Source organism: Vitis riparia, chromosome 1 (assembly GCF_004353265.1).
Source record: "Vitis riparia cultivar Riparia Gloire de Montpellier isolate 1030 chromosome 1, EGFV_Vit.rip_1.0, whole genome shotgun sequence".
NCBI classification, from domain to species: Eukaryota; Viridiplantae; Streptophyta; class Magnoliopsida; order Vitales; family Vitaceae; genus Vitis; species Vitis riparia.
In genome coordinates this window covers 11,423,405-11,495,493 of record NC_048431.1, presented here as the reverse complement: position 1 = coordinate 11,495,493, position 72,089 = coordinate 11,423,405, and the positions used below count along the sequence as shown (strand labels likewise).

The following is a 72,089-nucleotide window of genomic DNA, read 5'->3' as shown; positions in this document are numbered from 1 at the left end:
TTTATGACTTGTTATTTTGATGAAACTTTTGTCTCATTAATTGCACAACATTGATGATAGACAATGTTAAATTATATCAAGTGATAGAAACTTGATTAAAGGCTTCAGAAGAGCTTATACCATGTCACTAATAGTATTTGATTCCATGTGAATGACACTTTATACGATACTAGATCCAGAAGAATCTTGTAAGACCAACTTGGTTCCCCAGGGTAAAATGTCGTATGGATGTACATTATAAAACCAGAAGTTTTTATTTAATGACTAGTCTACCTATACACTTAAAGATAGAATGACATGTTGTGCGAATTATCATTTTAATGAGACAATTTTCTCGTCGTTAGGGGAAGAAGAGTTAGTTCCAGAATAACGATGTGAAATTATTTGGAATGCATCGACTTTGACCCATCTTGATCCTCGTACAAATCAATGTGAACTAGAAATTCAAATAGTCATTCATTTGCAAAATCTTGCAAATCAATTACCAGATGCATTCATTAATACAAAAAAAGTGACAAAGTCATATATCCCAGTTGCAAATACTCCAACATAGATTGATGTCCCTATAGGACAGTTAACAAATGAATCTAAGATACGCCTGAAGCGTGGTAGACTTGTCAGCTCAAAGGACAGTTAACAAACGAATCTAAGATACGCTTGAAGCATGGTAGACTTGTCAGTCAAAGGATGTAACTCCTCGGAAGAGGAGAACCCAAGAAAAACTTGGCACTCTAGAAGAGACCATCAAAACGATTGATCAGTTTAAAATTGATAAATCTATAACCCCATAAAAGGTACAAATAATGTAGAAAGCCCCTGAAGAGGCACAGATACCTGAAAATTGTGAGATCTTAGTAAGTTATGTATACATGGGAGAAAAATGGGATCAAAATAATATTATTATTAACAATATTTTTGCTTTCCAAGTGGCCTCCAATATCATAAGAAATGATGAAGATCCTGAACCACGAAATGTGGGAGAATGCCAACATAGAAATGATTGGCCAAAATGGAAAGAAGCTATGCAGGCAAAGTTGAACTCATTAACAAAATGAGAAGTTTTTGGACCTGTAGTCCAAACACCTGAAGATGTAAAGCCTGTTGGGTACAAATGGGTATTTGTACAAGAACGCAATAAGAATAATGAAATCATAATATATAAAGTGTGATTAATAGCACAATGTTTCTCGTAGAAACCTGGTATTGACTACGAGGAAACATTCTCTCCCGTCATGGACGCAATCACATTTCGTTTCTTAATTAGTTTGGCAGTCCCAAAGGACTAGATATGCATCTCATGAATGTTATTACAACATATTTATATGAATCCATGGATAATGATATATACATGAAAATCCCTGAAAGATTTAAATTGCCTGAAGCAAATTGTACAAAGTCTCATAGCATGTACTCAATCAAGTTACAACGATCCTTGTATGGATTAAAGCAACCTGGACGCATGTGGTACAATCATCTTACTAAATACTTGCTAAAAGAATGGTATATGAATAACCCTATACGTCTATGCATCTTAATTAAGAAATTACAATCCGGATTTGCAATTACTGCAATGTATGTTGATGACTTAAATCTTGTTGGAACTCCTGAAGAGCTCACAAGAATAATAAATTACTTGAAAAAAGAAATTTGAGATGAAAGATTTTGGAAAAACAAAATTTTTGTCTCGACTTGCAAATCAAGCATTTTTCAAATGGAGTTTTAGTACATCAACCAACATACATTAAGAAAGTTTTGAAGCGTTTTTATATGGATAAAGTGCATCATTTAAGTTCTCCAATGGTTGTCAAATCACTTGATGTAAAAAATGACCCATTTCATCCTTGCGAAAAAGATGAAGAATTACTTGGTCTTGAAGTACCATATCTTAGTGTTATTAGTGCACTTATGTATCTTGCCAATTGTACACATTCAGACATTGCTTTTTCTATCAATTTATTAGCAAGATACAATTTCGCTCCAACTAAAAGGCATTGGAATGGGATTAAACATATATTGTGATACCTTCGTGGAACAAGTGACATTGGTTTATATTATTCAAAAGAATCAAAATCACAATTGATTGGGTATGCAGATGCAAGATATCTTTCAGATCCTCATAAAGCTCAATCTCAAACAGGATATGTCTTTACTTATGGTGGAATGACAATATCTTGGAGATCAGTCAAGCAAACAATGGTTGCCACATCTTCAAATCATTCAGAAATTCTTGCAATTCATGAAGCAAGTCGTGAATGTGTATGGCTAAGGTCAATGATCCAATATATATAAGAAACATGTAGATTACCTTCCATCATAGGCAATGCAACTGTGTTCTATGAAGATAATGCTGCTTGTATTGCACAAATTAAAAGAGGATTCATAAAAAGTGACAGAACTAAGTATATCTCCCCTAAATTCTTATATACTCATGAGCTCCAAAAGAAATGTGAGATTGATGTTCAACAAATTCGGTCATGCAATAATCTAGCAGATCTATTCACAAAGGTGTTACCTTCGACCACATTGAAAAAGTTAAGGTATGACATTGGAATGTGAAGATTGAGAGATCCACCATTTGAAATGTTGAAAAAATCATAATGATGTTTACATGAGGGGGAGAATGCTAATATGGATATATTGCATTCTTTTTTCCTTCGTCCAGGTTTTGTCCCACTGGATTTTACTAACAAGGTTTTTAATGAGACAGTTACCATATTCTTATGATCATCCAAGGGGGGGGTGTTAGAAAATATGAGAATTTATCGGATTATGGGAACTTGTGGATGATTATCCATATTGATGTACATTTCTTTCTGACTCCCTATAAAAGGGAGATACCTCTAATGAAAATCTATTATATTCTCTTCCTACATTCTAATTTCTCTTTTTTGTTTTCTTCTCCTTTCACTTTATAATTTTACAACAAATTGGATTTTTTTTTGTGAGTGAATATGAAATTTTTTTCTTAACAAATTTGAATTAAAATCGTTTGTAATGATTTTCTTAAAATAAATTTGAAACCTTTTTTATTAATAATAAATTTTAAATCATTTTTTATAGAATCCAAATAATTTGTAAAATTATTTTAATGAAATTGAGAAACCTTTCCACAAACCAAATAAAGATAATATATATATATATATATATATATATATATATTCTATAAAATCAAGCAATAACTTTTATAAAAAAAGTTATTTTCCTATTATTTTTTTTATAATAAAATTGGATTGACACTATTTTGTACATTAAAATTGTTGAAATCATTTTATAATAAAAGTAAAGTAAAATTCTTTTCTTCTAGATAAATTTGTGAAGACATAAAAAGCAAAATTTTAAAGTTCTTATTTTTTTTATAAATAAAAAAAACAAAAATCAAATTGGGATACTCTTGGTGAATGAAACCTTAAAATCTTTTTCAAGTTGGATAGATTTTTTTTTTGCTTGTAAATAAAATTATTTTTTATAAAATTGAATTAAGTTCCTTGATAATGATGAGCAAATAACTTTCATGAAAATAAAATTGAATAAAAATAATAACAAATTAAATCACTTGTTGTAAATGAATTGAAACCCTTTTTTTAATAAATAAATTGAAATCATTAATTTAAAATTCTTCTTAAACAATCAAATATTTTTTAAATTAATTTAATAAATCACTTTGAGTAATTCTTTTGTTACTCATTTATCCATGTGATCTACTTCAATCATTGTCTTGTTGTACATTTATTTGTATCATTTTGTTCATGGTATCCATTATTAATTAATTAATTGTTATAATTTCCTTTATTTGTTTAGTAGAGACTTTTTAGTGCTTAGAGGTGTTATCTTCGTGGTACCTTTCCAATTTAGTAACTCAATCCTCATATCTAAACTCGGTTTTTGCAAACATGCATTTTCTTAAAAAAAAAATAATAATAAGTCACATTAAGGTTTTATTTCTTATTTTATTTTCCCTTTTAAAAAAAATAATAATAAGTAATGATTTCAATTTTCAACAAATTAGTTTTTCACAATAAAAAACAAGTCTCGTCATTGAGTGGGGACGTGTGTGAAAAATTCAAGTTCACAAATGGCAACTCTATTGGGGATCGAAAATGGTCAAGTTTGAATTCGAGTTGAGGGAAATATGGCGTTTGATAAGCCAATAAGTGGATATCCTTTCATAGTGCCTTTATCGTATACTTTCATGTTTAGGCATGTGAAAATTTGTCTTTTAAGTTTTTTTTTTTTGTATTTATATATTACATGTGTCTTATTGTATATCACTTCTTATTATCATGTACACTTGTATATATTTGCCCATTCCTATATAAATACTTTGCATGATTGTATGTTGCATGACTACCCTACTTCTGCATGGTGCATGACTTACTTCTTTGTGTGAGACACACATGCACCCCCTACTCCAATACACATAGCTCGATCAACTTTTGCCTTGTATTCATATTTTTTAATGTATTCAAGACATTTCTTTGTATTTTTCATTTCTACATTGGGGCATAACCATCTTTTGGAGGTGATTAAATTCGTTATTTTATTGGAGCATGGTGAGTGGTATGAGGATTTTTAGGCTCTTTCATATCGCCATTCTTTTATACTAGGGTATAGCCATTTGAGGAAGGATTCATAGTAGGGCATGGTCCCTATTGGGGCATAACAAATTGTTGATTTTTTATGACATTTTTCATTTTGATAGTTCCTTTGTCATAACTTGACTTAATGCATATATAGATCCAGAGCCTTTGTTAGCATTATTTCATTTCACTAATCAAGTTTTGTTTTATATACATGGTTTCCAAGATACATGGTTCGACTTGACAATCTTGGTTAAGGCTAAACTTTTCCACCTTGTTGTTGATGAGCGTATCCCAGAGCGTAGTAGTTATTTTGTGATATTTCATATCTTATGCTTGATGTCTTTGTAGTCATTGTATCGATAGTATATCTTCCTATTTTAGCTTCATGTCAATATGCCTTTGGTCTACATGATTGTACCTTTAGCATATATCTTGCTCATTGATTGACCTTAAGCCACATCATTAGGTCATCTTCTCAATCTTCATTTGGTCTCAAGCCATATTTAGATCATCTCTTAGCTCAGAGCCACATTTTAAATGTTATCCTAATCGACTTTTATCATCATGATTGTGTCTTACTATCACAAATTGAGTTCTTTTACATTTTCTATTAGTGTCATGCCCAATCTATCTAACCTCATTTCTTGTTTATGTTTCTATTAGTGTCACACCTCGAATGTCTGACCTTTTTATGTTTTCTGTTAGTGTCATGCCTAGACTATCCAATCATTTTTATGTTTTCCTAGAGTCACATCTTGGCTATCTAGCTTTTATATGTTTTTTATTAGTGTTACGCCTAAACCGTTTAACCTTTTTACATTTCCTATTAGTGTTGTGCCTTGACTATTCAGCTTCTTTATGTCTTTATTAGTGTTATGCTTTGACTATTTGACCTTTCCATGTTTTCTTAGAGTCACGTCTTGACTATTTGACTTCTTTATATTTTTGTTTAGTGTTGTTTCCTAACTTGCTAACCTTTTTATATCCTTGTTAGTGGTGTGCCCTGATTGTCCGATCTTTTCATGATTTCCTAGAGTCATGCCTTAACCATCTGATTTCTTTTATGTTTTCCTACAGTCGCGCCCTGACTATTCGATTTTTTTATGTTTCTACTTAGTTTCATGCCTTAATTGTTTGACCTCTTTTATGTTTTCTTAGTGTTGCACTCAGAGTGTTCGACTTACTTTTGTTTACTTAGAGTTGCACTCTAATTGTCCAACCTGTTTTATATTTCCTTTCATGTAACTATCTAGCCTTTTTCATATTTTCCTTTTGATTCATTGCTTGGAGCTATTCCTTTCATATCTTTTCATTCTTCGTAGTTTTCAAGTTGAGCCTTGGTCATTTTTATCCAACATTTGACGCTAAGTCACTCTCCCAATCCTTAATTTCCTTTCTTATCTTATTTTATATCTTGTGTTCCCATTCACCCATTTTGATAGCATTGGTCCTTAACGTTTCATGTAAACAAGGTCACTATTTTCCTCATCAAGGCCTACTAGAATTTCATATAGATATTTTGTTTTTCCCTTGAGTGACATTTGAGCATATTTCATGATTTGAGAGAGCCCACATTACTAGGACAAATTTTGATGGTCTTTCTTATCCTTCAATATAGTTCACTTCATTCCACTCATTGTTCATAGTCTCGTTTCATTCTAGCTTTCACACTTCTTACACTTGTGAACTTTACCGAAGAATGACATGTTTGTAGACCCCCAAATTTGTCCTAAGCCCACTCCATTTTTTAAATTTAATTTAATTTAATTATTTTTGTATTTGTTTTCTAGGAGCCCATTTGGCTACTAATTCCAAGTCTTTTCCTTTTGAATTTTTAGCCCATTTTTCAGTCTATTTACATACCCATTAGGAAGACTAAATCCTAACCCTTGGTATTTGGTTTGATTTTCACCACTCATTAAAACTTTAACTTATTTTCTTTCCTTTTTTTTTTCCTTACTTCCATTGCTCCACTATTTCCTTCTCTTCCCCTTTTTCTTTTTCTTTCTTTTTTTCTCTTATTTTCTCTTTTCTTTACTCATAACCCCCATTTACTATATTTTCTTCTCTTTATTTCCTTTCCATTTTCTTCTTCTTTTTTTTCTTTTTTTCTTTTTTTTTTTCTTTTTTTTCCTTTCTTTTTTTCCCTACCCATCCGTTACCAACTCCACCATTACCACATCACTATCGATGATGCTACTACTAGTTCCAATAACCAACCAATGCCACATCTAACTTATTCTTTCATCTTTCTTCTTTATTTTTCTTTTCCTTCTCACCCATCGCTACTACTACACACCACACTTCTTCATCCATGGACACCTAAAGTGAAGGTATCATCTTTATCTGTTCTCCATAGTGACAATTTGTTGAATTACTTTATTTTATTTTCTTTATTTTTTAATTAAGTTTATTTATAATTTTAGTATTATATTCATTGTTAGCTCAAATGTTCTCTTAATCGTATTTTGATGATAGCAAACCATGGTTAAATTAATAATTGTTTCGAATTAAAAGATTTTCAGGTTTTAGTTTGGAAATTTAAAAAGATATCCTAGAAATTCATCAAAGGATTCAATGGATGCAAGATCGAGACATATGGAAGACCTTTGATATTATGAAACATATGTAAGATGAATGCATGGTTGCACTTAGGATTTTCACATTTTTTTATGCATCCTTAAAAACTTGGTTTATGCATTAAAGTTAAATTTTCATTAAAACCCAAGTTTTCTTATGTGAACCTTAGGAAAATTGTTTTAAATTTGACTTATTAATACTCCTAAATACCTTGTCTAAGTGTTAGAAGTTAAATGAATAGAAAAATGATATGTTTTCGAGCCAAAATAGGTGAACTGATCAAGGGACTGGTCAATCGACTCAACCGGTCAGGGTACCGATCAACTAGGTAAGCCTTTTCGATCGAGTACTAGTCGAGGGATGTAAAAAATCTTTTCTTTCTTCTAGTATCCATGCATTCCCGGTCGATGGGTAGGTTTTCCCGATCGAGGTCCGGTTAAGGCTCGGTCGTGATTCAATCAATGCCCAATCAAGATCTAATAAAGGGCCGATCGAGGCCTAATGGTCATCTATCATGCATTTATTGCCCAACGACTAGTTAACAAGTCGATCCCCAACTTAATTGGTCGAGACTACTTTTTGGCAATTTTGGCTCTCGAGGCTAGAAACCTATAAATTGAGAACTTCACTTCATTTATGAGCATGAGAACACATACATTCAATTGTTTAATTACATGTTCTTCACTTAAAAGCTCTCATTCTCTCCTTAGTGCATTGAATCTCCACTTGCATATTTTTTGGTGCATATTTGTCATTTTTCTTAGCATTTCAGTTGTATTTGAGCCTTTATTGAGTTAGGTTGAGAGTTTCCTTCATTGTGTTTAAGTAAGATTGTGTGAATAGAAAGTTTCAAGTTGGTGAATACTTGAAGGATTGTGTAAGAGTCCATTGGATCCAGAATCCAAGTGTAAAGACATTGGAAGATTGGTTGAAGCTTTAAGGATAGAGGAACTCTCACTTTGTTAAGAGCTTAAGGAGAGTGGATATAGGCAAGGGGTGCCAAACCACTATAAAATTTGTGTTTACTTTCTCCAACTCTATTTTTTTATATTTGTGTTTCTTTCCCTCCTCTTGATATGCAATTAAAACTCAATCGTTGTTGTTGGATTTACTGAATTGAACTTACTTTTGTTTAAATTGGGCTCATCAATATTTGGATTTTAATATTGTGCTTTTGGTTTGTTTTATTTTGATTTAGGTTTATATGTTGGAAACTTGGATATAGCATTAGACTACTAGTGTGCACCAAAAAATATAAACTTGGATGTATGACAGTGGTGGCATTTGTTTTTTTTTTGGCTTAATTCTAAATAGAATTTATATTTAACTTAAAACTAAATAATACTTAATAGTATTAAGTATTAAGTTGTTTGTTTTTTTAATATTTTATTTCTATTAAGTATTAAGTTGTTTGTTTTTTTATATACTAAAAACCAATATCTTAATATTTTAATGTATTAAAAAAAATATAATTTATCGTATTTCTAAAAAGTTCAAAATAATAAAATTGTTATAATAAATAATTTATCATTATCATCCTTGCAAAAAATAATTAATATATTTATTTTTTATATAATTAAAATAAAATATTTAAACTTAATAATCTGAAAAATAATGGATTGATAAAACCTAAATCAAATTAAAGAAAAAACATAACAATTCAAGTACATATTTTCAAATATCCAAAGACATCACATTTTATGCTAATATCTAAACATTGCATTTCTTACAATGGTAAAAAGCTAAAATGACAAGTTAATTAAATACTTGAAAGAGTTTATTTGAGATTTGGTCTCAGAACTATTGCATGAATTCTTGATCAGATGCTGTAAAAAAACTACTTGTAGTTGAGTTTTGATTTTGATTTGCATTGTCACTTTCCAATTCCACTTCATTGTCATATTCAGAAAATAATCTATCTGCAACTGAGATTTGTCGAAGAAAATTGTGAATAGAGAAGCATGTCATGATAATTTTTGTTTGAGTAGTAAACGAATAAGGTGTCATTCTCTTCAATATTGGGAAACACGCCTTAACAACACCAAAAACACGTTCAATGACATTTCTTAATCTTGCTTGGCATTGGTTGAATATCTCCTCTTTTCCTACAACTTTACCACCACTACGAAAATCACTCAACCAATAGTTTTACGATATGGTGTCATAAAACCTTGAGTGTGTGTGTATGCTGCATCTACTAAATAATATTTTTCTAGAAAAAAAAAAGGATTGAGTTGATTATTATAATGAATAAATACAAATTATATTAAATAAAATGAAAATAAAATATTTACTTAATGGGGGGCATTGGAAAATTATATTCCGGGTTACGAATAGTTTTTGTCAATACTCTTGAATCATGAGTTGTTCATTCCCATCCAACAACAACAAACCTAAATATCATGTCAAAATCACAAACTGCCATAACATTCTGAAAACATTCTCCTCTCCCACGATGTCAATAAGGTACTTGTTGATTAGTAAGAATGCATGCATGGATAAGAGTTCCATCAATTGCACCAACAGTAGTCCTATGTCTAATTAAACAAGTTCTCAAACATAAGAACAAGTTATAAAGGAAAGAAAAGGAATTATGGATATCTAGCTACTTAATATTAATGACAAAATAGCCTCAACACCATTCAAACATCATTCAAAGATTCTTGAATATGCTTTGAATGATGATCAGCAACAACAATAAACTGAAATGTAAAATAACAACAAAAGACCCATCATATATATTAGAATATGACATGAAACATGTTGAATTGTATACTAAAAAAATAGTAATACCAGAATGTTTATTGTGGTCCAAAGTTCAAGTTGCCAATGTCCAAGTGTGCAGACTTTTAGTGCATGCCTACAAATTCATGCAATTTGAATTTTTGGAACCAGTACAATGTTACCCCATGATTTGTGTTGGCCTTAAAGATTGAAGTTTAATTCTAACCATAAAGATTTAGTTTAATTGTTTTTAATCCCACTATTGTGAAAGGAGAATTGATGCATGCAAGTCTAAGGAAGAAAAACAGCATGCAAAGCACATCATTCATGTTTCAACAACACAGAAGTATTCAAGCAACTGGAACAGAAAAATAGTAAGGTGTTTTTTTCTATTATTTTACAAGGGGTGAGGATTATTTTTTGGTTTTCTTTTGACATAAGTTTAACACATGTATTTTTTTTTTTTTCATAATGCATGAGATTTTATTTTGTATGGTTAAATTAGTTCAAATCATTGTGTTCAATAAATTCAACATTGAGACATTCCTAAACTAATATATTTCAAGCTCAAGTAAATCAGGAAACAAGTAAGCTAGAAGCCAAAGGGTACCTAAGATTTTGGGATGGAGAAAAAGAAAAGGGAAAAATGAAAAAATAATAGTTGAACTTGCTTCTAGGAGTTACTTGCCTAGGGTCTTAGAGCTACCTAAGATTTGGAAACACCAAGAACAAATAGCATAAATACTAATTTTATGTTGTAATGTTAAAAGATGTAAGGGTCTACTTACGAGCATCTATCAAGACTATCCAAATCCTTAACATTGAACCAAAAGTTGGAAGCAAAAAACTCTTTTAAATACAAGATTTTTTTTTTTTTTTTCTCTTTCTGGGCAAATAAAAACAATATTAATAACCCCAGTAACAAAACAACACACCAAAGTACACAAGACGTATAAAAAAAGAGGTACCAAATGGCTCTCTCTTAAAAGCAAGGATAATAAGGGATAAAGACGAAATAAGGAAGATAAATTCCTCACAATTAATATGACAATTAAACCCTTGATGAAGTTTGGGACATCAATCCAATGGCTAAACACAACCTCCAATGTAGAGGACAAAATCTTTTCTTCAACAAAATCTAAAAAGAGACATTCTAATATAAACAAATCAAAGCATTGGGAGTGAAACCAAAGACACAAAAAGGTTAAAAGGCACCATCAAATTTACATCTGGATTCATGTGTATAATATATTCCGGCATGTATAAGAATCAGCAATGGGCTTTAAATAAAAGCATGTTTCAAGTACAACATAAGAATCCAAAAACAGCAGTATTCACATCCTGCAGTTATCCCCTCAAAGGCAGCCAAAAATCACCTACAAATATTAAATAATTCAGTCCACCAAAATTTTTTTTTTTTTTTTAAAAAAAACTACCACTGTGTAGTAAAATTGGGGCCCATGAAACTGTCAATTGAAATTTCACATGCTTTGTTCCAAGGCATTTAGATGGTGCAACAAACATCATAATGGTGCAAGAAGCCACACACAGTTGGCAAATGCAATAAAAGAGAAAGATATCAAGCATACACCCTCAGAAAACATGACATCGCAACATGGACCATCAACCAAAGTTAGAAAAACATGGAACATTTTCCAAGAAAATGTCATCATCATTCTTACTTGCTGGTATAAGCAATAAAATGTCCTAATTCTTTTTATGAATATGAAAAGTTTTAATGAAAGGAAACACAACTTTTTTATTATAGGCATGAAAATCTCCTAAAACAAATGGTCCACAGCAAACGAAAACACAGCTCCTACCATCTCACCAACAGTATGAAGAACTTTTTAGTAAGCTCATCATAATCCCAAGCAAGAGCTATTGTCACGTTTTTCTAATAAACATATTGGAATAGATTGAATCAACAAAAAAACCTAACAAAAAGGGGATGCAATACTAGTACACGGGAAGTATGCAAGGCATAACATAGTTGTAGACCCTCAATTTTGTCCCTTGACACTTGCATATATCTTAGGGGTGTCGCTTGCACCCAATTTTTGTATGTCACAGCCATGAAGCCCTTGTTGAGCTTAATCATTTTTCAAACCTCACATGAGTTCACTTATGGCTTGATTTAGTGCAAGCGTTTGGTCCATTATGAAATGTCGTCATGGCCAATTCCTTGGTTCTTATAATGCTACATGTCAGAAGTTAAGGCCTCCACAAAAACTTCAGTTCAGTTAGAGCTCGTTGAAGCCCATCCAAATCGAGAGCACGCTGGCTTGTTTTAGTCATTTCTCCCTCATCCGAGCTCGGAATTGCGCACCGTTTTTTTTTTTGTTGGATTTCTTATTCTTTGAAGGATATTATGTCAAAATTTGAGAATTTTTCTCAACCGGCTCGACCAGTTTGTCTTTGGCATTCTTGGCACACTAAGCCCATTTAGATGCACCTGACCCATTCTGTACACACCTAGGTCACTTAGCACATCTTTTCGATCACTTAAACACCTCATTAGTTTAATTTCCACCTAATTCACCTTGGCACTTCCCACTTAGGTCACCTAGGTCACTTAAATGTTTTTTTCGGGCTTAATTCCCTAAGATTAATTTCTAGATTGATTTATTCTTTAAGATTATGTGAGTATTTGGCTTGATTTTTTTTTATTTATTTGCATTGCTTGAGATGAATTTTCGATATTTGATTGTGTCAATTTGATATCTTGTTTTTTTTTGTTTTTTTTTTATTTTTTTATTTGTGTTATAGTTTAATAGTTAGATTATTGTTACGTGCATTTGGAATTTATTTATTTTTCTTACTTTATTCATTTATCCATCTACTTATTTATTCTCAGAAAATTGCATGTGCTTGGGAACCTTATTATCATTATTATTAGTATTCATTTATTGTGTGTTCTTTTTATTATTATGTTACTTTTCTTATTTTATTTCCATTTTTTTAATGTTTATTTATCTTTATTTTTATTTTATTTTCTTATTTTATTAACTAAAAAATAAACAAATGGATAGGCATGGGAACCAACAACTACATGGAAAAAAGTGGTGGCGTTTTTGAAAAAGAAGAAAAATGAATAAAATGAGAGAAGGAAATATGGGAAATGATTTTTTTTAGGAAAAGAGAACAGTTGGGGTTTTTCGAGGGGTGTAAGGAAAATGAGAACCGGGTGAGTAATCTTAGAGGAGAAGAAAAGAAAATCAAAAGACAGGGAAAAGATCTAATAAAAAAAAGAATGAGAGGTTTCCAAGGGGGCTCTCTGCATGGGGAAAAAATGGAGGCTATTTTCAAAAAGGGGGTGGAGAGGTTTTCTAGAAATAATATAAGAGAAAGAGAGAGATAACAGTGGAGGAGATGAGGAGATGAGGAGAAAAAAGAAACAGAGAACAAAAAGAGGGGGACATTTTAAACAAAAAAAAAAAAAAAAAAAGGAAGTCGAGGGGAAAACGGGAGAAGCAGAAAACACTTTGGAGTTTTGCAACCAAGAGAAGATGGGAAGTGCATAAAGCCAAGCAACTCTTTGCTCTAGAGGAGGATTCTCATGTCAATCACACTATTCTTCCTCTACTTTTTTTGTATTCTAGGTTGTATTTGATTGGTTTGCATGTGGATTTTCTATATGTTCGATCTCTGTTGATTTTCTAGTGTGATTGTGGACTTACTGTTATGGTTTTATATCTGTTTTCTTTTGGTTTTTACTAGAAAGCAACTTGTCTTACTGTTTTGTTTTACTACCTATGAACTCATAATCACATTCTTGTTCCTATCTAAACCCATGGTTTCTACATCCCTTGGCTTGTAAGCTCACTGATACTTTATGAGGTGAAACTTCATTTGATGGTTTAGTGATTTGTGTTTAGACTCTGTTTCTTTGGTTGTTGTCTTCTTGTTATTTTCCTCTGGTTTTGGCATCTCTCAATGGTGTGCATCAGGTGGCTAACCACCATGTGTTTCTTCTGAGTACAATGCCTTGGTTATAGGTATGGTTCAAGCATGGATGTTGGTAATGATTATTACCTGACCTACATAAACAATGACCTTGGTTCTTATTTTAGTTATATGTCATGCTGCTGTTTTGGAAAAGTGGGAAATGGAGCTTAAAAATTGGTATTAGTCATTCACTGTGATCCAACATCATGAGACACAGGTTCAGTTTGCTTTCAAAAGGACAATCTAGTTTGGATGGGGGAAACAGCTCCTCTCGACGGTTATGATGCAAAAATTCTTCAGAAACATCATAAAGAGTAGTAACAAGGAGCAAGGAAGCTTGATTGACACAGATTTGATTATTAAATCTCCATAGTGAGTTTCTTGACACATAGCTCACGCACAGCCCTCACAACTCGCGCACAACTTACACACCACCCACACTTCCACTCATGCACTTCTCTCATCTCAAAGCCTCTCCATTGCCCATATGCAGCTCAAGAACTCCCTCACACCTCACCACCATGCAGTCGCACCCCACCTTCAACTCACCCACACCCATACCACCATCATACAACCCACCCATGCAGCTCATTTGCAGTTTGCATGCACCCCATGGCCATCATGGCCACCACGTGCTCATCCATGCGACCCACCAAGCTCCTATGACCTCCACGAATCACCTACACCTCACCATAGCTCTCACAGCCACTGTACACTCTCCACTCGCAACCTCCATGCACTCACAACCCACCACAAAGCTCATGACTTCCACGAATCACCCATAGCTCCCCCATGTAACCTCACAGCTCATCCACACCACCATACCCATGTTTTCATCTTCCATACCCACCAAACTCACTTCTCTCTCTACCTCCTCCATAGTTCATTTTCCACGAAACTCAAACCACAAGTAGCCCACGGCTCACCCATGGCACCATATGGTCATTCTCTAGCTCCTGAGCAACCCACGGTTTACTCATGGCCACCATATGCCCCTCCTATAACTCCTACGTAGCCATGCATGGCCACCCTTCCAAGCCATTATCCAAGCCCATCAAACTTAATTTTTTTAAGTTCCATAATTTCCAAAATCCCCAAATTTTTGGATTTAATTTTTTAAGTGTTCGTTTCCAAAAATTTCGAAAATTCCGGATTTAATTTTTTAAGTGTTCATTCCCAAAAATTTCCAAAATTTTGAAAATTATGGATTTAATTTTTTAAGTGTCCGTTCCTAAAAGTTTCCAAATTTTCAAAAATTCCGGATTTAATTTTAAGTGTCAATTTCCAAAAATTTCCAAAATTTTGAAAATTTCGGATTTAATTTTTTTAAGTGTCCATTTCCAAAAATTTCCAAAGTTTTGAAAATTCCGGATTTAATTTTTTAAGTATCCATTTCCAAAAATTTCAAATATTTCAAAATTTTTGGATTTAATTTATTTAAGTGTTCATTTCCAAAGTTTCGAAAATTCTGGATTTAATTTTTTAAGTTTTCATTTCCAAATTTTCAAAAATTCTGGATTTAATTTTTTTAAGAGTCCATTTCCAAAATTTCCAAAATTTCGAGAACTCTAGATTTATTTTTTTGAGTTTCCGTTCCCAAAATTTCCAAAATTCTCAAAATTCCAAATTTAATTTTTTAAGTTTCCATTTTGATGGTCTTTTGGTGGAGATTAGAGGTTACAAGTATAAGGTCCGGTCATGATTGAAAATTATATCAATTCAAGTAGGAATATGACTAAATTTTAGTAAATTTGGGGGTTGTATATGTTATACGCTTGTGCTTATTGACTAACCCGTTTCTGCAGCACATGGTTGGGGACCTTAGGTATGCATCATTGTTCTGATTGTCGATTTCCTAAGCATGTCGAATACCAACTAGAATTGCACGAGTCTTGTCATCCATGTAGCCTGGGGGAAGGGAGAATTGACTGATCTTCGACCCATATGCTCCAATGTACCCAATTCACTAGTAGAGACCGGATCTCTAGCCTAAAAAGGTGCTACCTAGCATGAGGTACCTTCCTAATAGGTAACCTGATCCCCAGACCCAGAAATCTAGTTTCGCGGACCGTTTTTTTCCTCATTGAAGTCATTGAGGGGTTTTTGTTCTTACTTAATTTTCCCTATTTCAAAAATAAAAATAAAAAGTAAGTGGCGACTCCAAACAAAACTGTTCCTCATCAGGGACGGATTTTCCAAAACTCGAAAACCGTTTTTTCTACATCATAATATTTTTAATCGCGAGTCACGTCGGTCGGTGGATCGGGGGAGGGTCCACAACAGTTAAAAGGAAAAAGAGAAGGGCATATAAAACCATTGTTACCTACCCCATATGCAAACTATCAAAACATCTACCAACACACAACTATTATTTCCTTCCTCCACCCCAAACCAACAAGGAGCATGCCTTTCATCTCCAAAATTTTATGCTCCAAACCTTCAAAAATTCTTATATTTTTCCCTTTGCAAATAGTCCAGAATAAAACAGGAACACTTTTCTCCTTGACCCATTAAAAATTCAGTCCACCTTAGTAAAACATTCAAACATCATTCAAAGCTCCTTGAATATGCTTTGGAAGTTGGAAGCAACTTCAATATTTGACTTTCCATCATTCAAGTGAATGACAGAGCTTCACTCTACTCATTGGACAAGTGAATGACACAGTACAGGGGCAACAAAAAAAACCCAAGCAGGCAAAAAATAGCCCACAAAATCACACAAATGGCTCCTCAAAGCTAAAACCGAATCACACAAATGCATCCACAAAACCCATGAGCATCTCTACAAAATTCGTTGAACCTATAAACCCATCAAACCCACTCCCACAAAATCAAAATTCCCCACAAAACCCCAAAATAAACCATTGGCATGAGAATCATGAAGAATCGTACCAAAGAAGATGTTAATAAACCATTTCCAAACAGAAAACAATCATTCTACCTATGGTTTAACCCCATTGCTATAAAAGAGCAAGAACGAAAGCTAAAACCTAAATAGAGAGAGAAAATGGGGAAGAAATTACCTTGAAAAAACTTGGTGATAGTCGTGAAACCAATGAGCTACACAGGAATGAGGTGAGGGTTGGGGATCGTCGGTTGCAATTGAGACTAGAGAGCTACAAATGATGGATTAGGGTTGGGCGTCGGGTTGCAATCGTGATTTGGGGGAGGTTTAAAAAGCTTGTTTTTTCCATTTAGCCAAAAATTTAAAAAATTCAGTAATAAGTCATCAAAAACTAGAAAAACAAACAACCTAAATTCTGAAAGCAAATTGCTTTCAGCAAAAAGCCAAAAAAACAAATGCCACCTTAGTCACTTTGCTGTTAAATGGGTTATGACATTTATTTTATTTTATTTTATTTATTTATTTATTTATTTATTATTATTATTATTATTATTATTATTATTTGTCATGGTTTGACTATTGCTGATAACATAAAGAACAAGTTGGAAGTAGGTGGAAGGTTGAAACAGGGTATGGGTAAAGAAGATGCTAAATTGGATGTGATTAAAAATAGCATAATAGAAAAAGATGACGGGGACAACTCTCTAGATTCTCAGCTCTCTTTATATTTTGTGAGAGTATTAAGCGTTTGTATGTGTTTTTTAAAGGGAGAATTACGTTTTCAACCCAGCTAAGTTGGGTAATTGAGATAATGTCCTCCCATCCCTCATAATTAAACTCAAAACCCAATGAAAGAGTAGAAATTGAGATGAATGATATTATCTTTAAAAAATCCCTAAAATACCCTTGACTATTAAATGAAAAAATTAGCCAATCACCTCACCTTTCTCATTCTCTCTTTGACTCTTTTGCCCTTCTCTCACCTATTTAATAGTGGAACCAACTTGAATCATTTTTCTTCATCAAATATGAAAGATGGTTAAAAATTATTATTACCAAATGTATTTTTGAAGTGAATAACTTTTAAATACCTCATCAAATATTATTCTTTTTTCAAACTTACATAATATATAATAAATATTATTATTTATTTCAAACTTATATTATTTCTCATATATATTAAATAATTTTTAAACACCTTATAAAATATTAGTATTATTTGTTTGTTCTAACTTGTAAATTATATATCATCAAATATTATATTTTTTCAAATTTATAGAACATATAATAAATACTTTTTAAATACCTCATAAAATATTATTAATTTTTTTTTTCTAACTTACAAATTAGACACATGATGGTTATTATTTCTCATATTATTTCGAAAATAATGTAAACACTCACATGCATATATATAATATTAATCAAGAAGACAATATTTCTAAGACTAATTTACCAACCTTCCAATAATTTTGAAAATGTAAATAGGGTAATTGGCCAAATTAAAGTCTTCAAAATAGTCAAAATTTCTCCATTCCAAAATTACCTAATTGTTCTCCACATTAATCCTAAATATTTTTTAATAAAGATTTAAATATTTAAAACCATTAAAATAAATACTTTCTTATTAAAGCAATTTTGTCAAAGTAATAAGATAAAAATCATGAAATCTTCAAAACTATAATTACAACAAATATTTTTAATTTTAAAACTAATTTCATAATTTAAATTAATGATTTTAAAAAATAAAAATGTTATAAAAATAATTTTTGTTTATTTTTAATTCCATTTAAATATGATTTTTTTTAATCTCTATTGATAACAGTGAAATTATATTTATAAATACAAAATAGTAAAAATATATATTTCATTTAATTTACTTATAATAAACAATTCAAACATGATTGATTTTAATTTTATTTCCCATGTGTTAATTTTTGTAGGTAATGTCTTAATGACATAGTTTGGTAAAAAAAAAAAAACTATCAATAATCATCTTAATGTCAAATTCAAGTTGTTTAAAAATCGTACAAAACATATTAGGAGTCTTGTACACCCTTACATACTTAGCATATTTCTTTTGTACAATTCAGTGTAATACTCTTATACAATGACACAAATTTCATATCTCTCATAAGTTATATGTCCATGTAGGTGTATTAATCATATTTTCAATGGTTTGGTTGAGAAAATGGTGGATGACTTAGGATCAATTTTTTTTTCCCAAATATCATTATTGGGAAAAATATTGGAATTTTCATATGAGAGTTAAATAAAGTGCATGACATAGGTGTACAATCCTTGGGTGACAAGGAAAATAAAAAAGTCTTTAGAATCTATTAAAATCATTCACAAAGGGTAATCTTGTACACCTTTGTACAATTAATATATTTCTCTTGTACAGTTAGTATAATACCCTTATACAATGACACAAATTTTATATCCCTCCTAAGCTATGTGTCCACGTAGGAGTGTTTAACCATATTTCTAATGGTTTAGTTAAGAAGATGGAGGATGACTTAAGGTCAATTTTTTTCCCCCAAATATTATTATTGGGGAAAATATTTGAATTTCCATGTGAGAATTAAATAAAGTGCATGACATATGTGTACAATTCGTGAGCAATAAGAAAAATAAAGGAATGACCTATAATCGATTATAATATTTCACAAAGGGTAGTCTTGTACATCTTTGTACACTTAGTACATTTCGTATGTATAGTTAGTGTAATACAATTGTATAGTGGCGCAATAAATGAATAAATAAAATTTATTATTATTTTTATTTTCATATAAAAAAAGTTTTAAACAAGGTTTTCAATTTTCATTTTAAAAAATAATTTTCATTTTTTAGTTAAACGTATTTTCAAAAAGAGACAATATAGAAAATAAAAAATAAAAACTAGAAAAATATTTTAAAACAAAATTCAAATATAATCTATATAATTTTTAACTACTTGTTTTCATCTAAAATAAGTAAATATACATTTCAACCCTTTTATATAAGAAAAATTCAATCTCTACTATGTATTGATATAATCCACTTCTAAAATTAGGTCATATGAAAACATTTTAATTGAGTACTTAAAATAAAAACTTTTCATCCATCCTCTTTCTTTCTTTTTTCTTTTTCTCTTTCTAATAAATTTTTAATTAATTCAAATCATTAAAAAAAATCCTTAATAAACAAATTTGTAACATTTCATATAACTTATTGCTAAAAGTCATATTCAAAAAGTTATTAAAATAAGGAAGAAAGAAGATTAAAAAAAAATTAAAATTTTTATTTTATAATAGTAAAAAAAACTTTAAAATACTTTTTAGTATAAAAAAATTAAAATAGTGAATATATTTATTTTACATAGTATTTTAATCATTAAATTATTTAATTCTAAAATGTAAAAGATAAAAATAAATGTTAAAGATAATTTTTATTTATTTAAATTAATATTTTTTTAGAAAGTATTTTTCAAAATAGTCTTTGAATCATTAATATAATTTTTGTTTATTTATAATTTAAAAATAAAAAATAATTTTGATTTTTCAATTATTTATAAAAGAATTTAAAAAATTAATGAAAAATCTAAAAATGGTTAAATAAGAAATAATAATAGTATGTGAAGAGTGGTAGAATAACACAAAAATGTATTTTGGTCAATTACTATCTCATATCCTTATAATTAATTATGGGTGGTTAGAGGATCTTACCTTAATTGTCAAGCCTATATGGATTGAAAAACAATTTTCCCATTTTTAAAGGTTGGGGATTGCACTTTAAATGCTACACTATTCCTCCATTCTCTTTATTTGTTTATTTTGTTTTATATATTAAATATAATTTAGATTACTATTATTGTGATTGGATAAGATTGAATAAGAGTTATCATTTCTTAAATAAAGTTTATCATTTATTTATATTACTTATGGCCAGAAATAAGGTGACTGAAAATATCTTTTAATAAATTGATAATAATAATAATAATAATAATAATAATAATAATAATATATTTTATGGAATCCGAATCATTTGTAAAATTATTTTAATGAGATTGAGAAACCTTTCCATAAACCAAATAAGGACAATTTTTTTAAAAAATAATTTTTTTATAAAATCAAGTAATAAATCAGTTTAGGAAAATAAAAAAGGGTTTGAAGAAATTTTTATTAAAAATTTATTTTTTTATTATTTTTTTCCTAATAAAATTGGATTTACATTTTTTTTGTAAATTAAAATTGTTGAAATCATTTTATAATAAAAGTTAATTAAAATTATTTTAAAGAAAATTGTGAGAATATAAAAAGCAATTTTTTAAAAAGTAAGAATCGGGATATTTTTTTGTGAATAAAATTGTAAAAATCCTTTTATACCAAAGTTGGATAACTTTTGTTTTCTTGTCAATAAATCAATTTTATTTTCAATAAAATTGCATTTAATAAATTCATTGATAATAATGAGCGAATAAATTTCTTGAAAATAAAATTGAATAAAGATAATAACAAATCAAATTGCTTATATTAAATATGAGTTGAAACTTTTTTTTTTTTAAAATAAATAAATTCAAATCATTAATTTGCAATTGATTTTAATCTAAATAAATTCTTTTTGAAATATCTAAAAATGTTATAATCTTTAAAATAATCAAATATTTTTTAAAATCAATTTAATAAATTACTTTGAGCTATTCTTTTGTCATTCATTTTATGTCTATGTGATTTGTTTTAATAATTGTTTTGCTCTACATTTATTTATATCATTCTATTATTGATTGATTAATTAATTATTGTAGTGTTTTTTCTTAATAAAAACGTTTTTATGGTTTAGAAGGATGTTATTCTTTTGATACATTTTTAATAAGTAACTTATCTTGAATCGAGACTTAGTTTTTGTAAATATGTTTTTTCTTAAACACAAATGAATTTTATTTCAAATAAATGGTTACTCCAATTTTCAATAAATCAATTTTTTTACAATAAAAAGTGAGTCTCTTCATAAATACTATGATTTTAATATAAATAAAATGAAAAAAAAATCTGAATAAAAAATGTGACAAGTGAAAAGTTAGTGGGTTTGGCACAAAAGAAAACAAGCAACGAAAATGCTTACGTTATAAAGGAATTCCTTCCAATGCTTACGTTATAAAGGTCGAAGACCCTTAGCCAGTCGATTAGACAGCTAGTTAGGAGAAGAAGATCGAGAAAGCAAAGCTAGGACGAAACCTAGAGCATCATACTCCCCCACTACTATACATATTATGACACATAATATCTATAGACTTCTTTTTATATATCCATCCGGTTTTTTTTAAACACTTGAGTATAGTAGTGGGGTTTTCTACGACATATTTTTTATATAAAGTTGTATCTTTCAATACAATAGTTATATGACAAGTGAGTTTTTTTATCGAATAACTACGTCCTCGAGCTCGAGGTTTCAATTTTATCATGGTAGTACCCTCGTTAACTGTGGGCTGTTTTACGATGACTATTGCTTTTAAGGAGTTATTGGTAAATAACTCAAACAACTAATGCAGATTTATTAAGGTCAAGTCCTTACTCTATGAGATGGAGGTGGATCGCACTAGTAGCAAAACATGGTACTGGTGGGCGTATAAATATGACTTTCCCGGACACCCCATAGCACCATTAGGCATTAGCGCCACAGAGCCGTATGATCGCCGAAACCTCACTTCGCTATACACAGCCGAAACGCAGCGTTTTCAAGCAAACCGAACTCAAGGGTTTTATCGAATTCTCCGTTCCGATGGATCCTGGGTCGTCGTCCTCGTCGTCCTCATCGTCGGCATTCCCTCTCCACATGGCGATGGCGGCGCTGGTCGGAGCATCGCTGATGGCTATCTCCGCCTTCTACGTTCACAAGCGCAGCGTCGATCAGGTTCTCCACCGCCTTATCGACATCCGCCGCGGAGGCCCTGCCAAGGCCGATGACCACGGCGGAGGAGAGCGAGGTGACTGCGACGACGCTGAGGCAGAGGTTGAGACTAATCGCAAAATGCGGGGACGGGGTCCATCTAGGTCTTTGGATAAGGCCGCACTTTGCTGTAGAAGAGTCTCGTCTTCCTTGCCCAATGCCGTTTTGGACAGTTCTTGGTTCGATGAAGAATCTAATTTTGATCCTCCAGAGCCTTTCTCCGTCCAAGATTTTTCCTCTTGTCACTTTGATAAACTCAACTCCATTCCCTCTGGACTGCCACCGCTTCAAACGGCTCCAAAAGACGGTATGTACTTTGCTTGTTTTTATATGCTAATTTAGCGGCAGTGCTTCACTGTTGTCTGCGAGTCAGTGGATAGAAATCTGATATTGAAGTTAATAGTATTGAGATTCTAAGGTAGATCAAATGATTGGATCCTCTGTAACAATGGAATCGATCAAATTGTTTCGCACTAGTGAACAGGGGGACGCAGTCCTCTATATTAAGAGATGCAACGTGCACTGTCCAGGTTCGATGTTTCTGGTGCTCTCGGGTAATGATCAAAGTGAACAGATTGCTTAAGAATGTGATATTTAACAGCTACCATATAAATCCTGATTGTGTGATTCTAAAAGCGAATTTCCAGTACGTTGGAGAAATGATTGTGGAAACTTGGCTATTGAAATTCAATCTTCCATTAAGGTTCTTAATTGAGGCATGCAGGAATCTAATGGCTTAAAATTCATTTTCTTAGTGACATGCATCTTCTTGTGAGAATTTTTAGAAAATAAGGTGAAGATGCATCTTCTTGCTAGGTTTCTTAAGAAAATAAGGTGAAGAAGCTTTTTGCATTTTTTTTTCTCTCTTTTTGGCTGTAGGTGCATAAGATGGTGTATTGAAGTTTCTTTTTGTGTTGATTTGTGCAGAAGAGCATCTCTCTGCTAGCCACTCTGGTTCCAATGTGAGGGTGGCACCTGTTAGTAGGCTAATGACTCCAAGATCTCTGGGAGGCAATGCATTTGACAGTGCAGGGGATTCCGATGAGGAAGGAACGGAACTTGTAATTGGAGAGGACACTTTTTTCAACTATCCAGACATTAATCATTCAGTTGATTTTATGGGTATTAATGTATGTGTGGTTCTAGCTTCTTCTTTCATATTTCATATTCTCAAATCAAGATTCTCATCATGTTATGTTTAATATTGGGAGTTTTTTAGCTAGTAGACCAAATTTAGAATGTAATCCCATGCAAATTTGAGATGCAGATGCTACTAGTTTTAGACAGTGATGTGAAGTTTTAGATGTGTTGAGCTTAAAAAAGGCCCTACAATCATTTGGTTAGGGAATTTTATTTTTGTTTTTGTTTTTATTTTTTTTATGAGTTCTTCATTTTGAAAGCCATTAGAGGAGGGTAGAGTGATTTTTGTTCCAGAGCAAGTACCAGGTGGGAGATGGTCTCAGGTCAAAGTTTTGGCTCGATGTGCTGTGTGGTGATTTGCTGTAGAAAGATTCGTGCCCATCTTTGTTCAGCATTGCAACCCATGATAATGCTTGGTTTGTGGCTTTACGGGCTGAGGAGGGTGGAAGGATCATTGGCACCCTTGGCCTAAGATGCGTTTTCATGATTGGGAGTTGGGGATGGTGGAGTTGTTTCTTTAGAGTATCCATTCAGTGGATGTTTGAGTTAGCTATGGTATGAAGGTGTGCAAATAATGGCTGCCTCCCCTTGAAGTCCTTTTGCAAGTCATCATTTTCAGTGGTTTTGGAACCTTCACTGTGGTGTAAGTCTATGGGTTTCAGGGCTGAATTCTTTGTTTGGGAGGCTGTATTGAAGAAGATTTTGGCCACCATCATCCATATGATGAGAGATTGATGTTAACTGGTTGAACTTTGTGAGCCATTTTCTCATCTACTAGGGAAAGCTTGCAACATGTGGCATCTTTTTGTTATCTTTATTTGTGATTGTTTGGGTGCTCTTGCAGTCAGTTAAGGTTTCCTTGCTTCACTGGCATGATGGTTTTGTAATAAGACACCTGCAAAGATGTGAAGAATAGCTTTACTACTATACTTTTGGCAGGCGCAATTAGCATTCCAGGGTTTGGGTCCCCATGGAGAGTTTGAAGGGCTTGGCCATGGAAGATTACTTGGTTATTAAAAAAAAGAAAAGAAAAAAAGGAAGAAGTTCTACTGTACTTGTTTTGACACATTCTCAGACTGGAATCATAAGATTTTTGAAGTTATGTAGTGCTCTAATCAAACATTGAGAGCAGCTTTTTGGCTTCAGCTGTTGTCTTGCTTTGTTTATGATGTTTGGCGCACCGTGTGTAACTTCTGTCATTGCAGGGTGTGCCCTTTTCTTGTTTAGTGCCTTTTAATTTAAATTTCTACTCTGCATATAAGAAAAAAGAAGTAAATCAATGTTACTGTGGTCTTAAATGTGAAAACTGTAATAATTATTTAGCAGATAACAGACTATAGGTTACTGCAATAATTTGTTTATTCTTTATTGCCTACTAGATCTTAACTTTGAATGCTGTTAGTCCCAAGTTAAAATTGGGGTGATGAGTGATCCATTCATTTAGGATTGTGTAAGAATCTATTGCTTGGTAGGAGCTGAGTTTTGTAACAGAAGTGTTTCTTCCAGAACAGTTAAGAAACAGTGTCAGAAAGAATCACATTTATTGGTTGTTGCTGGATTTGCAGGATTTAAATTCAAACGTTCAGAATTCAACTCTCCTTCCCTTTAAAGTTGATAATGGCAACTGTTTTCAAGATCAGAAATGCAGAGGAACCAAAACTGAATCAAATGTTGGTGTAGATCTGCATGTCAATGGAAAGATGGACACAGCTTCAGGGAACATTTTGGGAACTAGGCCTATTTCTGCCAACACCATTTCACCACTGAGAACCATAGTGCAGGGTATTTAGACTTCTTATTCTGAAAGAGTTTCACTGGATATTTTCATCTGGCCCTTATTGCCTCCAAATTCTTTTGACATTAGAGTTTATTGACTTCATGGTTGGTTGAGTAGTGTATTGATGGTGTCAACATATTTCTGCATTTCAATTATATGTCTCTGTATCATCCTAATTTTATTTGAAAAAAGCAATTAGCTTTTGGTATTTTATTAGTTTTTCACACTGTCAAGCAAAATGGGTGTATGCTTGTTTTAATCATGTTGTATGAATAAAGGGCTACATGTACTTGATTCATTGTTCTTTCCTTGTCAAAACATCTGAATTCAGAATCAACAAATGTAGAAGAGGAGGAAGTACTGGAGATGATTCGTGGATGTTTAGATTTGCGGGATACCTACGTTTACAGGGAAAAAGTTGCTCCATGGGAGAAGGTAACAGAGCTAGGAAGTACTGCACTGGAGACAAGCAGTGATCCATTTCACTTTGACCTTGTTGAGACAACTACTGTGAGTTTTCCTTTGCTTGCCTGTAATTGTCTTGCTGCACAAAGAATCTATTTGAATTCTCTGGCAGTCAATTAAAGTCAGTCACTTTTCTTTTAAGCTTCTGTTTAATGCTGTTTCTTCCATTTTCCAAGCAGCATCACTTCGGGATGGAAGATGGAGTTGTACATGTTTATGCGAGCAAAAATGGTGAGAACTAAGACCTGCAAGGAATTCATACTACAGTGCAAATAAAAATTCATTATGTAGTTCTTAATCATTGGGCTGATATAAGTTTAGTTGCTTAGTTCATCAAATGTGAGAATCTTCTCTCTCCCTCTCTCTTTCTCTCTCTCATTTTTATTTTTATTTTTAATTTTCTTTCAGACACTGTGGATCTTTTCCCTGTTGCAAGTTCAACAACATTTTTCACTGATATGCATCATATTCTAAGAATTATGGCTATTGGAAATGTTCGATCTTCATGTCATCATCGATTAAGATTTCTTGAGGAGGTGGTGTTTTTCAAACTTCCTTTCTACTTTTACATTGTGTTATTCATATTGGCCTGTGTTTATAACTTATAACTGAACACTATACAGAAATTCCGCCTTCATCTGTTAGTAAATGCAGATCGGGAGTTTCTGGCTCAGAAGAGTGCACCACATCGCGATTTCTACAATATTAGAAAGGTTGATACACATGTGCATCATTCTGCCTGCATGAACCAGAAGCACCTCCTGCGCTTCATCAAGTCTAAGCTCAGAAAAGAACCTGATGAGGTAGGATCAGTCTTTCATTTGAATATTTTATTCTGTTGCTTATTTGCTAGGCTTTAGCCATTTTACTTCAATGATAATAAAGGTAAGATTCTGCTTTGCTTTTGCTTCCAAAAACTGTTATATTCTTTCTTTTTTTGGATGCTTTTTCTCATGGTTTCTACTTTTCAGGTTGTCATATTCCGAGATGGGAAGTATCTCACACTTAGGGAAGTTTTTGAGAGTTTAGATTTGACAGGGTATTCGTTCTTGTGGATTTGTTGATTTTTCTTGTTTGTTTCGGATATAGAAAATGTCTCTTCTCAACTCATATTTGCAATTGCATGGCAGGCATGATCTGAATGTTGATCTATTGGATGTGCATGCTGACAAGAGTACCTTCCATAGATTTGACAAGTTCAATCTTAAGTATAATCCTTGCGGACAAAGCAGATTAAGAGAGATCTTCTTAAAGCAGGACAATCTTATCCAAGGTTTGAAGCACATTGGAATGAGAACTTAAACTTATTACCTAAACAAAATTTGGAAAATATGAAGTTGATAACAGTCATTTTGTTTGGTGTCATCGTTATGTGAAACAAGTGTTACTCAATTGGCTCTTCCTTTTAGATTAGAGACTCATATATGTGAGCCACTTGGAGCTAACAATGGGTAGGGTATGGGTGAATTCTGCTGTAGTTGGACCTTGCCCAACAGACCCAAAGTGTCAGATTGTTTATATTAACAATATTCAGTTTATATCAGGATACCATTGAAGCTGTAACTGAGGAGCATTACATAGTTAAAGCCATATTAAATTTCTTAAGAGTCATAGTCGATAATTAAAAATTGGGTAGTATTTGATATGAATTAGTTTAGTTATCAAACCCAAATCTTTTTAACTCGAGTAGTTCGAACAGATTGGCAAGTTTGAGTCAAATTTGCTGGTTCTACTAAGTTTTGCTTAGAGGTTTGCAATGGAACAGGCCAGGGCAACATGACCGGACATGGTTCCTACTGCATACTAAGGTAACCCACTTGTATTATTTCCTTGAACTTGGCTTGGTTTGGCATATTTCATCATGAATGAATCCTTTGTTAGCCCAATATATGCTAACTCTAGCCAACTTGAATCTCCTCATGACAAAATCAGTAAGTTTTCCAGTCACTTATCACAATTGAAAATTTTGAACTTCAAATAAGTGCTATGTTAAGGTGCTCTGTGCTGGCATATCTGTCATCCTTTGGACTCATTTGTTTGCTGGGGAAGTGGATAAACAATGGAGAGAATGCTGAAAGCAAATTTGCATTTAAAAAAAAAAACGATTATGTTACTCATCGATTGGGTTTCTAGTTGACACCACATCCACTAGTACCCTTGGATAAGGGTGTGATGCCATCAGCACTTACCTACCATATGTAAAGTTTCATATCCTCATTATAATCGGAAGAATTTCTTTACCCTCAAATAGATATGAATGTTCAACAATAATTGTAGATTTCTTATGGCTAAAATTGTTGTTTAGTGTTCAAAGCCAACACATGGGAGGTTACCATTATTTCACAGATTTCAGAAGATTAGCAATATTGCTAGACACCCAAGGGATGTTCTCTAATATTTTCCGTATTCCTTTTCTTGCCTTTTCGGATGCAAGGACAGTCGTAATGCATAAAAAGAATTTGTTTTCTTCAACACGTCTAGGTCAACTTGCTAACATGATGCTTGGACATCCATTTTTACCATGTTGATAATGGGTTACTAAGAGAATCTGGAATTTATCTTTTACAACATGAAGATGTTTTGTACCCTTAACCATTGATGATTAACTTTGCTCTTTAAGTGTTATTTCCAGTTCAACTGGATTAAATTATTATGTGGATCTTCTAATTGCAACTCACCTAGTTATGTAAATTTTCCTCATTATTTTTTTAAAACTATTTTGACATTTGAAATGCATATTTATTGAAAGCAATGCCATAATGGTATTTTCAGCATGAATTATGCATAAAAACTTTTATTGGTCTTGATTAGATATTCGAATATTTCAGGGCGTTTTCTAGCAGAATTAACAAAACAAGTTCTATTGGATCTTGAAGCAAGCAAATACCAGGTCTTTGATTTGTTTTTTTTGTGTGTACGTGTGTGTATATATCACTGTTTCTTTCCTTTCAACTTATTATATGGTCATGATTAGTTTTATACTTCTCCTAGTAATGTTTGTTTTTTCCCCTTAAGTTCCTTTTTTTTTTTTCTTTTTCTTTTTATTGCTAGAAACTCTGCATTAACAAATACAGTGGCTTACTTTGTGCCCTTGAGGCATGGCTCAAGTGGGAAAGGGATGGGGAGGGTTTGTGGGAGGTTCTAGGTTTAGGTCCCAATGGGGACAAAAATTTACCTATCAATATATAGTGGCTTACTTTGTGTTGATGTCAAAGTCCTATTTTGTGCTCCTTTCATAGGCTTGCCCATTTGTGCATAGTTCTATTGAGATATGTTGAATTTCTTAATGAATTGCCTATAACATGCTGCCTTGTGGCATGAACTAAAGCCATAATTCTCCATTTATATGAAGCCTCATGTTTTGCATTTCCATTGTGAGCTCTGCATAAGTATTTTCTAATTTACCTTTTTGTGCGAAGATGAAAGTGATGCTTAAAATGGTTTGCTTATTCCTTAGGTAGATAATGGCCCCAAGCACCTAGATTCCACAACCATGATGTATGCCAAGGAAGTTATACTTACCTACCTCTAGATGGAAAGTTATTTGTTGAAAACTCTATGAAGTGTTCATCCTCATTCGTGAGGAGGAATGTCCTTTCTATGTTTTTTATGGAGGGAGACCCCCTTGGAAAGTGATTTGGAAGTGGCTGTGTTAAGATTGTTGTCTCTTTTGTTCTTTTTTCTGAGGGTGAAGGTTTCCTTATTCATTATAGATATAGATCCCCCTCCTTGAATTGTAAAGGAAAAGGCTTCTCTTTAGCTTATATTTCAAACAAAGATGGCTCCTAAAATCACCTTGCTCCACGATTAACCTTGATTATATCCATATCTTCTTGAAGATGTCCCATCCCTTCCTCCCTCCCTTGACTCCTTAGACATAGTATCCCAATGTTATATTATGATATAGAAGTCAAGAATAGGGCTTGAGGCTCCTATATAGACTTAGTCATCTTAGTGAGGGGGAGTGGACCCTTTTATCACCTAGTATTTGGAATTTGCTTGAGGACTTGGTTTGGGAAGCTTGAAACAGATGTGTGTTGGACCCATTTCAGACATTGGGAAAAGGAGCCCATTGTGCATGGGAAATGCATCTCACCACCAATGTGTAAAATGCTATGGCAAAGAGGCCCCTTAAATCAAAAGTTCTAAGGGGCTTACAATTGGTTGGATCTTGCTTCCTATTATGCTTGGGTTTATTTGGTAGACTGAAAGGCCTCTATTAGTTAGGTCTTGCTAGTTGGGTTTTCTTTGTAGGCTTTTGTAGAATGAACCAGATTTAGAGGTAGGAATTTTCTCAATCTTGAAGATCTCCTAAGCCTATCATGCCTTTGGATCTTCTTTAAAAGCTCTAACCCCCATTAAGATTACTACCATCTCTTTGTGTACTCCATTTCTTCCCTCAGCTTGCTTTACTTTCTTTTCAGACTTCGATGACAACTTTCTTTTTTGACCTCCTTTCTATAAACAATGTAATGGTTGTTGTTGTTTAACTTGCAAAGCTCTTCCTTCAAGCAAACCACGCTCACTCTTTGCAATCTGTATAGGGACCTAATTACTTTTCTTTTCACGTTGTCATTAACCCCTCTAAAAATTTGGGACATTATCCACAACTTCAATGATTAACAAAAACCAACTCCCAATCATTCTTTCCACCCTTCCTACCCCTTCCAACTTCATGCTAATTGATTGAGCATTCCAACTTCTTTAATTCTCTTTCAAGCTTTGACAAGCAAACTTTCCTTTTCCTAAAAGCGTTAGACTAACACTTTGTCTCTTTCCTTACCTTCAATTTCCTTAAGAGATTCAAAATCTTTTCCTCGTAACCTACAGTCGGCATGCCCAAAAACTTGCTAAAATTTGCCAAATAACTTTCAGCCCAATCCTCTGGGTGAGAGCCATCCTCATTGCTCCTCTCACTATCCTCAATTTCTCCTAAAAAAGGTTCTTTGTGTGTTGTCACCAACTAACCCAGCCGAACCTTCCAACTTGACCTCATTGCCATCCACCCAAACCATTTTAATCAGGTTAGCATCCAAACAAGACCCCCTCTTCTGGAACCCTAGGTTCTGTGAACCTCCTCCAATCCAACAAAACCACAGAAGCACCCAAAGAAGAAGAAGAGGCACCCAAACCCCCCCAAAGGAAATATCGGAAAGGGAGAAATACCTAGGAATCTTTCGGCTTCCTCCATTAGGGCGTCATTAGAGAGCAAAGAGCAAAGGGACACCCCTCCACACGATGAAGCAAGCATCACCAATTCATCAGCTTCCCCACATATTCTCTCCTTCATACTCAAATCACCAACCCTACGGCTTTGGTTCATTGCCTTAGCTACTTCGCTTGTTACAAGGGAAGAAAAAGTAGTAGGAGCACCCATCGGTTCCTTTAAAACAGGTGAGAGCTACCTTAAGCTCGTCTCCGGCCCAAAACAAGGGCTTCTTAAAGATTGCCCCTCACAACTCTTGGACTGGGCAGAAATAGAAGGCCCAATAGAGCCCTCATTTGAATCACAATCAACCCACTTCCTAAGGGCCTGTTCACCTCTATTTGAGCTAAACCCTCAACCACTCAGCCTAACCCACTTCCTAAACTCCTCTTTGCAACACCAGCTGCATCACTATTCCTGCACAAGCCTGCAGATCTGTCAGACACCCCATTAGAGCATGCTGCCCCCTCCCTCACAGCAACCTTCCCCTTCCAACCTCGAGAAGTCTCATTCCAACCACAAGCAGCCACCTCACCCACAACTTTTTTACTTTTCATAGAGTCAATTTCAGACTCCTTTAGGGCGCGTGAACTCCCATCACCCTCATCCCTTACCTCTCTCCAGTTACCTTTTGGGACCACTCACGACATCCATTAGGGGACTTCCCACCAAAGCTGCTCTGCAAAGCAAACCACCCCAACACCACTTGCAGAGAGCTAGGAAGCCTTCTCCCAACGGATTTTACAAGAACTCTGGCCCATTGTTTGTTGTGACTATGGGCAATATGTTCATCCACCATCACGAAGCTGCCGCACCTATCTCCTAACATTTGGAAAAGCTCCATGCTCCACAAGTGCAACAGAAGACCTAAAAGCCTCACCCAAACTTCTATGGCATGAAACTCATTTCGAAAGCACCCCACTTGAGGGTCCCGCTTCCTTAAAGACAAACTCTTGTTTTCAAACAATCTCAACCCCTTGTTAAGCATTGAATCTGCCTCCAAGGAATATTTAAGACAAATGAAATAAGAGCACCCCCAAGCAAAAATAAAGACACTCCTCTTCTCATTTGTCAGTTCTAAAAGGCCCACTTCTTTAAAACACCCAGGTCAAGCACTAGATCTCCAAGGTCCCTGTTTTAGGTTTATGAAATTTTCACTGACTTTAACCCTGTTTGTTATTCCCTGTCCTCATCTTGTGATGGGCAGATCCCCATTTTCAGTCAAAGAAGTTTGAGGTTCTTGAGCTCCTTCAAAGGTGGTTTATTTATTTATTATTATTATTATTATTCATTCTTGGGAGGTGATTTGGGAAAAATTATGAAATTGGAGCAGTTAAAGAAAAGAGATAGGGCTATAGCTAATTGGTGTTGCTTGTGCAAGAACGATACCAATCATATCCTATTTCATTATGGTGTAGCTCCTATTCTTTGGCACCTATTATTCTTGCTCTTTAACATGTTAAGATGGTGTGGTCCTTTTCTTTCTTTTTTTTTAATTTGGGGTTGTGGGGAGGATTTGGTTTAAAATGTGAAGAAAAGCTCGAGGTTAGCCTCATTATATTTGTTCTAGACTATTTGGTAGAAGTTGAAATCAAAGAACTTTTGAAGATGTGGAGAAGTGATCCAAATGTTAAAAGGATTCTTTTTTTTTTTTTTCAAACAGTATTTCTTTGGTCCAGATTCTGTGTGGGAGCAGGATGTTCATTTGTGCTTGATTTTGTGGGTTGGTGGGGCCTCAGTGTGTTTCCTTTTCTTGTTTCTCACCCTTGATTAACCTTTATATACTTCCTGTGTTCTTGGATTCTACCCACTTTTTGATTGGCATTTTAATAAATTGTTCATCTGCCTATAAAAAAGTTGTTGACCTGTACTGTGGGTGGGAAATGGCCTAAAACTGGCTCGAGCTTGGCTTACACCTTGCTAGGGATGGACCTCACCACCATACAAGGCTTGAGCCTTACCCAACCTCAGTGCCCACATATGCTAGCCTAATCTTGGCCTGCACCATAGCCTATTTCAACTTGGGGGCTAGACAATGTCAACTTGCAAGCTAACCTAACCCTTGCATGTAGGCTACCTAACCTCAGCTCAGAAGCTAGCCTAACACTAACTCATAGGATCGTGGCTAGCCCAATCATAACCCCAACTTTAAAAATAAGCTTAAACTAGCTTGAAGCCTCTTTATATTTTATTCTTTCTCTTATAGGTGGGAGGATTTGAACAATCAAAATGAGTGTGTGCTTCTTATTTTCTAAGTGGAGGGAAACTGCATTTAAATATACCTCTTTTCTAAAAGTGATTTCATTTTCATGCCAACTTAAAATGCAGCCTCGGGGCCTAGGTTCAAGCCTTTATTTTGGTAAGTGATTTAACTTGAAGGCACTCTAGGGTTGTCCAAGTCCAATGCTAGCCAAACTCAGCTCACCTCCCACCCCTAGCCCCAACTAAGTTTGTGGGTTTCCTTAAATTTTATTTTGGGAAATGTTTGAAAAACTATTTCCATGCCAATTCAAGTTTGGATATGAAGAAGTTTGAATCCTTGATTTTGACTTGAGTTTGATGCTGCTTTTTCTTCTTCTTTTTTTCATATAGCATGTCATTTATCTAAACATTTGAATCTAAGTAGCCTTGGCAATTTGGGGATTTGTGAATCCCCCATAATATTGCAATTTTCCTAGGAAAACAATGTAAACCATAAAAAAAGGAATTGGAAGCTCTTGGCAAGAATCTTGTAAATATTTGTATAAAATTCAATAGTATATTGAAAAAAGAAAAGCTAATGGAGATAAGCCTTTTAGGGTTTATTCACAAGGTGAGATCAATAGTATTTTGGTAATATCTGTATATAGATTATATACTGTCAAATTTTGTAATAGTTAATTCTAGTCCTATTTAGAGTTTAGAAAGGGAGGATTCAGCTGTTTGGAAGGGTGGGGGAAATGGAAATTTCAGGGTTAAGGAAGCTTATAACTTGCTGATTGCTCCCAACAATTTTGCCTTCTGAAAAAGTGCATTTGGGTGAATAAAGTCCCAACCAAAGTTGCCTTTTTTGCTTGGGAGGCCACGTGGGGGAAGATTCTTACCCTAGATAGGCTTCAAAAACGGGGGTGGCAGCTCCCTAATTGCTGTTTTTTATGTGGTTGTGAAGAGGAAACTGTAAATCATATTCTTTTACTGGAATTCCATTCCTTTGTGTATTTTTTGAACGGTTTGGAAGTAAATGAATATATTAGCTTTTAGGGAGGGGTCCTTAGCTTTACAGAAACTCAAAAATTCTTTTGTATGTAACTTGTGGAGTTGGGCTAGGGTGTATATTGGAGAGGAGTCCTCTTCACTTATAGGCTTTTTGGAGTGGCTAGCGTCCACTTAAGGGCTGGTGAGGCTGTTTGTTTTTGCTTTTTGAGGTTTAGGCTACTGTGTATACTCCCTGTATGCTTTGTGGCTTTTTGCCCTTTGATATATATTTCGTGCTTATTTATAAAAAAAAGGTATTTTTTGGAAACTTATTGTAGCATTAAGTTTTAATACTTCGAAATTTTCCCTTTTTTTAAAAAAAACTTTTAAAAGTGTATATATATAATAGTGTCTATTCCTAAAAAAGTTTCTACATTTTAAAGCATCAATGTTCTTTTCATTCGATTATTTGGAAAGTTTAAGAGTTCTAGGAAAAGAGTGAGTCCCACTATGTTCCCTTATAAGCTGAGTTTTATTTCTTATGGGTTGTCAAGTCTTTTGGTTTTCATGAAGCATATAAGTAAGGCTATTTAATGTAAGAGCCAACAACAATGAATAGTATGATCTGTTCCAACAATTTTTGCATCTTTTCCAACTTTGAATGGTGAGACTTCTAGAAGGACCTTATTGAGATTTTAAGGTTTTCCTGTCTGTTCTTTTTTATATTCTCTTTTTGTTCTCAATTTTCATTTTTTTTAATAATTTTTTTGTTTTTTTTTTTTTTCTGATTGCCATAGCCTTCTGTCCGTGTTCCCTTCCTTAAATCCTTAAAGAGTGGAGCCTTAGCTCACCTTGTTCATTATAGAGTCCTCCTAGGGTTGTCCTACATCAAAAAAAGGAAAGTCAGCCAGGTAGGGGTTTGTAAATTGTCATACATAGAATTTTGAATTATTTTGAAATGATCCAGTATGAATTCAGATTTAATTGTATGAACTGATTAGTTATAAAATCAAAATATTGTTGTGGAATGAAAAAGTTATAGTCCTTATACGTGGAAACCTGTTCTGTAATTTTGGTTTCGATCCTCTCCTGAGTTCTATATGGAACAATTTCGAGAGCCTCAGTCCACCAAATTATTATTCTTCAGAATTACATACTTTAGTCTCTGATCCAAGCCCAAGGATTTGTAAAGCCTGAACTTGAATTGTTTGGTGCAGTTAAGTATTGATTGAAACTTCAAAGAAGTCATTAAGGGAAAATGGAGAATCTTTGGGCAGCATGTTGTGGTAACAATTGTAAATGTAGTTGGAGATAGAAGAGTTGGGAAAACTCATGACCTCTCTCTCTCTCTCTCATGCGCACTTGTTATAGCCTGCCCTTGAGGTGAGAGCTTGGTCATTATCTTGTTCAGGCCTCTATTTACTTATCTCTCTTTTCAGCCCTGTCCAATCTATCGGCCCTATTCATTTCTCTCCAGAAAAATTCATATGGCAATCTAAAGCCCCATCCAAGGTCAAGGCCTTTGTATGGCTAGTGGCCAACAAGAAGATCAATACCAATGACTTGCTACAAACAAGAAGACTTTACAAGCCCTTAATCTTGATCGTTATACTCTATGTACGAGGAGTGGTGAATTGATTGATCATCTCATCTTACGGTGTTTGATGACCTTGGCGCTTTGGCATAGACTAGTTAGACTAGCTAGGCTTGATTGGAGTCATCCTAGGAGTATAAGTAATGCGATGATCATTTCCTTTAGAGGTTTGGGGAGTATAAGTAGAGGCAAAATTCTTTGGAAAATTCCATTCCTCACTCTAATTTGGATAGTATGTTAAGAAAGAAATGTAAGGATTTTTGAGGATAAGTGAAGAAGTACATAGTCAATAGAGGAATTGATGTATTTTTATTGTTCTTCTTGGGCCTCAACAGTTTCAGCTTTCAAGAGCACTCCTGTTAATGTTATTTAGCTCAATTGGAATTTGGAGTGTATATAGAAAGTGTTTAAATAACAAATCTTAGAGCAAAATTTCAGTCTCCTTTGTAGATGTATTGATGCCCTAAAAGAGTAGAGCTACATTTCCTTTGTATAGTTTTACATGGTACAATATTGAGGTATTTGTCTAGATGGTATATTGGAGAAAACCTATTCATATGTTCTTTTGGTTAGAGTTTGTATATTTGGGAAGGATTCCTCGTCCTTCACATGTAATTTTGAATCATTATATATGAATATTTTGTTTCTAGCAAAAAAGAAAAAAAGAAAAAATATAAGTGTGGTTGAGACCTTGGCTATGTTTGGCCAGCTGCTTATTGAAATCTGTTGGCTGAACCGATGATATTTTGGCTTTGAATCTGTTCTTAAAGATGTCTCCAACTTCTACTTGTTCTGAATGTGAGACAACACATTGTCATTAATTTGATTGAATTTAGGATGTTTTATTTCTGTGTCAGTCTACCCATGCATTCACTTACATTCATTCCTTGTCTTTGAAGGAGGAAAGACCTCAACATTCAAAATATTATCTTTTTCCCAAACTGAAGTGAAGTATTTGATAGAAGTTCTACTATTATGGAAGAATTGTTATGAATTGCTCATCTATTTGAGGTTATAATATGAAATACTAGCTTTTTAAAAGTAACGAATTGAGGTATGGGAAACGTGTTCTGTTAACTGTAGAAATATTTTTATATATTTTTTGGTTATTTAAATATATTTTTTGGTTATCTAAATTTAATCTTTCTATCATAAACTGGATGTATCTTGCATGAAAAAAAAAATAAATAAATAAAATATTTACTAACATGTTTGCTAGGAAAAAATGATTTTGGGTATAAACAATTTCAAAGTAAAAAATGAATAAATAATTTTTTTCTGATCAAGAGATCTTGACACATAATTTTGTCTCAACAGCTCTTAAATATAAAATATTCAACTAGAATTTTTTGCCTTGTTTCTCAATTAATATCCAACTGGCCCTGAACGTGTTTCAATTGTTGTGCTATTAGGTTCTCTGAATATGTTAATCTCTACTGTTTAATTTCTCAAGAACTTGGCCTATTTTGAACTCTAGAGTTGCCCTTATGGACATGGATGCAACTTATTTATGTTAGCTTCTCTTCAAAACATTATTTTTTGGAGTATCTAATTCTGGTTACTGTATGATGTCCAGATGGCTGAGTATAGAGTGTCAATATATGGAAGGAAACAAAGCGAATGGGATCAGCTGGCGAGTTGGTTTATTAACAATTCAATTTACAGTGAGAATGCTGTTTGGTTAATCCAGGTATTTTATGACAATAACATTTCTTCTGGCAGCTGCTGTGTTGTGTTCCATTAACTGGCTATCTAAGTTCCTGGTATTTCTTATCAGTTTAAAATTTTTTGGACTTATTTCAAATGATTTTAAATAGCTTGATCTTGATTCGCAAAGCTGTATAGTTAATGTCTGTGATAGAATTTTATTTTAGCATTTGTTTGTATATTTATTTTTTGAGGGTCTTTTATGTTGATGGTGAACCAGACAAAATATAATGTGAAAATGAGGTGGCTTGGCTCAATGGGTGAGCAAATACGTCCCTCTGAAAAGGGAAGAAAAAGAGTAAGTGATAGTGGGAAGAGGAATGGGGTGAAGAAAGACTCTAGTGAATATCTACTATTTACTCTCTCTCTCTCTCTTTATACACACACACACACACACACACACTTGGACTCGCACATACGCCGCTCTAGGCTTTGCCTTTTAGTCTGAGAAAGAAAGGACCTCGGAAGGTGGCAAAAGACGGATATTTTCAAAGATATATATATAAACCTATAAAGGAGAATCCTGAATAGAACTGTGGCCTCCTTTCAGTGTGTCATTTTGTTGACATTGGACTAGCAGATGATTGTTTAAGGTTCCCTCCAAAGGAACCCACCAAACAGGATTGGAACAATGGTTTTTCTGTTTCAGCAACTACTGACTAGCCTTCCTATTTGTAACATGATTTCAATGTTACATGTGAGTTGGTGTTGACTTGTACAAAGTTTTGTTTTTGGTCCGTATGTGGTATTTTCACCAATCAAATGTGATTTTTTTCTCTCTAAATTTTGCGTGATTGTTTTGGTTGCTATTAATTTTGTGGACTTACATGTTTTCATTCTCATTTTGGTGCAGCTACCACGGCTATATAATGTTTACAAGCAAATGGGGATTGTTACAAACTTTCAGAATATTTTAGATAATGTGTTTATTCCTTTATTCGAAGTAACAATTGATCCAAGTTCTCATCCGCAACTACATGTATTCCTAAAGCAGGTTAGTTCATCTGTTTACATGTCTCTGAGAAAGTCATCTGCTGAATTATGAGTTGATAACAATTCAATTTTCATTCCAAGTATGTTGACTATTTATTCATGAATGTTGTCCTTGTTTTTATGCTTGTTATTTTAATCTTGAAGTTTTATAGCCACATAAGTGATCTATATTGAAAAAACCTTCTTCTCCTTGTTTTTATTTTATTTTATTTTATTTTTTATTTTTATTCTTAATTATACAGAGTTTTATGTGAAAATTTATTTTAACATTCCATATGTGATGGTTTATGATTATATTTGTTGGTATTTTTTTATAGGAATTATATTTTATTATATTTGTTGGTATTGCTCAATGTAAATGAAGTTAATATTTAGAAATTTCCTCTTTCTTACTATAGTAAAGCGGATTTTATGTATTTCCATCCTATGTGCGTTTTATATTTTATAAAATGCATAAAACATCTAAATATCTAATAGTTCAAATGCATAAAACTAAATTTTTAACTTCTAAGTTTAAACTTGTCTTGCTGAGGGAGAAAGGCTAAAGTTGTCCTCAAACAATTTGTTTATCTAACTTCTTATTGACAAACCTAATTTTAGAGAACAGTTGATTTCTTACGCATAATTGGAATTTTTTTATCTAAAGGGTGGTCAAGAAAATATATATTCAGTCAAACTTTATTTTGCACTCAATATAAAACTACTTTGTGGAATCATCATGCTCATGAAAATTACTTTCTGGACGTTATTAACCCTTTCAATAATCCTATTTAGTTATATCTAGATTTTTAATTATATTATTTTGTGAAATATGGTAATATCAACCAAGATGAAGTCGTTTCTCAGCCTGATGACTGATTCTGATACTTAAAAGCATGGGCAGATGCACGCTGCATATGTAGGAATGCATCTTCGGCTCATCTTCTTCTTGGGATACCTTGTATTTTAGTTATCTCTCAGGACTGCGCTAATGGTTCTTTGTTTGCCAATACAGGTTGTGGGTTTCGACATTGTAGATGATGAAAGTAAACCAGAAAGGCGTCCAACTAAACACATGCCCACGCCTGCCGAATGGACCAATGAATTCAATCCTGCATACTCTTACTATGCTTATTACTGCTATGCTAACTTGTACACTCTCAACAAGGTTTGTATTATAACTTTTTTTCCCCATTTTCACAAATTAAGGCCACTGTATTCCTCTTTTGTTCAAATGCACGCACATAAATTTTGAGCTCCCAACATTGACTGATGGGTTAGAAGTATAGATTAGTGGAACATTGTAAATCTTTTTGTGAAAGCTTTATATAGAAATTTGCCTTTGGGTTGCAGTGTTATTGATGCTTGCATGCCTAAAATGCATTCCTACCATGTATTGATCTTAGTGTCTTCAGATGGATTCATGTTTGATGGTTGACTTAACTTTCTACTTCTGCTTCTGTTATTGCTGGAGAAATTTTGAAACTCATAGAGTCTGCACTTCAGGTTTCTAGTTTTAGAATGACGGCTCTTCTTCATTAGTTTGCTTGCATGAATCTGGCTGGTGCTGATGAATAACCTAGCTTTAATCCTAGATTTTTGGAGATTGAGGAATGATTAATGGCTTTGAGGATCTCTTGACTCTGAATAGTTGCTTTGTTCTCTTCATAAGACTGGCGGGCGATGAAAAGAAAATCCTAACCATTTATAAAGACGGTGATGTTCTCTCTCCGGGATGGAGAGGATAGATAGCCCAGCATGGAAAGATTGAAGTCTTGGATAGTGTTCGAGTCTAGTTATGGCAAAGTTTTGGGTAGCGATTGAATCGAAGACGTTTGAAGTGTCTATAGAGGAAATCAAAGGGAAACTAAAAGGTATCATTGTGGAAAGGAGTAGAGGCTTTTCCTCTTGGATCAGGTTTGGGGTATCAAGTTTGAGGAAGCTACTGGAATGCTTTGAAGAATGCTGTAGGGAGGAAAAGAGAGGAAGATTGGTTAAAGTCTGGGAGGAAGAGGGAAGAAAGTTCCGGTTGGAGAGGCGTGTAAACGGGGCAGGAAGATACGTCTTATGCTCTGTTGTGGATGTAGAGGCTAAAAGATTTTGTTTAGTCTTTCCTGAAGGAAAGGGCGTGATAGGAGGATGGGCCATTCTAGCCGAGAAGCTAAGGGCGTTGGGGATAGTTACTAAAAAGGAAGACAAAGGTGTAGAAGCAACCCAATTCAAATCAAAAAAGAAGGATGCAACAAAGATGATGAGGAAGAAGGGTGCAGTGGTAAGAAGAAGCAGGGGGGGAAAAAAAGCTTCCTAGATGTGGCTAAAGGACCGGCTGGAAGGGTAGGTGAAGAGCTGTGGCTTCAGGCTGGAGGAAGGGGATTGAGGAGGAGGGAGGAAGTTTTGGGGCGTTGCCTAGTTGGTAGGTGGGAAGGGGCAGTGATGGAGATGGAGTTAGATTCGCTTAAATACTGGGGGAAACGCAGCTGGAACCTTAGGAAAGGAGTTAAGGTGATGAAGCTGGGAGAACCTTTCTTCTTGTTGGAATTTGAAGATGAAGGGGAAGCAGAGAGGGTATTAAACAGGGGGACGCGTAGATTTCAGGATAGGCTGCTGCATTTAGAGAGATGGAAGGAGGCTGGGTGTTTACAGGTTGGAAGCCAAACAAAAGAAGTTTGGGTAAGGGTGGTGGGGCTTCCGCTTCACTGTTGGAGTGAAGAAATGTTCAAAAGTATTGGTGATTGCTGTGGAGGTTTAGTGGAGGTGGATGAAGATACAAAGAATCTTTCTCAACTTCAATGGGCCAGGATTTTGGTAAAGAATGGCGGAAATTTTTTTCCAGGAACTTTGAATTTAGTGGTGAAGTCCTTCTGCTATGCAGTCCGCCTGTGGTGGGAGGTGCAGCCTAGAGTTTCAGCAGTGGAGCCGATGATGAACTTGAGTTGGAGAGAGGGGGAAAGGATGAGGGAAAAAGGGGATGAGGGATCACGCGCTGGGAACAGCGGTGGGAAGGAAAAGGAAGGATGGCGTGTAGCTGAAGCTGATGGATCAGGTGCAGTCAGAAAAAGAACGGGAAAAGAAAAGTGTGATGGTGACAAGATGGGAGTTTCAGCTGATGGGCTGGCAGGATATAGCAAGGAGGAAGGAGAGGTGGGCTCAAGTGAAAAAGACGTGGTGGGTGGGCTTGATAGCTGCAAGTTTGGGTGCGAAGTGACTCAGCCCAGAAATAGTCAAAGTCTGGAGCATGAGAGTACTGAGGCGTGGGTAGAAAAACAAAAGGTTATAAATGGGTCAAGGGTTAGTTGGGAAAGGGGCCAGTCAAGCAGAGGTGGGGAATGGGCCGCCCATGAAGGCCCTTTAAGTGTTAAAAGAAATTTTTTGGGCCAGATGGACAATAGGGGTGAGAAGCGGGCTTCAAGGGTGGATATCTCTTTCTTGCAACGGGATGGGCTGGGTCATTTGGACAATAGGCCCAAAGCGGTAGAGAAAGATGGGCCTTCCAGCTTAGCGGTGAAATACACGTCGGTGGAGCAGGCTTTTGAAGTTGGCCCATCTTCTTTTCAAAAGGATGGGCTGGGCCGGCTGGACCATAGATCCAGAGGGGCAGGAGGAGAGGGACAGCCCATCCTAGCATCAGTTTGGGCCCTGCTTGCTTATAAGACTCCCTGGGATGAGCCCGGCGAAAATGCTAAGGCTTCGTCTTGCCTTGTGCCTGCTGAGGAGTTTTTCGCCGAAGACAGTCTAGTCGGAGGGATGGGGCCTTCAGCGGCGAGAGGGACACCAGAGCGCTGCTCAATAACGGACAAGTGCTTTTTGGAGGAAGCTTCCAGGTATTCCCTCTCAAAACCTTCGACTATTTGCGTGTGGGGGGGTCGGGCCTCTTCTTCTTCTTCTCCTTTCTCTAGGATGGGGGGCTCTTTGCTTGAGATGGAGGAGAGATGTGGCCATGAGGTCATTCTGAAGGAAACCGAAGAGGGGTTAAGTATCAACCCTCTAAGCATGCGTCCGACAGAAGAGAGAATGGGAGAGAAGAGTACGAGCGGGTTTTTCCCACTAAAAGATGGAAGGAAGGAATGGGGCGAGGAAGAGGAAAAGGATATGGAATCGTGGAATTACAGTTGTTTGGCAAAGTTTTGCCATTGTTTGGGAATGCCAACAGAGGGCTGTGAGAGGGATATTCTGAAACTTCTCCATAAAATGAGGGACAGAAGAGATAGAAGTGAGAATTTAAGTGGAAAAAAGAGGAAAGGTCAGAGAACCTCAAGATTTGACCGCGAGTTGAAGAAACTAGAATGGTCGGTGAATTATAGCGGGTCAGGAGGGGACAGGGGGTATCAAGAGTGTGTTACATGAGGATTCGAATTGTGTCATGGAATGTAAGGGGGGCAAATGACAAAGAGAAGAGGAAATTGATTAAAGATGTGATTAAAACCCAGAAAGCAGATTTAGTGTGTCTCCAGGAAACAAAATTGCAGGAGATGACGAGTGCAATTGTGAGGAGTTTAGGGGTAGGACGATGTATGGAATGGGGGGCTTTGAATTCAAGGGGTGCGGTGGTGTTCTGGGACAATAGGGTGTTGCAGTTGGAGGAAATGGAGGTGGGCAATTATTCAGTTTCTTGCCGGTTCAAGAATGTTAAGGATGGTTTTTGCTGGGTGTTTTCAAGAGTTTATGGGCCCTTTGTGAAGGTGGAGAAAGAGGAGTTTCTGAGCGAATTAGGGGCCATCAAAGGGTTGTGGAGCGAACCGTGGTCTGTTGCTGGCGACTTCAATATGATAAGATTCCCTACTGAGCGAAGCCGAGGAGGTCGACTGTCCCCATCAATGCGGAGATTTACAAAAGTGATAGAGGAGTTAGAGCTAAGGGATTTACCCCTTCAGGGGGGGATGTTCACGTGGAGTGGAGGTTTTAATAATCTCTTAAAATCGAGAATTGACCGGTTTCTTATCTCTGAAGATTGGGAAGCTCATTTCCGGGAGTGTACTCAAGGTGTTTTGGCTAGACCAGTATCATATCATTCTCCAATTATTCTTGATGGAGGGGGGATGAGGAGAGGGCCCACACCTTTCAGATTTGAGAACATGTGGCTGAAGGAGGAAGGCTTCAAAGAGGTGCTAAGGAAATGGTGGGAGGGGATCCAGATTAGTGGGACAGCCAGTTACATCTTGAGCGAGAAATTAAAGGCTTTAAAGCCGATTCTGAAAAAATGGAACACAGAGGTTTTCGGACAGATCAAGGTTAAGAAGCAAGAGGCTTGGAATTCTTTGGATTTCTGGGACAAGGAAGAGAGGGTCCGCGAATTGTCCTTGGAAGAGGAAGAAGCTAGGAAAGAGGCAAGAGAGATGTATAAGAAGTGGGTCCTTTTAGAAGAAACGTCTTGGAGGCAGAAGTCCAGGGAAATTTGGCTGAAAGAGGGGGATAGAAATACAAGGCTTTTTCATCAGATGGCTAATGCTCATAGAAGAAGGAATAAGATGAATAGAGTCAAAGTGAACGGGAGATGGTACAATGAGGAAAGGGAGATCAAAGAGGTGGTGTGTAGGGTGTACCAGGGGCTGCTGGCAGACCCGAGGGGGTGGAAGCCCAGGATAGATGCTTTGATGTTTGAAAGGTTGGAAGAGGGGGATGTGGAGGGGCTGGAGAAGCCTTTCACGGAGGAGGAGGTTTTTAGGGCTTTGTCAGGTTGTTGTGACGAGAAAGCGCCAGGCCCTGACGGTTTTTCAATGGCTTTTTGGCAATTTTTGTGGGATTTTGTTAAAGAAGAGGTCATGAACTTCTTTAGGCAATTCCATGAGACCGGGAGCTTTGTAAGAAGTTTGAATGCAACTTTCCTTAGTGTTGATACCTAAGAAAGGGGGGGCAGAGGACTTGAAGGATTTCAGGCCAATTAGCTTGGTGGAAGGGTTATATAAGTGGCTAGCTAAGGTGTTGGCTAATAGAATGAAGGGTGTCTTAGCCAAGGTCATCTCAATGGCCCAACACGCTTTCGTGGAGGAACGGCAGATTATGGGCGCAGTGCTGGTCGCTAATGAGGCAATTGACTCCATTGTGAAAAGCAATAGAGGGGCGATTCTCTGTAAATTAGACATTGAGAAAGCCTATGACCACGTGGACTGGGATTTTCTTTTAGCAATGATGGAGAAGATGGGGTTTGGGGAAAGATGGTGCAGGTGGATAAAGTGGTGTCTATCCACTGTTAGGTACTCAGTTATGGTGAATGGAAGTCCTACGGGTTTTTTCCAAAGTTCAAGGGGGTTAAGGCAAGGAGACCCCTTGTCGCCATACCTTTTTGTAGTGGTGATGGAGGCTTTCAGTGTTTTGATAAAGAAGGCAATGGCTGGGGGGTTTTTGGCGCCTTGTTTGATTCGGGGAAGAAGAGGCGAAGGGGTCCAGATATCACATTTGTTGTTTGTTGATGATACGCTGATATTTTGTGAAGCAAAGGAGGATCGGTTATTGTATATGGGCTGGTTGTTAATGTGGTTTGAGGCAATTTCAGGGTTAAGAGTAAATCTGGAGAAAAGTGAGCTGATTCCGGTTGGTAGAGTCGAGAATGTGGATGAGTTGGCTGATGAGTTTGGTTATGGGGTGGGAAAACTGCCTTCCACTTATTTAGGAGTGTCGTTAGGTGCCCCGTTGAAAAGCGTTGCAGCGTGGGATGGAATAGAAGAAAGATTCAGAAAGAAATTGGCTATGTGGAAGCGTCAATACATTTCAAAAGGGGGGAGGATTACTCTAGTGCGGAGTACATTGGCAAATTTACCGATTTATTTTATGTCGATTTTCCAGATGCCTAGAGTGGTTAGAATCAGATTGGAGAAGATTCAAAGGGACTTTTTGTGGGGTGGCGGGGCTCTAGTGCAAAAACCACATTTAGTTAAGTGGTCAATTGTATGTTTAGACAAAAGAAGCGGAGGGTTGGGGGTTAAGAATCTTGGGGCCTTCAATAGGGCTCTCCTTGGCAAATGGGTGTGGCGCTTTGCAAATGAAAGAAAGGCTCTGTGGAACCAAGTGATCAGAGGGAAATACGAGGAGGAAAGAGGAAGGTGGAGATCTTGCGAGTCTAGGGAGGCCTACGGGTTTGGGTTGTGGAAGGCAATAAGTAAAATAGGACATCAAGTGACCCCTTTTGTTGGCTTTGTGGTGGGTGATGGTGAGAAAGTGAAGTTTTGGAAAGATAAATGGTGTGAAACCATCCCTTTGAGCGAGGCTTTTCCTTCTTTATTTGCTTTAGCTTTGAACAAAGAGGCTTGGGTAAATGAAGTGTGGACAGCCGAGGGGGAATGGGGGGGAAGTTGGAACCCTTGTTTCAATAGACCTTTCAACGATTAGGAGTTGGAAGAAGTGGAAAGGCTATTTTGTTGCTTGGAGGGGAAGAAGGTTAGGGGGGATGAGGAGGATAAGGTGAAGTGGATGGCATCAAAGGATGGGGACTTCTCGGTGAAATCTTTGTATAGGACTATGCAGCCGAGGTCTCTTGCTTTTTTCCCTTCAAAAATTATATGGAATTCTTGTGTGCAACCCAAATTGAGCTTTTTTGCGTGGGAGGCTTCTTGGGGGAGAGTTCTAACCTTGGATCGCTTGCAAAAGAGAGGTTGGGTTATGGCAAATAGATGTTTTCTTTGCCATAAGAGTGAGGAGACAATTGATCACCTTCTTATCCATTGTGAAAAAACGAGGGAAGTATGGATGGTGTTCCTTTCCTTTTTTGGTGTTTCGTGGGTTTTCCCCCAGTCGGTCAAGGAAACCATTTTAGGGTGGAGGGGGTCTTTTGTGGGAAAGAAAAGGAAGGTGGCGTGGCAATTGGGACCGTTATGCTTGTTTTGGGTTATTTGGAAGGCTAGAAATTCAATTGCTTTTGAGGATTGTGAGCTGTCCATTCAAAGGCTGAAAGCATCTTTTGTGTATTTTTTGTGGTCGAAATCCAAAGTGTGGATAAAAGATGGTCCTTCGACCTTAATAGATTTTATAGACTGAGTGTGTATGCGTTAAGGGAGAGGTTTTTTTGTTTTGCCTTGTCCTTTGATGTTTGGGCCCTTTTGTAAGGGGGTAAGTCCCTTTATACTGTAATTTGGTGGGTCGCTTCTTTAGCGCCTCTTTGCAATACAATCTTATACTTATTGATCAAAAAAAAAAAAAGACTGGCAGGCAACATGCAATATACAAGTTTAACCAGCTGATCTCCCTACATTTTGATTATTTATAAAACTGAAATGAGTTTAATAGATGTTGATGTTGCTCTGAGTTTCTTTAATTCAATTTCTATATCACAATAATGGATAAAATTTGTTAATATAAAAAATTACGCTTGAAGGATTCACCTTGCTACTTCCTAGTTGACAATGAAAATGCATCCTTGTTATAAAAGTACAATACAACACTCCCCGCACCCCTTCTCCCACAGTCTCCATTTGCCAGCACAAACCACCATACATATACAGGCACACACCAAAGTCTTACCATTTAATTGCTGGATTATATGGACGTTCCTTACCAGTTATTTTCTTTTCCCAGCTTCGTGAGTCAAAAGGACTGCCAACAATCAAATTCCGGCCACACTGTGGAGAGGTTCTGCTTCTTTTTATTTTCTTTTCTTTTCTCCTCTGTACTTCATTTTAGTTCTATTTATTATTTTATGGCTATTAATTCATGTTTCACAATCTATGCAGGCAGGTGATGTAGACCATTTGGCTGCTGCATTCCTTCTCTGCCATAACATTTCTCATGGGATTAATTTGCGGAAATCCCCTGTTTTGCAGTATCTGTATTATCTTGCTCAGGTTTGACTTTGCCTCAAATTATTCATTGAGATCAACAATGAAACTTTCATACTCTAGAGGTCATCATGATCATGTTCTTGTTGTAGATTGCTGGCCCATCACTTGACCTGACTGTCATAAATTATAACAAATTCATTATTAGAATTTTGTGGTACACATATTTATGCCTCATATAGTTAATTTTAATATGGAGTTCATTAAGTGGAAATGTGATGTGTGAGGTGCCTTTATTGGTTTATTCTTTTTCATTGTTAGTTTAAATTGTCTTAATGGCTAGCAACTTGCCTTATCTTTCAGGTTGGACTGGCTATGTCACCACTGAGCAATAATTCGCTTTTCCTGGATTATGGTCGCAATCCATTTCCGATGTTCTTCCAGCGTGGCCTAAATGTTTCACTCTCAAGCGATGATCCTCTGCAAATCCATTTGACAAAAGAAGCCCTTGTGGAAGAATATAGTGTTGCAGCACAGGTTCGCATATTTTCAGACTTGGTTTTTTGTTTTCCATCATTGTCATATATCTTATGAAATCTGTATTTCCAGGTGTGGAAACTCAGTTCCTGTGATCTATGTGAGATAGCAAGGAACTCTGTCTATCAATCTGGATTTTCACATATGGCAAAGGTGAAAAACTTGATAACATTAATTTTTGGCATTATTTGTGTACTTATGGAAAAACAAAAGAATAGTGCATCTTTTGAATTAATTTAGGTTGCTTAAATCTGGTAATTTCCTTGAGAATTTAATTGATGGATCTATTAATAGTTTATCTGCTACCCAATGTTAGTTTTTATTGAATGGGGATTTGAGAAGTTTCTTTCATGGTTTTGAGGCTGCCAACTGATTTTGCCTTAAGTATTTAGCCTATGATGCCAAAGCAAAAAGGGTTAGTAATACCAAAATGCTCCTTTTCAGAAATTGGAGGGTTAAGATTACTTTGGCAAAAATGGATTTAGGATTCTAGAACTTCTCACATCTGATGATTGAGGCATCAAGTAATTGGCTTAATTTTCTGCTCAGATGGGTAAATTGAAGAGATGATTCCAGATAACTGCCAGTCCTCGCATGTTTGGGTTACAAGCATAGAAGTGGCCTCTTTAGGGGACTTCTATGATTGAGGCTTACAAGCATAGAAGTGCCCTCTAGAATTTCTCACATCTGATGATTGAGGCATCAAGCAATTGACTTCATTTGCTGCTCAGATTGAAGAGATGATTCTAGATAACTGCCAGTCCTCCCATGTTTGGGTTACAAGCATAGAAGCGCCGCCCTCCTTAGGGGGGCAAACATTGTCTATCATCTGTTTGTGCTAGCAAGTGGTCACAGTTTTTAGGTATTTGACACAAGCAGGTCGACATGTTGTTAGGACCAGATTTGATGCTTCCCTGAGATGGAAGAAAACTGTGATTTATGGGGGGTTGGTTTTCTAGAAATTATGTTAGGTGGAAATGGCTTTTTTATTTATTTATTTATTTATTTATTTTGTCTTCTACTCTCTTTTAATATTATCTTTATTAGAGCTAGAAATGCCTCATTCATATCACATTCTTCTGTCTCAATATCAATCTTGTGCCTTCCTTATGAGTTTGTTCTTTCTACCCTTCTTCTGATTGTTGAAAACTAGATATGCCTCATTCATAATCATATTCTTCTGTCTCAATATCAATCTTGTGCCTTCTGAGTTTGTTCTTTCTACCCTTCTTCCGATTGTTGAAAATCACTTTAAACAACTTCCCATATCTGCCCATCTGAGGGACCAAATGCAGCCTGAGTTATTTTCAAAAACCGCAGAGATACCAAATATTTTCAACCTATGGAAAAATTGTAAATTTTGACCATGCTTCATGTTAGAAGCTCTTTTTATTTTCTTTTTCTTTTTTCCTTCTATTAATTCAGATAATGTGGTTAAAAGGACCATTGTATACTGATTTAAATGAGTTATCTTGAAACTGATAGTATTATACTTCAATTAATTTTCCATGATTGTGAGCTTTTGAAAATATATCAAGTTTAGGGTGTTGCCAATATCCTGGTTATTATTGTGTATTATAGTTGTTGTGTCCTTTGATTACTGTTCCAGTTGCATTGGCTCAGTGGTAAATATTACATGAGAGGTCCTAAGGAAACGATGTTCACAAGATTAATGTACTGGGCCTCCCTTCCATTTGAAAAGCTTTCCTTTTTGTTGGTTGAGAGGACTTTGGCTAAGCACCCACAGATGCAGTGGCCCAAACTGATTTTGTGTTTATGCTTCATTGATTTCCAATGGTATCACGACTTTCTATATATTTTAACTACAACCAGTTTTCTATTTGATTAATTATTGTTGGGTTTTCCCTGTTTCTTGATTACCGTTGTAGATGCATTGGCTTGGTAGTAAATACTTCATGAGAGGCCCTGAAGGAAATGATATTCACAAGACAAATCTGCCCAACACAAGGATTGCCTTCCGTCATGAGGTAAGTATACATGGTTTCTAGAATAAAATCATTTTATCCTTTCCTGCTGTTGATAATCTAGAGCTTTTGCAGACATGGAAGGAGGAGATGATGTATGTCTACGCTGGAAAGGCTAAGTTTCCTGAAGAGATAGACCTTGTATAAGTGAACAAATAAAAAGGAAGAGAATATTTATGATGCAAATGAAATTCTGCTGTTGAATTGGGGATGAATAAATATCTCAGCATGAGTTAGGCTGCCAAATTTTTATTTACGGTCCCACTGATTCAGTGAAATCAGAGGTTGTAAAGAGCACCAGCTGCAACTAGGATGATTGATAACAGCTGTATGGGGAAGATCTTTTGGTGCTATGTAGTGGGGCTTGGAGTTTTCTTTATAGATAGCTGTTGAAAACTTAAATTTTGAATTGCTGGAATTCCTGCTGAGAAATGTGCAGGTTTAATGGTATACAAGGTTTTTGAAAAATACCAATTTCAACTTGTAATGAAAGAGCCATTTTACATGATTAGGATGACATGTGATTTGATGTGGAACCTTGCTTTACCTCATCTTTTTTTTCTTACTCCGTGAATGAACTCTGCAAAGGTACTCTCTCCCAAGGTTTGAAATGTCACGATATTGGAGATATATCAACATATCGCAGATATATCAACATATCGCGGATATTTCGCTGACATGATATCCATTATGGAAATCTTGAATGAGCAATTTTTCGGTTTTTTCTTACTTCATGGACCTAGGAAATGTATCAATAGTTTTTAAATGAGTGAATCAAGTTTTTATAGACTAAGGTTAAGTGGACACTTGGCATTATTTAAGAGGTCTTCCAGAGGCTATTTCAAGTCACCAACCTCAATGCTTGTTATATGGGTGGATAGATAGAGTATGAGTTCAATTGTAGGTGTTAAGGTATTGGATCCTAATTTGAGGAGTCCGGGGTGAAGTTTGAGGAGTTAGTGGCTAGTTAAATAGTCTTATAAACTTGGTGTCCTATGCCTTATGATTGAGAGTCATCGATAAATCCCCGTTACATGGACCATATACTTGGAAATACTAAAGGTAGTTTCAAGGTTTGAAATGTTAGGGAATATAGGAGATATATTGTTGTTATTTTGGATATGAAATCTCAAATGAGATTTTCTGCATTTATCATCGATTTATGACCGAAATTCTGGTATTCCACCGATATATGGATGATTTTTTTGGCCACGTTAGCAAGGATTTTCACTTTTCCTCTAGAAAGCCTTAACTCGGTAGTGGACTTAACCATCCATTTTCTTCACTCATGGGCCTTTGAGCCCAGTGTCAGTTATATCTTCTTTTGGAATTAACCGCATTAGTATCTCTCCAAGATTTAATGTGAGATTGTTTTTTTTTTTTTAATTTAAACGGAAAAATTACTTAAAATATGTAAATAAATTATTTGAACCAAATATTAATATTTTTAAATAAAAAATACTTATGCATGATATTTTTTTATATCCTTCCATATATATCATTTTTTAAATAAAAAAAAACAAGTATTATTATTTTTTACTATTATTTTGGAAAATTTTAACTATTTGTATGATTTTTTTTCTTAAATTTCATTTTATGCTTTTACTGTGATAATATTCATTAATATTTTTTTTTATATACCTCGATATATTCATAAAATTTAACAATTGATAAATCTGTATTAATGTTTATATCCTTATCCTCTCCCTCTCATACTACTAAATACTAAATTGTCTACATTAGGGGGCGAAAGGGAAACTTTATGATGTACTTAATATTTCGTAATGAAAAGAAAATGTGTTTGGTTTGGTTGAAAAGTTAAAAAGTTGATCTTCAGAACCTCAACAAAAATAAAAAAATAATTCCTTTTTTTTTTTTTTAAGAAAATGAGTACAAAATACCCATTTGATTTTATTTTATTTTTAAGACAAGTACAAACATGGCTCACAGAGTCACAGTTGCCTTTTTTTCATCATCTCTAAAAAGCAAGTGTTAAATTTATTTTTAAATAAAAAAAACCCAATAAATATAGAAATTGTTTAGTAATTTTTATAAAATAAACTAAAAATTGGAAGAGAAAATTATCCATTGACTTAAAAATTTAATTTTTTTATTTATCTTAAACGTAATTTCATTTTTAAAAAAAAAAAAGAAAGAAAGAAAAAGATGTGGAATTATAAAAAGTGAATAGAAAAATTAAATTGTTTCAATTTTTTTAAGATAAAATTTATGATTAAGAGATTTTTTTTTTTTTTTTTGTCTTATTCCCTTTGTTATGAAAATAATATGGATTGATATATAAAAATTAAACTTTTTATTAATGTGGGGCATAATATTATCACATTAGAAGGATAAAAACTCTTCTATCATTTTTCTTTCTATATAATCACTGCTCCCACTTTCCTTTGCAATTTGACAAACACGGAAAAAATTACTATATCTATGGCTTAAGAAGATGTCATGTCCGTTTTTTTTAATTGCATTATCTTTTATCGTTTGGAATTAAGTGAAATAAAAATTTTGAATAAAATAAATACTATTTTGTATTAAAGTGAATAAAGATAAAAAAAAATTCTATTTCTTTCCATCTTGAATTTTACCTTGAAAATTAATTTAATTAATTACTTGTTAAAAATAATAAATTAAGTGTCCAATTGGATATGCTTTCTATTTAAAAAAAAAAAATTAAGAATTTGGGTATAAAAGTCGATCATTATATATATATATATATATATATATATATAGCTTACTTATATTTTTAAAAATTATTTCATAAATTTTAAAATTTTAGATATACCTCAATTTTTTTAAATAATTTTTAGAATCATTACTTTTTCAATTGAAGACTCTAAGAGTTCTTGTATTTTGTATAAAAGTTGTAATTACTTTTTTTACCTAACAAACAAAAAATATGAAGTATATCCAAATTGAACTAATTTGTTTTTGTTTAATTTTACTTTTTTTGTATATATAAAATAGTGTTCAAACTATCAAAGAAAATTCTTAAATTTTAAGATAAAGAAACAAACAATTTTTAAAATTTTAAATTTTATTTAATAAAATTTAAAACTTTTTATTAAAATTTAAAAAAATTAGAAATTACTGTAAACTTATAGATTTTATGATCATACGTTCTTAGGATCACCTAATGAGATACACTGTCTCAAAATCCATAAGATATCATGGTTTTATTGAAAATATTTATTGCCACCGAATTTCATCAACATTGACCAAAAAGAACACCACCATGCTTCCTTATGGTTTCTTATACACATATGGCTCATCCTTGTTTTGATCAAAATTGAAAGTCTTGATTACCTAATCAAAATGTCTTTTCCATGACCAAGATGCTTGTTTTAATCCATAAATGGATTTATGCGACTTACACATAGGTGCTCTTAGCTCTTTGCTATGAATCCATCTGGTTGCATCATATAGATGTTTTCTTCAAGATCACCATTCAAGAATGTTGTCTTGACATCTGTTTACCATATCTCATAATTGAAATGTGTCACAATGGATAGAGTATTATGATGGAGTTGAACATGACTACCGATAAGAATATTTCCTCATAGTTGAAACTAGGCTTTTAACTATAATCCTTCACCACAAGCCTATATGTCTCAATCTTTCCATTTACTCTTTTCTTCCTCTTGTAGACCCACTTACACTCTATGAATTTTATCCTTCAATTGTTTCTACAAGATCCCAGACTTCATTAGAATACATAGATTCTAATTTTGTCTCTATAGTTTCTTGCCATAGAATAACATCATTATTGCTCATCATTTCATCGTAATATGTGGGATCGATCTCATGTTCTTTTAGAATTGCTCGAAAGACTCTCCCAAATACATGAACCTATCTAATTATTTAACAACCCTTCTATTATGATGAGGCTTTAATGTACTAGAAGTAATAAGAATAGTAGGTGTAACGACTTTTGGACCTAAAGTCCTTTATGCTAATGTGAGAGTGTCTTCAAGTGCTCTTCAATCTATACTATGTTTTGTCCTATTACTTCTTCCAAAAATCTGGCATTTGTGCTAATAAATACCTTCTAGTCAGCCTAACTATAAAAATATTATCCTCTCGTTCCTTTTGGATAGCCTACAAATAGACATACTTGAAACTTTGCTTTTAATTTATCTACATTTGGTTTCAACACATGTGTTGGACACTCCCAAATGTGAATATATTGCAAACTAGGTTTGCGACCTTTTCACATCTCTGTGGGAGTTAAAGGTACCAACTTGGAAGACACTAGGTTAAGAAGATAAGTTGCGATATCCAAGGCATATTCCTGAAAGGATATAGGAAGTGATGAGAAACTCATCATAGATTTCACCATGTCCATCAATGTTCAATTTCTTCTTTCTACCACTACATTTAGTTGTGGAGTTCCTAGTGCACTCAACCGAGATATAATCTCATGCTTCTTTAGGAAAGAATCGAACTAAGCAAACATATACTCACCACCTCAATCAGATCATGCCTTGATATGTTATCCAAATGTTTTTCAAATTTCGCTTTAAATTCAATGAATTTATCTCAGGCATCAAACTTCCTATGCATTAGGTAAACATATTCAAACCAAAAGTAATCATCTGTAAATGCGATGAAATACTCATACCCTTCCTATGCATGGACATTACAAGGTTCACACACGTTAGTATGTACTAACTCCAAATACTCCTTGGCTCTATATCCTTTAACACTAAAGGGTCTCTTGGTCATTTTACCTTATATACAAGATTCGTAGAATAAAAGATCTTCTAGAATGAAAGGTTGTAATATTCCACACTTAACTAGTCTTTAGATCCTATTTAGTTTAATATGACCTAGGCATAAGTGTCAAAGCTATGCTTGATTAGTGAAAGGTTCTTTCAGAAGATCATAGTTCTTTTTCTCTTAAGAAGAGAGAACCTTAAGGACTTAGTGTTATCCTCTCTCTTTTGGGGTGAGAGTGCTTAGAGGACCACCACAGGTGTCGTTCTCCTTCTCTTAAGATGAGAGAGTCTAGAGAACCACCCATCCAAAACCAAATGGACGATCCCAAAAAGAATACCAACCCTATTAGCAACAACCAATTTATGCTTAAATAATATTGGAAGCTATCTTCTCATGAAAGTTTACTTTCTTAATTAAATCCAAAATCACTTTTTATTGTTATTCTTTAACAAATATTTTGGTAACCTTTTTAATCATAAATTATCTATCATGGATTTTCCAAAATTAACTTGTTTTCTTTAAATTAGAATCTTGTGCATAATAGAAAGAAAAAAAAATCTTGTTTTACAAACACTTGAAAAATTAAGAATTTTTCCTTAAAAGGAAAAAAAAATATTCTTAGATATTTCAAAATTTGAGAAGATTTTAAATAAAATTAAAACCTCTAATAATTAATTTTGAAAATGAAAAGAAGCTCTTAATAGTTTTCCAACTTATCTTTGATTAAAATAAAAGATTTCCTAAACACGACACCTTATAATTTAATAAGTCATCTATTTTGGAAAAAAAATACATGAAAAATTATTTCCTTAATAATACCAAAATATCTTATTTTAGGGCACCTATGCAATGTATAAAAATTATAAAATAAATAAACAAGGAAATAATTAAATATTTCCCCATGGCCTTTAGGGATCTTGTCATAGATTTTGTACTCTCAATTTGGAATACCAAATATCCAAAATTTACTAAAATACCCTTGAAAACAAAAAGGATTAAAAAGTAGAAAACAACCCTAAAATATTACCCTAACTACCAAATAGTCATCATTCAAGCACTCGAGTACCCAAAATTTCTAAAGAGGATGTTAGATGTTACTTGAAATGCTTCAACATTGAGGCAACTTGAACACTAATATAAGCGCTTGAGCATAGCTGCCTATAGTCGTTCATCCAAAGCTTTTCCTTCATATTTTGTGGCCACTTTTCCACTAGAAAACTCACTTTTACATATGGGTTTTCCACCAAGGATGTTTCTAAATACTTGGATTTTGATTCTTTTTTTCTTGGTTTACAAAAATAAATAACAATATGATTTTTACAATTAAAAAAATCATATGCTTCACTGAAACAAAGCTTACAATCCATCTAAGAACAAAAACAATTTTTACATTCAAATATAAAATCTTATGCTTCTATACGTGGAGCTTATAACCCGACTTAGAGAAAAAAACATTTTTCCATATTCAATCAGAAGATCAAATAAATATTCATACATACATCCTTTTAAGTCATGGGATGTAAAAGAAAAGAACCTGCAAAATAGATGTAAGCACACCCTAGAATAGATCTAACATGCAAAAATTTATCTTAGGGCTCTGATAGTAGCAAGGAACTTCAGATTACTCCATTCCCTAGTCTTGAATCATATAGGATGCGTGATTTCTACCTTAAGTTTCTCTAAATCTACTGAAGCGAAAAGTATGGTATCAAAAACCATAAAATAATCTAGATCTAGAGATATAGATAACAAATTATAAGGAATCCCTGATCAGTTTGTTCTCTATCTAGGACCAAGTTTGCATGATTATCTCCCTAGGTCTCTAAATCCAAACAATGAAAGCAAAAAACATACTTTTTTTAATAAAAAAAATCTAGTTTTTATGGTTTCAAAATATTACCTCTGATTTGGACGTTCCCAAATCAATTATTTTTAGTGAATATGAAGTTTAAAGTCTCTAGAGGTCTCAAACACCCAAGATCTTATGTCTAATGATTCTCATTTATTTTTTAGCACTCAAATGGTAAGAAGGTTTGGTAGGGTGGAGGCTAGGGCTCTTTATTCCTTCTAGATGGTGGAAGACGACTAACTAGAAATCCTAATCCCTAAGAGGGTATTTATAAGGCTCCTAAATAGGCTTAGGTGACTTAAACCACATGGGCATAAGCCACTTAATTTAGCCTAAAATGGATCATAATTGATTAATTAACCCAATAGAGTCATCTACTTAATTAATTAGCCCAATCTAGAGATTTTGTTCACTAACCTTATGCAACTTTACATAATTATCGAAACACCCTTACACACATAAGTGAACCAAGAAGGTATATGAGCTCGATTGAGGACAACTAGGACTTATAGGATAGTATTAGCTCCCAACTAATCCAATTTTAAAATTGATTCAATATCCCATTATAAATAATCAACTATATGTTAGTACTCTATGTAAATAACAATGAGACACTAAGTGTTTGAGTCCGTGACATTACTATCCATTGTGTTTAGTCTTCCCATAAATTTGAATTCATAGTCCAACAAGGTGAAAGCTATTAACCTTTCAAGATTACTTCTAACATCCTTGAGTTATAGATCCTCCTATTATGTGATCAATTGACATTTCTTATCTTTTCAAGAGTTTATGTCAAGTTCTATTAAGGAACTATTATTGCCATAGTTTATATGAACACACCACCTTAGGATCACCCAATGAAACACTTTGTCTTAATCTTGTGAGAATCATAGTGCCTCTATTGAGAATACCTATTGCTACTAGTTTCCACTAACAATAATCCAATCCATAAATAATATATGATCACTTTAAGATTTCCCCTGTAAGTCAAAATCACTACTAATTTGGGCACAAACTCAATATTTTCTCAAGGTCGAGAGACAACAAAAATGAAGCAACTTAGTAAAATCATGACTATTTGATAGTCTTATGTCATAACTCACGATAGGTCCTATCCAATGTGTAATCATACGCACTAATGCACCCACTAGTTTCCCATCCCAATGACCAAGACCAATCATCTCTCTAATTTAAAGGTAGTCTACTATAACCCTTAATAGGTTGCCTAGGCCCACGAATTGGTTATGATTTAGTCACCTTTTTGCAAGGAACTTGTGACTTGGATCTTTTGTGCAACTCTTAATGTACCCAAGTCACGTACAATGCAAAATGTGTAGACTAGAATGCTTATAAAGTATAATGCATGAAATGGGAATATATAAAAGTGAAACAAAACTTTATTAATTAATCATAAATTTCAAAATTTATTACATCATGTCATGTTTTTAAGGGTTCTATCCTAACATATACCTTCAATTTGGTTGTTCCTAAATTATTTCCAAGTTAATGAAGTCCTTGAAAATGTTGTAGAACTCATCTACCAAGTGTTCTTCCACCCAATCTCTCCTTACATGGATCCAGACATGAGAAAAATGTGGGTTTTTCTCTTTTTCCTTGAAGGGAACTAAGAATTCTCTTTGGTAGCTCTCTAGAAGACAGAATTGCCAAAAACATGAAACCCTAACCCCTAAAGGGGTATTTTTAGGTTTCTTTATAGGCTGAAGTAACTTAAACTCATATTAGGCTTAGGTAACTAATCCAACCCACTTTGTGTTATGATAGAGTCCTTAAAAGCATGACATCATGGAACAAATTTAGAGTTTATTATTCATAAATAAAATTCCAATTTCGCTTTTATCATTCCTTATTCCACACATTGTACCTTATAAGCATTTTAACCTACATCTCTTGTATTGTACATGACTTGGGTACATTAAGAGTTGTATAATATATTTTAAGTCATGAGTTCATCACAAGTAAATGACTTGTTCTTAACCAATTTATAGGCTTAGGCAACCTATTAAAGGTTGTTATGCATTACCTCCAATTTGGAGGGATAGCTTGTCTTGGCCAATGAGATGAGTTTCTCATGGTGAGTGGACTAGTGTGTGTGGTTACACATTGGACAAGACTTACGGTGAATCATGACATAAAACTATGAGGTAGTCATGACTTCACCAAACTATTACATTGTGTTGTCTCACCACCTTAAGAAAATATTAAGTTTGTGCCAAAGTTGCTAGTGGCTTTGATTTATGAGTGAAATTATAAAGTAATCATATATTCCATATGGATTGGGTTACTATTAATGAAAATTGGTAGTAATAGGTATTCTCAATAAAGGCACCATAATATCTCATAAGATTGAGATAGTGTGTCTTATTGGGTAATCCTAATGGTCATAATAGTTTTTTAAGTGCTCCAAGAGCTTATGTCAAGTTCCACTTAAAAAACTATTATGACCATACAATAGGAGGATTTATAACTCAAAGATAGTGGAAGTAGTCTTGAGAGGCTCATTCACCTCGTTAGGCTACAAACATCAATTCATGGGAAGACTATATGCAACAAATAGTAGGTCACAAACTCGAGCACTTAATGTCTCATTGTTATTTACATAGAGTATTGGAATGCAGTTGATTATATGTAGTGGGGTGCTAAATAAACTTTAGAATTAGATTTTGAGGGAGCTAGTACTATCCTATGGGTCCTAGTGGTTCCTACTTGGATTAGTATTATGTACAAATGTGGGATTATCTTCTAGTGTTCTTTAGTTTATATCACCCTTTGTTTTATTACTTATCATATAGTCTTTATCCAAAAATATGACATTTGTACTAACAAATACTTTTTGTTTATCGTGACTATAAAAGTAATAACCCTCAGGATCTTCTTGGATATCTTACAAATTGGTATACCTCTTACCTTGCATTCACTTTGTTTACCTTTGGTTTCAGCTCTTGTGTTAGTAGGGGTCTCCAACGGGCAGGCCGGCCCGGGCCGGGCCTGAAATAAGAGGCCCGCGGCCCAGCTCGGGTCGGGCCTATGGGCCCGTTGACCAGTCAATGGGTCGGGCCGGGCCGAGCCATGCAAGAATGGTAGGCCCGCGGCCCGGCCTATGAGCCCGTGGGTTGGCGGGCTGGTGGGCGGGCCGGGCCGGGCCGGTGGGCTTTTTTATTAAAGCCAAAATGAAACAAGGGAAGGGAGAGGGGGGGATTCGACCCCCTCCCCTCATGGTTAAAATTTGAGGCTTTAACCAACTAAGCTACACACTTTTTATGTTTATTAATGGACTTAGTTATATGTATATAAAAATACAGTATATTATTTTTTTAAAAAAAATTAAAGGCTCCAACGGTCACATGACCGTTGGAGCCTTTAGCTCCATCCCATTATTCCCATATGACCGTTGGAGGCTCCAACAGTCACATGTCAATTTTTTTTTTTTTTTTTTTTTTAAATCTTCTTATAAATACATCTTCTTCCTTTTCATTTTTTCATCAAATTCTCTCTATTTCTCTCACATTCTACAATATTTCAAATTCTTTTATTTTTCCATCAAATTATACAATATTGTTGGTGGTGCAAAACAAGCATTGGTGGCTCCAAGAGTTCAAATTTGCTAGGAATTTCTGCATCGGTTCTCTAATTGAGTAACATACTTCACCCCTACTACTTTATTTTTTTGTTACATTTTTTTTATATTTATTACTTTATTATTTTTGGCATAATATTTTATCAATAATTATAATATGACAAGTGCTTCTTCATCTAGTCCATGTGATGAAATATCATCAAACAAAAAATTTACTTCAAATATATGGAATTTTTTTGATAGAATAGAAATAATTTTAGAAAATAATAAAAAAGAAATAAAAGCAAAATGTAAAATTTGTAATAAATTTCTTACTGGTGGCTCAAATGCAGGCACAAGTCATTTAAAAAAACATCATGAAAATTGTAAAACTAAAAATAATGTAGATATTAGAAATTATATGCAATTAGGTAAAAATGAAAGTGGAAATTTAAAAACATTTTCTTATGATGAATCTAACTGTCGTGAAGAAATGATTGATTATATAATAAGAGCAGAACAACCTTTCAACATGATGGAAACTCATGATTTTGTAGGAACAATTCAACGAGGTATTAATCCTCAATTTAAAGGTTGGTCTGGAAATACAGTTAAAAGAGATATTATGAAAAAAATTTATACACAAAAAGAAATTTTAAAAAAAATTTTTGCAAATTTTGAAGGAAATATTTGTTTAACATCTGATATTTGGACATCTTTAACTCACACTGGTTTTTTATGTATAACTGCTCACTACATTGATAATGAATGGAAATTAAATAAAAGAATAATTTCATTTAAATTAATAAATGCTCCACATAGTGGTAAAAATATAGCATCTTTAATAAATGATGAAATTATAGATTTAGGCATTCGTGATAAAATATTGACAATAACATTAGATAATGCTGCTAATAATGATGCAGCAATACATAGACTAAAACTATATTGGCAAGTAAAAGAAGATCATGCTAAAATATTTCATGTACGTTGTTGTGTACATATTTTAAATTTAATTGTAAAGGATGAATTAAAAAATGTTGATAGTACATTGGAAAAAATTAGAGGCATTGCATATAGTATTAATAGTTCTCAAGCAAAACATGAATTATTTTTTCATTGTTGCAAAATGTTAAATATGAAAAGAAAAAATATAAATTTGGATATGGCAATTAGATGGAATTCCACATATAAACTTTTACAAAATATTACAAAATATAGAAAAGTAGTCGAATTATATGAAATACAATTAATTAATAATGATTGTGAAGCAGATATTTATGCATTAAATGATTATGATTGGCATATTGCGGATCTTTTAAGAGATCTTTTTGAAGTTTTTGATATTTCAACAAACATTTTTTGTGGTGTATATTATCCAACTTCAAATCAAGTTATTACGCAAATAACTAATATTTTTCTTGTATTTCAAAAATATTTAAGTTTTGAAATATTTAATGATACAATATTTGCAATGATAGAAAAATTTAGAAAATATTGGGGAGAAATACCTTTAATTTTTTATATTGCTTTAATTGTGGACCCTAGATTGAAATTTGAAGCTTTGGATGAATGGTTAAAAGTTATTTATTTTAATGACCAAATAAAAATTGAAGAAATTAAAAATGAAATAAATTCATTATTATATAATTTATATAACTATTATAAAGAAAAATATGGTAATGATATTAATACTATTAAATTACCACCTACATCTACAAACTCCTCATCTTTTTATAAAGGAGATCTAGAAATGTTGAAAAGTCGAAAAAAGACAACAAATAGTTCTCCAAATAATACATCTGATTTAGATAAATATCTTAATACTAATACAATTTTATTTGAAGATCAAGAAGATTTTGATATTTTAATATGGTGGAAATCACATCAACACAAATATCCTGTGCTTTCTATAATTGCTCGTGATGTACTAACAATTCCTGTGAGTACAGTTGCATCAGAAGCTGCTTTTAGTGCAGATGGAAGAGTAGTTAGTAAAAAACGATGCAACTTAGCGCCAGATGTTATTGAAGCAGGGATATGTGTGAAAGATTGGGAAATAGCAGATAAAAGGATGTATGATTCCATTCGAGAAACAGAGATGCTTGCCGATATGGAATCTTTAAAATTATCAAGATCTTCATGGATGCATGATAGTTCGCCATCACCGCCAGAAAATAATGACTAAATGTATATTATATTTTTATTTTTATTTTTTGTGGTTGAAAAATACAGATGATTGACAAATAAATAGGTGCCAACCTAGTTGAGATGTATTTATTTTGTAGTGATGTAAACTTTTCCCACATTTTCAAATGTAATTATATATTCAATGAATAAAATTTTGAAATGAATATTTTTTTTAATAATTTTTATTTTTGTAATTTTTTTTTAAAGGGGCGGGCCGGGCCTAAACTTAGGCCCGCGGCCCGGCCAGCCCAAAAACGGGCTCGGGCTCGGGCCCGGCGGGCTTGGGCCGGGCCTAAAGCGGGCCACGGGCCGCGGGCTTTTTGGAGACCCTTATGTGTTAGACACTCTCATATGCAAATATGTTGTAAATTAAGTTTACAACCTATCCATATCTACATGGGAATCTAACATACTAACTTGGAAGGTATTAGGTAAAGACACGATTTCCAAGGAATATGTCAAATGGTATGGGAAGTTATGAGAAACTCATCATTGATCTCATCATGTCCATCAAAGTTTGATTTTTTCTTTCCTCTGCTCCATTTTATAATAATGTCTTGTATGAATTAATGATTCAATTGGGATATAATATCATGCTCCCTAAGGAAAAAAAAAATCAAACTTACTGACATAAACTCACCACCCCAATCCTATCAAAGTGTCATGATATGTTTACCTAATAGGTTTTCCAATTCTACTTTAAATTTAATGAATTTATATCCAAGGCATTGGATTTTCTATGTATTATCCAAACCTAAAGTAACGACCGGTAAAAATGATGAAGTATTCATACCCTCCCCATGCATGAACATTAAAAGGTCCACAAACATTAATATGCATTAACTTTAAACATTCCTTAGTAAAGGTCTCATTGGTTACTTTACCATTTATACAAGATTCACAACTAAAATTATTATGGAATCAAAGTGTCTACTGTCCTAGATATATAGTCTTTGGATCTTATTTAGATTAATATGTTTAATTAGAGTTAGGTTCTTTCCTTTGTAATGAGGTACGATTATTCTTACTACTTGGCAAAAGTGGTGATTGAACAATACAAAAAAAAGCTTATACATCCCATTAGTTTGTTCAGCTAACTTTGCAACTAAACTTAAAGTAAGTACACCCTATTTATATCCTTTTCTTTTGTTGAAAACCCTGTGAAAAATTATAGATAATGGGTTTGGAATCTATCCACCATTATATATTCAACAATGAGAATATGATATGTGTTTTTCTTCTTTTTAAGCAATCCATACATTTCTTTTCTGGCGTCTCAAAATGCCATAGAGGAATCACTTACCCCTGAGCTTGCTCTCTCACTCCCTTTCTTGAACTTTCTTATTTAGTTTTGTTGTTTTTCTTCTTACTATAAGAACTTGAAGAACCATTAACTCCCATATGAACACCTTTTTTATCTTTGAGAATCCCCTTAACCATCCTTAAGCTACACTTGCATTGGGAACTTTGGATTTCTTTATTTTCTTATTTTAGATCATATAGGGAGCTTGTAATATATTCTATGCTTCTCTAAAAACTATCCTAATAGAAACATTGGATTTAAAAACCAAATAAAACAATCATTTAGAGAATAAAAAATCATACCTTTGATTTGGTCGTTTCTAAATCAAATCCAAACCGATGGTGATGTTGTAAAAGATTCTGCAACTGTAAAAATTCCTCCAAAACACATCTACCTAGTGTTCTTTCACTCAATCACTCCTCATAAGGCTCTAAGCACGAGAAAAGAATGGATTTTTCTCTCTAAAGGGAAACTAAGGTTCACATTATGAAGGCTCTCTAGAATAAGTTAGTATAGTGTGTGGGAAACCTTAATCCTAAGGGGTATATTAGCACTCCTAGTGGGCTTAAGTGACTTGAGCCCAATTGGGCTTGGGTCACCTAATCCAAATCACCTAAGTCATAATTAATTAACACTATTGAACTCCAATTAATTAATCAATCCATGTTATAATGCTAATTCATTAGATTTAGTGCAACCTTGCATTTTTACCAAAACACCCTTTTATGCACTTATGAACCTAGAACCTAAAACCTAATATCCTCAAAATAAAGATGTTTTTCTTAATTAAAAGCTCAAGTGAAGACCGCAAGGACCCCTAGGAAAATACTAGCTCTCTTACAGTCCAATTATGAAACTGATTTAACATCTTCCTAAAGAGAATCATTTGCACTCCAATATCATTTATAATTATAATGATACGAATGTTTAGGTCCATGTCCTACTATTTATTGCATGCAGTCTCCCCATCAATTGGTGTCTATAATATAACAAGGTAGTGTTATCACCTATCAAGAAATGAAAAGCTATGATCATTGTCTCCAATATCACATGTCCTTTGGATCACCCAAGGAGACACATGATCTCAATACCATGAGATATCATGGTGTCTCTTTTGAGAATATTTGTTGCCCCCAATTCTATCAACAATGACTCAATCCATAGAGATATATGACCATATTAGGGTCTTAACCATAGGTTAAGTCCCCTGTTGATTTTGGCATAGACTTAATATCCTCTCAAAGTTGATAGTTCATGTAATAAAGTAGCTTAGTGAATCATGATAGTTGATAGCCTTGCATCATGATTCACCATAAGGCCAGTCCAATGTGTAACCATATACATTAGAGCATTAACCATGAGAAACTCATCCCAACAGCTAAGCCAAGTCATCCCTCCAATTAGAAGGCAGTGCACTACAATCTCTACTAGATTACCCAAATCTGTAAACTAACTGTGAACAACTTATCTAGTTATAAGGAATCCATGATTTGTATCCATGTGCAACTCCTAATGCACCCAAGTCATGTGCAATATAAAATATATGGGCATAAATGCTCAAATGTCCAATTTTTGCATATGGGATAATAAAAGGCAAACCAAGAAACATAGATAAATAAATTTATAAATGAATCTCAATCTCTTAATCATGTCATGTTTTCTAGGACTCAATTCCAACAATTTGGTTCTCAAAAAATTAAATAAAAAATGGGAGATAAAGAAAATAAAAAGAAAAAAAAAAGTGAAGGAAAAAAAAAAGGTTTAAAGTCAATAAATTATGTGTATGTGTCACTTTAAACTTATTTCACATATTTTACTTTTTATTTGTATAAAAAAATTTAGCTAATGTTAATTATATTTTATTTTCTTTCATACTTTTCTTAGTGAATCCAACATGAGAAAATAGTTTTCCTTAGTAATTTTTTTATTTTCTTTGTATGTTTCAGGAATTAAAAAAAAAAAAACCATAAGGAATTTGATGAGGTCTATAATATCATGTGAACCTTGGTGTTCATAATAGCCCTAACGACATCCTGTCTACCTTACGTACCCTTATCACAAAAAATTACTTGTAAACTAAAGAGAATTATTGGGAATACCTCAATATCTCCATTCTCATCCCTGAACCATTAGAGTGCATGCAAATCTTTCCTAAAGCTCTCTAAATCTACATAACAGAAGCAAATAACATATACAAACTTGATTTAGAGATGAAAATGTCATACTTATAATTGGAATGTTCCTATATCAAATGTAATCCCATGAAAAGACATTGTAGGCATCATAGATCTTGAAAACCAAAATTTTTTTACCTAGTAACTTTCGCTTTTCATATCCTAGCCCGAGATATGAGGTGGAATCCTCTCTAAAAGGATGGAAGGTAGGGTTTCTCTTTGGAGTCCGAATAGCAAAAGCATAGAATGATACCATAAACCCTTAAAGGGGTTTATATGAGCTTTCATGTAGGCTTAAGAGTCCGTCTTGGGCTTGGTTCACTTAATTTAGCTCACTTGGGTTTTAATTAATTAATTAGCCTTATTGGTCTCCAACTAATTAATTAACCCAATTTAGAAAGACCATTTATAACAATAGCAAAGAGTTAACTAGACTCCAATATCTTATGATATTAGAATGAGATGTAAACTCATATTGCATGCAAACTCCTCATGAAATGGTGTTCGTAATCTATCAAGATATGTGCTTTCAACTTTTTAAGATTACCTCTCAAATCATTGAGTATCTGATTCTCTTATTATGTGATCAATTGACATAATCTAACTCTCTAAAAGCATTTATCAAATTCTAATTAAGGAATTACTATGACCATATTTTTCTTGATCACATGTCTAATATCACTCAAGATGACACATTGTCTCAAACCTATGAGATATCATAGTGCCTATGTTAAGAATATATGTTGTCACCTACCTTAATTAGTAGTGACCTAATCCGTAGGAAATATATAACCACCTTAGATTCTCACTTTATAGATCAAGGCCAAGGCCACTAAAAACCTTAACACTAGCTCAATATTCTCTCAAGGTTGAGAATCCATGAAAGATAGTAGCTCGATGAATCACATTAGTGCACTCACCATGGGAAAACCATCCTAATAACCAAGACAAGTCGTCTCTCCAATTAGGAGATAGTGCACTAAAATCTCTAATAGACTGTCCAACTTCATGAACCAACTATGAACAACTTATTAACTTGTAAAAACACCATGATTTAGATATTTTGTTGAACTCTTAATGCACATAAGTTATGTACAATGCAAGTAATGTAGGCCTAAATGCTAAAAAAATATTAATACAAACATGGATAGAATAATTGAAACAAAAATCATAATACATAAATATATTAATGAAATCTCACTTTATTAAATCATGTCATACTTTTAAGGGCCCTATTCCAACAATACTGGCTTCAAATACTCCAACATGAACCTTGTTGGACACTTAACTTATATCACAACAAATCAATCTAAGTTATGCCTAAAGTGTGGTAGACTTATTGGCTCAAAAGATACAATATCTTAGAAAAGAAAACACAAAGAAAAACACATGAAAATGTTGATATTAGTATAGAAGTTCTATCTAAATATGAGTTATTAAATTTGATTTATCAATCACAAAATAATAATCAAATGGCTCCTAAAGAGAGATAAATTATACAATTAGAACATAAAAATTCACAAATACCTCAAAATAATGAAATCTCTATTGGTTATCTACATAAGTGAGAAAATTTAGATTGAAATATACTTATTATAAACAATATATTTTCTTTCCTAATGGCTATTGATTACTACTGAAAAGTGCTATTTTGTAAACCTAATTATAAGGGTTTTAAGCACCTTTGAGTAGTAATCATATTCATTTAACCTAATTAATTCATTAAGCTCCTTAGTAATTAGTTCTAACCATTTTTAGTGGCAAGTTTACATGTTTTTCATCAGCTTATGAACCAATTCAAGCATGCCAATTGATGGAGGAGCTACTTGGGCGAGTTAAGCAAGGATTTTGGACGTTTACAGGCTTGAATTTCAAGTGGAAACACGAGCACAAGCAATGGGAACACCATTTCGCAAGGAAAGGCAATTCACCATGCCAAATGACCAATTTCGCAAGGTGAATTTCACCTTGCCAAAATTTCGCAAGGGGATTTTCTTCATGGTGCGAAATTTGAAGAACCACCTTGCGAAATTTCGCAAGGTGGCTTTTCATCTTGCGAAATTTGGACCTTTCATCTTCCCCCTTTGCAAAATGCCTTTGAAATCCCCTGTTTTGAGACGCTGTTGATGATATTCCACTGCCGATTCTCCAAGATATTTTGCTTGACTTTTAGCTTTGTAAATACCTATTTTACCCTTGTAATCAACCAATGAAAAGGTTGCTTCTGTAATAGCTCTTGTAATTTAGCTTTTTATTGTCTTTAAATAGAGGTGAAGAGCCTCAAACACGATCATCTTGTAACCTGTAACCTTTTAAGTTATAAGAACACTTTTGTTCATATGCTTCTTTTCTCTTTTCTTTCTCATTTTCTTAGTAGCCAAACATCCTTGGAGGATGAAATCCCCAAGGATGAGAGGCTAAAACCTTTTAGTTTCTTGAAGTAATGAATGCCATGTGAAGCTCCCGTGTCAGGATGGAGATTTCCAAGCCATAAATGTAAGTAGCTGAGCGTCATAAATGTTTTCATTTAAAGTAAAGCTTTTAATCCCTCTGACTTGCTTTGAATGGCCAATACTTGATAACCTTTTGGTCTCAGTGGATTCTTATTGTTAGATCCACTGGCGTTCATTAGTTATCTCCTACGAGCCATTGTATTACAAGTCGAGGAGATGACCTATACCAATAAAAGAACATTTATGAGGTTCAACTACCCTTTTTGTAAGTTTTCAAGGACTAAAACTCAGTTGTTAAACTCATACCGGTTCGGGAAGTAAGCATCACCTTAGTTGTTTCCCCAACTCGAGGTGAAAAGTCCCAAAATCTCCATTTTTACACAATGAGTTAAGCATGGCTATCCAAAGCTTTGAGAAACTTCTTTTTCCATCTTTTAACCTATTTTCATGTTAGTTTAGTTTGCAACACCTTCATCTTTTTATTTTTTCATCTTAACCTAATTTTTATTAAGAAAAGTTCACTCCATCCTCCGAACTTCACCAGTTAAAGTAAAAACCCTTCCTAGTGTTCGATCCTAGAGCCATTATGCTATAGTAGCTTTGCTACTTTAGTGTAAGGACCTTAGGTACCCTTACATGCCAAGCTACCAAGAGTCGGATTATCAGCTATTAACATTAGAAGAATGATAAGGGTCAAAATAAAAATTGTGGATGAATGTCAACTTAGAAACAATTGGCCAAAATGGAAAGAAGAAATCCAAAGTTTAAATCATTAAGAAAACGAGAAGTATTTGGACTTGTAGTCTAGATGCTTAAAGACGTAAAGCTTGCTAGATATAAATGGGTTTTTGTACGAAAATATAATAAGAAAAATAAAATCATAAGATATAAAGTGCAATTAGTAACACAAGGTTTTTTGTAAAGACTTGGTATTAACTATGAGAAAACAAAATCTCTTATCATCAATGCAATCACATTTTGATTTTTTTATTATTTAAAAGTCTCAAAAAGACTAGATATGCATATCATGAATGTTATTACAACATATATAAATGGATTCATAGATAATTATATATACATAAAACTCCTTAAACAATTAAAATTGTTTTAGTGAATAATACAAATCCTCATAGCATGTACTCAATCAAGTTACAATAATCCTTATATGGATTGATCTATGTGGTACAATCACCTTAGCAAATGCCTTCTACGAGAAGGATATGTGAATAACCTTATTTGTCTATGTTTTAATTAAAAAATAATAAATTAGATTTGCAATTATTCTAATGTATGTTGATGATTTGAATCACGTGGGCACTACTCAAAAACTACTAATTATTTTTAAAAAGAAAATTTGAAATATTAAGGAAAACAAAATTTTGTTTTAGCTTGCAGATCAAGCATTTTTCAATTGAAATGTTAGTATATCGATTAACATATATAGAAAAAAAAGTCCTAAAACATTTTCCCATGGATATATTGCATCCACTAAATTCTGCAATAGTAGTTCATTCATTAGAAGTGAAAAAGACCAATTTTGTCATAAAGAAAATAATAAAAAAAATATTTAGTCTAGAAGTATATTATCTTAGTGCTACTAATGCACTCATGTACCTTGCAAATTATACATGACTAAATATAGCATTTTCTATCAACTTACTTGCAAGATATAGTTCCACACCAACTCAAAGACATTGGAATCGGGTCAAATATGTAATACAATATTTTGTGGAACAATTGACATGGGTTTATTTTATTTAAAAAAATCAAAGTCTTAATTACTTAGATATGTGGATGTTGGCTATCTTTTAGATGCTCACAAAGCTCAATCTCAAATAGGATTTATATTTACCTATGGTAGTACAACAATAATGTGGAAATTAGTTTTAAAAAAACATAATGATAGTTACTTTTTCAAATCATTCAAAGATATTCTCAATTCATGAAGCAAGATATGAGTGTGTATAGCTAAGGTCGATGATCCAACACATTAGAAAATCTTGTAGACTATCCTCGATTAAAGATAATCCAACTAAGTAAATGAAGATAATGTTGTTTGTCTTGCATAAATTAAAGAAAGGTTAATAAAGGGTGTCAAAACTAAATATATCTTCCCTAAGTTCTTCTATACTCATGAGTTCTAAGAGAATAGTGAAATTGATGCTCAATAGATCTAATTATGTGACAATCCAACCCAACAAATCTATTCAAAAAAGCATTATCATCTACTACATTGAAAAAGTTAGGATATAACATTGGAATGTGAAGATTGAGAGACCTACAAATTGAAGTGTTGAAGAAAGCATAATCATGTCCACATCAAGAGATGAATGTGGATACACTGTACTCTTCCTACTTTTGTTTAAGTTTTGTCATATTCAATTTTACTAGCAAGGTTTTTAATGAGACAATCTTAATGATAAAATTATTTAAAGAATATTATACTTTTTTTTTCTTTTTCCTTCAACTACAATAAACATGATGTTTCACTACAAATATTTTCATGGCAAAAAGTTAGATATTCATAGCAAAAGCATATTTCTCACAAATATTTCATGTTGCAATTGTCGCAACAAGTCTGTGACTAATTAATTTTACCCATGAATAAAATTTTGTTCCTAAAAGTTACTTTTAGTGATAAATAACATTTATGGATAAAACTATTATAATAATAATAATATTGACAATGATAATAATTTATTATTCATTTTTTTGGAAAGGTTTTGAGCATGAGTTGTTATTTCTAGAAACATAATGACACCTCCCACACCTATCCCAAGCCTAGGGAAGGACATTTTGGTCTCTTAATAATTATTATATTACATTGTAATTCTTGTGGCAAGATCCCAGACCCTTCATATTATTACAACTTTTTGAAGAGACTTTTACCATATTTTCTATAAACCAATTAATGTTAGATGAGGTATAACAAACTTTTAATTAAGTTCAACATTATTTGTATCTTCATACTCATTTCGAATTACGATTGTTTTTATACTCTTATCAATAAACAAATAAAAACTTTTAAAAAAATAAATATTTTAAAACAAACCTTATAAAATTATCAACACTTATTTGCATAATTCTTCCATAAAAAATATTCAAAGATAGAAGATTTTTAAAATTTTAAAAGAAAAATAAGATTTCAAAATTAAATAAATAAAAAATAAAAATGTTGCAATTATTTGAACTAAAATATATAGAAAGTTCATACTCTTAAAGGAATCTTCGAAAAAAATGTAATAGTTATGTAAATTATAAGCAAAATAAGAAACAAATTTTTATATAAGTTTCTTTTCTTGTTTTTTTTAATCTTATTTTATATACTCATTATAACTTTTTAATTAATAAATAAAGTTTTTCCAAACTTTTTTTTTAAAAAAAAAAGATCAAATAATTGTTTTTTTTTTCACTTTTTATCAACATCAACCTTTTTTTGTGCTTCAATAGAAAGATTATTTTCATAATTAATGAGTATATTGTATAATATTTTATAAATTATTAAATATGTAAATATTAATTATTTAGTATTTTTATTTAATTTTTAATTTATTATAGAAAAAGTAGTAAATAGATAATTAAAATAAAAGGTAATTTTCTAACGTAATTAAGATCATGGACAGAAAAATTGAATAAAAATTGAAATTTGTAAGTCTTTCTTTATATATTTTTTTATCATAAATAATTTCATACTAAAAAATAAAGTTCATAGTAGAATGTCATATTATGGACCCCGCATTTCGGCTCATGCGTTTTCCACTCGATGGCGAGCTCGATTTTTATTTCAAAAATGATTTTTATTTATTTGAAAATGACTTGGAGTCGCCACTTATTTTTGTTTTATTTTAAAAGGGTAAACAAAATAAGAAAGAAAACCCTAAGTGCGACTCCTTATTTTGGAAAAGGTGATCTACAAAAAACCGAATCGGGTTCGAGGGTCAGGTTACT

General features: G+C 33.7%; 1 protein-coding gene across 3 annotated transcripts; it reads left to right on the top strand.

Annotated features, from left to right (window-relative positions):
• Window positions 1-22,302: 22,302 nt before the first annotated feature.
• LOC117911947 (probable AMP deaminase) lies at window positions 22,303-50,396 on the top strand. Of its 3 annotated transcripts, none has more exons than XM_034826366.1 (19): window positions 22,307-22,912; window positions 23,533-23,735; window positions 25,311-25,527; window positions 25,869-26,032; window positions 26,167-26,218; window positions 26,396-26,523; window positions 26,611-26,790; window positions 26,959-27,026; window positions 27,118-27,260; window positions 28,816-28,877; window positions 37,538-37,651; window positions 38,522-38,662; window positions 39,656-39,808; window positions 47,146-47,199; window positions 47,301-47,411; window positions 47,709-47,882; window positions 47,955-48,035; window positions 49,772-49,870; window positions 49,943-50,396. In XM_034826366.1, the coding sequence occupies exons 1-19, from the start codon at window positions 22,345-22,347 to the stop codon at window positions 50,012-50,014; spliced, it is 2,784 nt and encodes a 927-aa protein (XP_034682257.1). In that variant the 5' UTR covers window positions 22,307-22,344; the 3' UTR covers window positions 50,015-50,396. The 3 variants fall into 3 exon arrangements, with proteins under 3 accessions (XP_034682260.1, XP_034682257.1, XP_034682256.1); XM_034826365.1 differs by having other exon boundaries at window positions 22,309-22,912; window positions 25,854-26,032; XM_034826369.1 differs by lacking the exons at window positions 49,772-49,870; window positions 49,943-50,396 and adding an exon at window positions 48,432-48,901 and having other exon boundaries at window positions 22,303-22,912; window positions 25,854-26,032.
• Window positions 50,397-72,089: the final 21,693 nt, after the last annotated feature.

Coding starts and splice junctions, on each gene's coding strand:
- LOC117911947 (XM_034826365.1), top strand. CDS start 22,345: ATGATCGCCGAAACCTCACTTCGCTATACACAGCCGAAACGCAGCGTT. Junction 26,524..26,610: donor GATTAAGATTTCTTGAGGAG/GTGGTGTTTTTC, acceptor AACACTATACAG/AAATTCCGCCTTCATCTGTT. Junction 47,412..47,708: donor ATCTGTATTATCTTGCTCAG/GTTTGACTTTGC, acceptor CTTATCTTTCAG/GTTGGACTGGCTATGTCACC.